Below are 71512 nucleotides of genomic sequence, written 5' to 3'. Positions count from 1 at the left end.
CGGTCTCTGTAGATTGGAGATTTGAAGCCTCTAGTGATGCCATAAAAATGGCCACTTCATCACAGATTAGCCTCAGAAAGGTGTAGAGACTTACCCCTCTTGGCACGAGGCACCGGTGAAAGCTCTAGTTTAGTTTTGGTTAATTGATGAAACCATAAGTTCTAACCTAGTTTATCAAAGTGATTATGAGATAGGTAGCACTACTCCAAGTGATGAAGCAACGGCGAAGATCATGACGATGGTAATGGCATGGTGATGATCAAATGTTTGAACTTGGAAAAGAAGAAAGAGAAAAACAAAAGGCTTAAGGCAAAGGTATAAATAGTAGGAGCCATTTTGTTTCGGTGATCAAGACACTTAGCGAGTGTGATCACATTTAGGTTAGATAGCTGTACTATTAAGAGGGGTGAAACTCATATTGAAATGCGGTTATCAAAGTGTCACTAGATGCTCTAACTCATTGCATATGCATTTAGGATCTAGTGGAGTGCTAACACCCTTGAAAATGTTTGTGAAAATATGCTAACACATGTGCACAAGGTGATACACTTGGTGGTTGGCACATTTGAGCAAGGGTTAGAAACTTCACCGGCGGAGTGTCCGCCCGTAGAGTACGGACAGTCTGACGGTGACACCGGCGCCCTATACAGAAAAGACAGGGGTTCACAGAGTGACCGGACGCTGGTGGTGCAGTGACCGAACACTAGGTTCAGAGTCCGATCAGTGACAGCAGTAAGCACATGGTCTCGGTCTTGTGACTAGACGTTGGCTTGTAATCTGACCGGACGTTCATGGTCTGAGTCCGGTCAGTGCTGACGTACGCTGACGTGAGGCACACAGAGGAAACATTGAGTGACCGAATGCCAGGTGAGTCCAGTCGAGCATGACCGGACGCGTCCGGTCGTAAAATTTCGTGTTTGGAACCTTACTGGAAACGACCGGACGCTGGGGTCATGTGTCCGGTCACTTTCTAACTGATGCGTCCGGTCATCACTTGACCGTTGAAATCGAGCGATCGGCGTTTGAAGCCGATGACACGTGGCGCACATCGCATGACCGGACGCTGAGGTCCAGCGTCCGGTCAATATGACTGGAGCATCCGGTCGGCCCGTGTTCAGTGCAGTGAGGAGCCCAACGGCTCTATTTCGTGGGGGCTTCTATTTAAGCCCCATGGTAGGCTCAAGCTCACTCTCTTGGGCATTTGCATTGACATAGCAACCTAGTGAGCTTAGCCAAAGCCCTCCCACTCATCTCCATTATTGATTCATCATCTTTGTGAGATTGGGAGAGAATCCAAGTGCATTGATTGAGTGTTTGCATCTAGAGGCACTTGGTGTTCATGTTTTGCTGTGGGATTCGCTTGTTGCTCTTGGTGGTTGCCCCCACCTAGATGGCTTGGAGCAGCAGAGGAGGATTGGCACGAGTTGGTGATTGTTCGTGGCCATCTCCAATGATTGTGAGGGGATTTGTACCTTCCCCGGCGAAGCGCCGAAAGGTAACTCTAGTGGATTGCTTGTGTCATTGAGTTACCTCACTTGTGGGTAGGTTCTTGCGGTGTCCAATTGTGTGGACGAGGTTCGGGCAACACCTCTTAGCCGCCAAACCACCAAGTGTTGGTCGACACAACGGGGACGTAGCGTGTTGGCAAGCACGTGAACCTCGGGAGAAAATTGGTTGCCTCTTGCCATTTGGTATTCTTTCGGTGATTGATTTAATATTCACCTTGTGATTGGTTCACTCCTCTACACGGTGGTATAATCACCCTACTCACTCATTTATATTCTTGCAAACTAGTTGTGGCAAGCTCTTTAGTATAATTAGAATTGAGAGCTTGCTTTGTTAGTTTAAGTTCATCTAGTAGAGCTCTTTAGAGTAGCAAGTTTGAGAGCTCTTAGTGAGTAGTAACATTGCAAGTTGTGTGCCTAGTTATCATTGCAACTAGAATTGTTGGATAGGTGGCTTGCAACCCTTATAGAGCTAGAGCAAGTTTGTATTTCGCTATTTGTCATACTAATCAAATTGCTCTAGTTGATTTGTAGATTTTTAAATAGGCTATTTACCCCTCTCTAGCCATATTAGGACCTTTCAACTGGCTTGCCAGTAGTCAAGGAGGTTGAAGGAGTCTAAAGAAGAGGCGTTGGCTGTTCCATAGTCAGCACTAGAGAGGATGGATCCGGCAAATTGAGATCAGAGGAGCCTACATCCAGGTCATCTTCAAAATCAGTGGAGATAATATCAGAAATTGCATTCAAAGCATTTTCTGAGACAGGACAGGTAATATCAGTAATGATCATCGAAGGCTTAGCATGAGTAAGAGTAAAGGAAAAGGAATTACCAGAGGCAGCAAAGCTATTGGCAACAACAGCCCAACCAGCAGACTATAAAAACTCCTTGGCCCAATCAAAGCTCGACTGTTTCATCATCAGAAGGGTGAAAAAATTCATCCATTGGGTGGAAATAGCAACTGTTGGAAAAGTCTGATCCATAGAGTTGAAAAACTTGGCCCGCATCCTAATGGTGTCTGGGCTTGGGCCTGAATGTGCTTTGGCCAAATGCATGCTTGGATCAACAGGGGGAATAAAGGCCTCCACAAAGCCCAATTGCACATTGTCCATTTGAATTAGTGGATCAACGGGCAGAGGCTCATTTGGCGCCAAAGCATCAAACTCCACCAAATCCTCCAATTGCACCTCTTCAACCATCAGGGGTTGCAGATTCTGCATATTTGGAAAATCTGCCATTTGAACCTCTGCAAGGTCATCCATTAGAGGGGGCATCACTCGCTCTTCTTCAGACTAATCAGTGAGGTCATCCATGGCCAAAACATGACCAACATCCTGCTGAGGTGGCAATTCAACCTAAAAGCCCAAAGCTTGGATGATCTCTTCCACAGGTTCAGCAACAACAACCTGTACAGGGGTAGGATTGTCATTGCTGGCATTCAGGGGGATTAGAACAGGGATATTCTCCTTAGGGGGCTGCTCAGCAGGTTGTGGCCAAACACCCCATCCCATTGCTGCAAGATGATTCAGATTTGGCATGGGAGGAACATTGGCCTCAGGTGATGGTGGTGGACCTTGTCCCATATGACCAAAACCATGGAAATGAAAAAGCAAAAGGGTCAAAGTCATCATCATCTGGGGGGAACTGTTCATCTTCAGGTGCTCCTCCTAGCATCCTTGCCTGCAAGATCTCACACTGCACACTCCAACTTGGAGACTCAAAGTTAAGCCCTTCAATGAACACAAAAAACCAAGGTATGTCCTCGAGGCTTGACACCCTGACCTTGACAACAGCCTTGGACTGGTAGAAAAGATCTTCTTCCCAAATGAACAGTCGACCAAAAGAAGAAACAACTTTATCAAGAAGGGGTTGCGTCCAAAGACTAAGGTTGAGCCCCAACAGCATAATCCAGACCTCATGGGACATGATTGTAATACGATTATTCCAAGCCTGATTATGAGCCACAAAGGAGATAGAACCATTTCCATATTGAATAGGCCCCATACCAATGAGCAAGTGCCATTCAAAGATGTAATTGAAGCGCACATATGCCTGACCAAAGGGGCAGGGCTGCATGGAGTTGAAGTCAATACCTCTGTCACGCAAGAAATCCACAATGATGTTGTGGATGGCCATGAAGTTGATTGGACCTTGGGGCATCGGCTGCAGGTAGGCGATGGCCAGGTAGTTGTTCCTCTATAGGACATGGCCAATGACAACACAACGCATAACAGGTCTACCATGAACAACCCTCCTCTGAGCTCCCAAGGGCATGAAAGGCTCCGGGTCCACCAAGCGAAACGCCATGGATTGCTGGGAAGGGGAAGAGAGCACTGTAGCAATCGAGGTTTTCTCTTCCTAAAGAATGTGAAAGATAGACTTAGCCGGAGTAATGTCGAGCACTGAGGAAGCGAACTCACCGAAGGAGGTGAAACAGCGAGGAAGATGAGAATCCGAAGGCGCGTAGACAATCAATGAAGAGGGCTGATTGCCCTTGTCGTCGTCATTGTCGTCAAGAAACTATGGTGCCAAAATGCTCCAAGTGCAGCTCCAGGGAATAGTGATAGGTGGCGGTGGAGTAATGCCAGTGAAATGCTTAAACAATTCACCAAAGAAAGTAAATCGCGGTGGCTGAAAAACAGTCCCAGCAGCCAGAGGCAGAGAAGCGGAAGGGTCGGGATTGGCAATAGAGGAAACATGGGAAGGGCACGTCAATCTAGGAGTAGAATTGCAGTTGCTAGAAACATGTCCATGACAATAGCAGGCCTGGCATCTAGGCCGATTGCGACAATGGGCCAAAGCGTGGCCATATGCTAAGTAGCGTGTGCAAAATTGAATAAGCCTAGATGGCAACGAAGCTGGTCCAGGAGGCACAGGACATTTGCCCAAAATGCCAGGCAGGGCACTATTAAAAGAAAAGTGACGTTGGGCCTCCGAAGATCTCGCGCCAAACTGAATGCGAGTGAACACTGATTGACAACCCAAATTACCGCCCTGATTGGGGACCAAATTTGAAAGTTGTGTTCGAAGTACGCCCCAACCGTTTACTGGGATGCTGTTGGCACTGGTCAACGGCAGCGCAGCCTCCGGCGGGGCAGGTCGACGAGAGACAGTGGTCCATTGGGCAGCTTGCTCAGCTTGCTAGTGGCGAAATTCAGCGAGATGGTTCGGACCACCATTATGCCAAAAGGTTGAAGAAGAGCTTAAACTGAGAACATTCAAAAGCCCGAAGCTTGTAAATGTGAAAACCCACCGTTGACGAGCTCACCAAGAAATGAAACACACGATCACTCAGAGTGTATAAGCGAAAAGCACAAGCATAACCACCAATGACAGATTGAAGGATGATAGCTGCATTTTCCTCTGACAGACGAAATTTGCAACGACCAAAAGAGAGCACAAGATGGAACCCAGGGGAGGGAGAAGACGGGTCAAGACAAACCGGGGATCCAAACTTTTGACGGACTTCGGCTTCCACAACTCTACCCAACCGAAAGTTCAGGCCAGGAAGCTCAATGGAGGCGATGGTGATCAATCGTGACGGTGGCAGCCATCAACGGAGATCGTAGAGGAAGTCGCCGAGAACGCCATTCCGATCAGTGGGTATCTTCTAGCCGCAAAGCTGATTTAGTGTTATTTTCTCACAATGTGAATTCCTCATATTATGTTGATAATTCACTACTAGGATGGCGCTTTTAGCACCCCCATCACCAACAGTTCCTCGTTGGATGACTGTGCTTCCAAAAACTTCCTTACTAGCGCTTTCGACAACCATCTCATCGGCGCTACTTCGGTGGGCGACGACCCTTTTCAACTGTCATTTCTCCACCTTTTCCTCGTTGGCAACATCGACAATGACTTATGACTATAGTCATGGTTGTTCCTGCTGAAATGGTCTTTGTTGTTCTTGACGCGGCTCTGTTAATTATCCTCATTGTTGCTAGGCAAGGAAAGATCTAGCATGGGGGCCTAGGGGAGCTCAAGCCCCCCTACCCCCTCATGACCAATGGAACCCCCAAAAGCCCCCACACCCACATACACCACCATCACCACCACGATTTGTATGCGTAGATGAAGAATATCTTCATCAATCTTCTCCTCTCATCTCGAGTAATAATTACTAACAATATTCTATTTGTTGGCTTTAATTTTGAACAACTCTTCGTTAATGAATCAGACTGGTCCGTAGGCACAAAGCTGGCAACATTTCTTACATAAAGCAATTGTTCAATTGACAAGGTAGCATTGGTATAAACAGAATCTAAAATCAACTTCTGCTTACAAATATACCGGTGACAACAACAATTGGTAATGCGGGAGATTTGGCATCTAACATAACCTGATGACACTTTCATAGTTTCATGTTCCACGTTCAGAAATGAACATACAAGATGAAGCACACCAAATTCTATAGCAAGCTTGCTGATGAACTAAAATTAGGTTAAAAATAAGTTTTTACAAACTTGGGAAGAAAATCTTGTCAGCAATCTTGTTTGGCAAAAGTCGAGATATTCTAGAATTGTGACATAAAAAAACAGTGCATCTTGTGCACCAAAGGGTAACTACTCGCTTTAAAATATGTTAAGATACAATTGTTGCACAATCTTCCATGTAAAATATGCTAACATACAATTTTTGAAGTGAGGAGGCCCCCATTTCCATTACATAAACAGAGTTTGCCACATAGCAATAGAAAGGAGGGGAAAAGCTACTACACTTAGGACATGTTTGATACACATGCCTAGTTACTAGTTAGGACTAATAATTAGCTTAAACTAGCTATGGTTGGCTAGCTAGTTAGCTAACAACTAGTTGAAGACTTGCTAAAAATATAACCCACCTATTAGCTCTCATGTTCGGATACATTAGAGTTAATTTCGTAAGCTTACTAGCAATTAGCTATTTCTGGTATCAAAACTGACCCCTAGATTAGGACTAATCTACCTTATTCAAGCGACTAGCCTATCTACTGCAAGCGCACCAGGAGTATTGTCTCAAGAGCTACATCTCAGTTCAACTCATTACATGCCTTAGGGCATAGACAGCGATCCACTACGTCATTTACAGAGACAAAAACAAACAACAAACCAGAACCCACGGACACTCATTTCTAGGATTAGCACCATTAAGCCGGAAGCACCCTTGGTTTATGTTAAGATGCGGTTATAATTAGAGAAAGTTTTATAAAAAAAAGATATAAATTGATACCTGTGTCATTTTGTGTCCCTTTGCCATGCTGTGCCCTAGGCGTACGGTTTGCCCCCGCGATGGGCCTTTTGGGCTTCGCCGCATCAAATCTGGGCCCGCCCATACTTCACTGCAGGGCTAGGTTCAAAATTGGGCCCAGCCTTTAGTGTCTAGCCATGAAATTGCAGTGCATAGATCTCTGATTGTAGCCAGCATATCTGATTCCTGTTGTTGCATGTGATCATACCCCATGGAAGGATCTGAACAAGATCGATGAATTTCCTTACATCTGAATTCCGGCTCTTGTTTCACCTGAAGAATTCTGGTCCTTTTTTTATCTGACATTGTAATTTTCAGCAATGCAAACACCTCGCACGCTCTAGGAGTAAACATGACAAGCACTGCCACAGATGTAAACATGACAAGCACTGCCACAGATTTGCGCACGAACCAGGTTAAGCACAATGTTTGGCCATGATCCAAATGTACACAAACAAAGCAAATCTGTCGCCACACCATCACATGGCGTGTGGCAGTGTTTCTATTCAGAAACATTACACAGAACTGCACAGTCTTTGACTCAGCTCACATTCAGGCATTCAGCCACGCAATAACATTTTACCTGTAACCATTTTTGCTGTAAAATTTTTCAAGCTTTAGACTCAAATAACACACATTGGAATGACAAGCACAAAATCAAACAGAACATATTCAATGAAGATTCAAACTACAAATCTTCATTTAGTCTAAACTCGACACAATACTCAAAGCAACTGTTAGGGGTTGGAATTTGGTTACATAGCATGGTCTGCTTTCAGTACTAGTAACATTAAATTTTGACGACAAGTTTTAGGAACAGTATAAAGCCCACAACTTCAGCATCCAAATAGGCTATGAGCAGATTTAGAAAAGAGATGTTCCCTTGCCCTTCTTGTCTCCACCAATCTCAAAATGCTTGCATCTCTGTGACAAAGAAAGCAGAAAAGAGTGAGCAAACACAGACAGAAATACTTGGTTCAACAACATGTTCAGCCCAAGAGAAATGAGACAGTGCCTTGATCGGGTGCTGCGAGTAGTGCTTGCAGCTCTGGCACTGCAGCTTCAGCACAATCTTCTTGGTGGTCTTGGCCTGAAAATCACAACATTTGTCATAAACCAAGCTGCGTACGCAACAGGCATTTAGAATTCGCAATTATCTTCAAACATTCATGTTGGCATAAAAAGGAAAATGGTATAAAGCACCGACAGATCAATCAGGTCATTGACAAATATATGTTTGAAACTTGTATTACCTTCTTGTGGAAGACGGGCTTGGTCTGACCACCATATCCTGACTGCTTGCGGTCATAACGGCGCTTTCCCTGAGCAGACAGGCTATCCTTACCCTTCTTGTACTGAGTAACCTTGTGGAGAATGTGCTTCCTGCACTCCTTGTTCTTGCAGTAGGTCTTCTTGGTCTTAGGAACGTTCACCTATATAACACCAAACGAGTTGCACAGGTTGAAACAACATTTGATGGATATAGGAGGCAAAAGATAAGTAATCATTGCAGCAACTAATAAACCAATTTAAATTTAGGGTAGTTGTTCAAACGACTTTATAAACAAGTTCAATATATAAATGGGAAAAAGAAACTGAAAACTCAAATTGGCAATTCATGCGGTCCTCAGAAGATATGCTTATGGTTGTCATCACGAGAAATAATCAGGTCTCAAAGATTTCATGCCATCATAGGACCCAGTAATCCAACAAAAGCATTAAACAAAAGACAGCAGAAGATAATCAATGCATCTTCAGTGAAGAATCATGCTAAAGTCCAGGTGCAATGGTGACAAAGCAATGAAGCATGAAGAGAATCCTTCATCAGCACAAACAATCAGATAATCAATCCCCGTTATGCCTGAAGCAGAATAGAAAGGTCTATTTAAACTGCAACCTGATAATAGCAAGCTACCACTGAGCACGGATGGCAAATGCAGCAATCTGATTTTTTCTGAATGTTTCAGAAGGACAACAAAATGACTGAGATTAAAGATATCATACCATGCACTAATTTACTCCTGCAAGATTATGACATACACGGAGAATTCCAAGCGCTTTTTACAGATAGTACATATAGAACGTCTAAGCAGTCATTGCAGTATGCCATCAGTTGAACACACAAAGTTGCGCGACACAAGCCCAAGGGCGAGCTGCAGAGCGAGCCAAGCGCGCCCCAAATCTTGGCACAGGAACCAGCCCTGATTTTGGTAGCAAGCCGTGAATCACCGACCACTCAGCACAGGAACCGGCTTCTCAAAACACACACACACGCACATTCAGGAGAAGACAATTTTTCAAAAACAATTCAGGAGAAGACAAGCAGCGGAGACATGAGGAGAATTCGAGATGATGGCATTACGCTGCGCACGCATAGACCTTACGCCACGTGAAGGAATGGAACGAGACGTTAGTAGTAACTTTTTTGTTTTTTCCTCCGAAAACTCAACAAGAGAATTGCTGAGTAAATAAATATATTAGAGAGTAAATAAAGAATACAGGACTACCAGTAACTCCTTTTGAATGAATTTGCAGGAAAAAAACGGTGATTCTAGCGCCCGAACGTCCGGCGCGCGAGTGCGTCCGGACACTGGCTCCTTACGGAACCCAGCCCGCCCCCGCGCACGGAACGAAATAGAACGGACCCCATGTCCCCTGTTCCCCACCGCGCTCCTGTCCCCCCTTCTCCAACGCACCTCGTTCCTCCACCGTGCCCATGTCCCAAAAGAGCATGAAACACTTCAACTGCAACATTACAAAACATATGAAAAAACTATGCAGTGCAATATTAGGTTGTAAATACTGCAACATCGTAAAAATATGTAGTGGAACATTGAAAAACATTCACTGCAACATCGAAAAATATGTACTGCAACATTGAAAAACATGTACTGTAACATCGAAAAAACATGTACTGCAACATCGAAAATTATGTGCTGCAACATCGAAAATTATGTAATGCAACATCTCAAGCAGTAGTACTGCAACATCGCAAAAACATCTATTGCAACGATCCAAAAATCCCATTGCAACATTCGAAAATCATCTGTTGCAATATCCCAAAGCACCCATTGCAACATGGGAGAAACAGCAAAAAAACGTACAAAACAGCCCTGGCCCATCACCTTCGAGCTCGCTAGAGGTAGGAGGGAATAGAACCCTAGAGCGCGCCGGAACCCTAGTCACCGCCACGTCCCTCAAATCCAGAGGAGGAGGGCTCGGATTGAGAAGATGAGGAGGAGGAGCGCTCAGATCCAGAGGAGGAGGAGGAGGAGTGCTCAGATCAGAGAAGAACCGACCTACCTCGTCGGAGCCGCCGCCGCCGCCGTCCTCGTCTCCGGTGAGGGTCACATGGAGGTCGTGGAGGGGGGAGGGAGGGAGGGGCGACAGCGACCTGGCGCGCAGGCACTGCGTCCGTCCCGGGGGCGGCCTAGACAACAGCACGCGGCACGGCAACGAGTGGGTGACGAGGAGTGGGGGGAGAGCGGGCTTGGGGGGTCACGGACGGGATGGGATAAGGCGTGGGCGTTCAGTCGAGTCGTTCCCGTGTGCGGGTCCATCCGGACGGGACGGACGTCTGCACAATGTTATCGAAAAAAAACCTAGCTCCTTTTTAAAGTGTGACGGTGTGCACTTTGGCGGACATGCACCCATTTCGATTCGATTAGCCAACAAATTTTCTACTCTTTCCCAGGGTCTTGGTGGCCTGCTGCCCCTGTCTCGAGAGGCTACCTGTGAAACAATATTTGGCTTCGCCCGGGTTCGAACCAGAGACCTTGACTGACGTGACAACCAACTACACCACGAAACCCTGCCGTTCTGGGTTCTTCACACATTTTATTAGATATTACAGCTCAACCAAAGTAATTTCCTATACTTTGCAGGAGGCTAGAGAGTATGGTAGCACCCTCTGGATGACATTGGCCTAGTATTTAGGTTATGAATACACATACCAGCTAATGCAGCATGCTATTATAGGTTAGTGCAGTAGCAAGAAATGTTCATGGTCTAAACACATGGATCTATGGGAACCGATTCTGGCCATGTTCGCTTCTCTTGTAATCCGTATTTTTCAGCTTGTTTTTTCAGCAGAAACAGTGTTTTTCTCTCACACCAAATCAGCCGGAACAATGTTTTTGCTTGTTTTTTCAGTGAAGCGAACGAGGCCTCTGTGAAGATTTTGTTCTTTAACATCTCCTGTTAGCATTGCTAATTTTGTATCCACAATTCCCATACTCTCATCTCATCACCACATTGTTGTCGATCTCATTTGATTTTGTGTAGGATGACTACGAAAATCCCTTGCAAATTGCCACAATTATGTAACAGGTAGGCAGGTGGATTGCAGCTACTTATATGCAAGAAACAAGTGATGGTCATGTGAAGAAAAGGAAAAGGGAATGTAGTATGTATGCTGCTGCTCATGTGAAGAAAAGGAAAAGGGAATGCCCCAAAATTAACCTTCACCGACCAGTCCTCGGTGGCTGCTGGCCTGCTGCAGCTGCAAGCAACGAGAACAACAAGAAATGCAAACTCATTTACCTCGAGAAAGCATGTGGACACAATATTCTCTCAAATTTCTTCCTTGCAGTCTTAAGACCCGTACACCTATGAGGCCATGAGTACATCTCAATTTCTCAGTCTGCGAATTGCCACAAAGAGTAAATCTCATTCTTCTAGAATCCAAGTGTTTGGATCTAGTATTCTAGTTCTCTCTCTTTTTTTTCTTAACATAACAGTGTATTGCTGGCACACTCACATCAGCACAGGCATTCATCACACTTGGTATGGTGAATTGGTCCGTCTCCCTCCCAGTATAACGAAGCTCTCTGAATATGTCTAGTGCCTTATCAGAACGCTCTTCGTGCACACCACACCACACCACATATGCTGTGCCTGTAACCAATTAACCATAGATGTTCTTGCTTGGGAGTCCAAAGGAAGCATCTCAGGCTATCATTAACTAACAGTGATTTTGAGTACAGACACGAATCAGTGCATAGCTCGTCGTCTGACTATAACATGGACATGGCTATCATTAACCAAGCATGTTGATCCATTCCTCTGTTGTTTGCATACATCTTTTGAACTCAGCGCAAGCCTTGACTTGAGCAACGCCCTGACCGGTGCATTGGCCACGAACGCAGTCCGCGCTCACCAAGCCAGTGCGCGCGTGGCCCGGAACGCCCCGATCGAGCACCAAGCGCGCGCGCGCGGACCACTGGCTCGAGTGCCCGGCGACAAGCGTGTTCATGACGACGGCGCCCCGGCGCGGCGTTCCGTACGTTCAACACCGACAGGAGGTGGGCGTCCTTGCTTGCTTGGGGCACGGAGTGGCGGCCGGCGCGCCATTCTAGGGGACAATCAAGATGGATGTCATGAACGCCTTCAATGCTTTCTGGTCGCTGGCGTAGCTTCAATCACCTGAATGATGCTTACATGATACTACTAAAAAAAAGAACATCCGGCGGAGATCCGTGATTATCGCCCTATCAGTCTCATACACAGTTTCAGCAAGCTCATCACCAAGTGCTTGGCCAACAGGCTAGTAGGCGTTCTGGATGCTCTCGTCTTGCGCAACCAGAGCGTTTTCATCAAAGGACGTCGCATCCATGATAACTTCAGGAATGTGCAGATCGCTTGCAAAGCCATCCATGAAAAGAAGTCGCCGACCATCTTGCACGAGATTGATATAGCAAAGGCTTTCGACACGGTTTCATGGCCGTTCCTCCTAGAAGTCCTCCAACACATAGGTTTCGGCCAGCGATGGAGAGATTGGATCTCAATAATCTTGGCCACTGCAAGCACGAAGATTCTGCTCAACGGCCGTCCGGGGAGGCGAATCTGCCATGCTCGCGGCCTTCGCCAAGGAGACCCACTCTCGCCGATGTTATTTGTGCTCACCATGGAGGTCCTTAACCATTTCCTAAAATGGGTAGAGCAGCAGCAGCTTCTAACACCTCTGCATGACAGTGTCGGCAACAGGACGAGTCTGTACGCTGACGACCTAGTTCTGTTCGTGGTTCCTAATGTGAGGGACCTACAGGTCATCAAGGCAGTGCTCACCATTTTTGGTTTAGCGTCGGGCCTATTCTCCAACCTCGACAAGAGTGTAGTGTCCCCGCTCCACTGCTCGGAGAACGACATTGCCAGAGTTAGGGATATCCTCTCCTGCCGGATCGAGGACCTCCCGTGTCGCTATCTGGGGGCGCCGCTTTCAGTCCGGAGACTCAAGACATCGGACGAGCAGCCTCTCATCGATAAAGTCGCTGCAAGAATACCGAAATGGAAGGGCAATATGCTCAACGTTGTTGGACGAACGGCTCCGGTGAAAGCAACTATGTCTGCCATCCCGACGCATATGTCCATCGTCCTCTGCTTGTCGCCTTGGGCGATCGAGTCGATTGACAAGCTGCGTCGCGCCTTCATCTGGTGTGGCTCAGACAAAGTCTACGGAGGAAAGTGCAAGGTGGCATGGGAGACTGTGACCTCGGCGTCTCTGACCTGCGACGTGCCGGGATCGCACTACGAGTACGCTGGGAGTGGCAGGCACGAATGGAGCGTCGACCCGCCCTGGCTTCGAAGGAATGGGCAGTTATTGCCGTGTTCCAAGCGGCCACTGTATTCATGCTTGGGAATGGAGAGTCCACATTCTTTCTGGACAGACAGATGGCTTGACGGCCGTAGCATTGAGGATGCTGCTCCCGCTGTTTTCGCCGCGGTGAAAGCGAGAAAGCAGACGGCCACCGTTGCCGAGGCCCTACACAACAACGCATGGATCCGACACATCACCGGGCCGCTAACCATGCAGGTCCTGCTCCAGTTCGACCGCCTGTACGACCTATTGGAGGGGGTGCAGTTATCGGCGTAGCCGGACACCTTCGCCTGGAGGTTCACCGTCGATCAGTGCTACTCTGCAGCATCTGCATATGGTGCTATGTTTATCGGATCATCATCGCCTCTTGGAGCTAAGCACATATGGAAAACATCAGCGCCACCGAAGGTTAAATTCTTCTTTTGGCTGGTCATGCACGGCAGATGCTGGACAGCGGATAGACGGTTCCGCCATGGTCTGCAAGATTCAAATGCATGCATCTTCTGTGACCAGGGCGCCGAAACGATGAACCACATCCTTCTTGATGCCCCTTCAGTCGCGAGGTCTGGGAAGCCTAGTTCAGGAAGCTACACCTGCCTGTCGTTGTTCAAGATGAACCGGCTATCCCAAGGTGGCTGCGATGCAGGAAGGCGCTACCAAAACAGCTCCGCCGTGGGTATGACTCCCTCTTCTTCCTCATCGGTTGGTCCATTTGGAAAGAACGCAATGCGAGAACCTTCAATGGAGTGTCAACCTCGGCGGCGCGTCTTGAGGTCTCCATCCAGGAAGAAGCTGACGCTTGGTGCATGGCGGGCTACAATCACCTCGGTGCACCGATGGCGTCAATTTGAGCCCTGCAACAACGGTCGTGAAATTTGTATGACGTAATTACAACCTCGTGTACCTTCGTGCACACTTTCGGTCGGCCCTCGGTAACCCCGAATTACCGTCATGCCCGCCTCCTGTAACAAACTCTATTCTTCTTAATCAAATATGTGCCCAGACACGATCGGGAAGAATCGAAATAGATGACGATAGGAGGCGATCGAGTGCCCTTGATTGGGGTTCGGGCACGGTCGTCGGAATGGCGGCGCGGTTCGGTTGGTTTCAGTTCAGAGATGGAATAGGGATCGAAAACAACCCGATTACTTGTTTTTGTTGAAAAAAAAATCGCGGCAAAGGAACCAAAATCGACCCATCCATCCGTGCAAGATTCTGCTTCCGACGTGTGCTTTATATATAGCGGAAGCGCCGCTCCCTCCCACCTCTGCCTCCAACGCGTGCTTTCTTCACCTTCACGCACGCACGCACGCACGCCTCCTCCGATCAGTCGATCGTCGTTGATCCACCGACAATAAGGCTTCCATCGCCCTCCACCGACATGGCTTCCAACGACGATAGCCGCTCCACCGACAATAAGGCTTCCATCGCCCTCCTGCGCCGCGTCCGCGCCGGAGACCACGTCCACTTCGTCCATCACGTCGATGTCTGTGATGCCGTTCCCGAGGTTCTCGTCGCCGACCTGGAGCCGGTGCCGGGCACCGGCGCCGAAGATGACGGCTACAGCAGGATCTGGTACTTCTACCACGCCAAGAAATACAGGAACACCCGAGGCGACACCAGCGGCCACAGGCAGCGCGCGGTCACCGGCGGCGGCGGCACGGGCTGGCACTCGGAGATAAGGCGCAAGGACGTCCAGGGATCCGGTGTCGGCACGTTCTGCACCTTCTCATACGGCCGCAAGACGGAGCCCTCCGCTCGATCGATCGACAGGATGGGGTGGTGCATATGGTGGAATACGACTTCGTCGCCGCCGACAAGAAACAAGACGAAGCCGCCGCCGACAGCAGCAACTACGTGCTTTGCAAGGTGTACCGCTCGCCTCGCGCGAAAGGGAAGTCGGCGCCGGTATCGGCGTCCTCCTCTAGCAAGAAGTCCTCGTCCAAGCAGACGGCCAAGAAGAGGAAGGCCGGCGGCGGTGAGCACCGTGGAGAACAGGTGCAGCAGGATACTAGTACCGCCTGCTATCAGTCACAAGGCGTGGAGTCGGAGCACGGCGGCGACTTCAACTTCAACATCGAGGACATAAACTTCTACGTCGACGAGAGCATGCTGCGAGACGAGCCAGAGCAGGGACTACAGCAGCCAATCGCCGAGCCGGAGACTGCCGTGCAACGACAGTCTGAGCACGAAGAGTTCACCGTGGAGTGGTTATTGCGAGGTGAGCCGCAGCAGCCGATCGTCGAGCCGCCGCCGGGGCATGGCGACGAGTTCATCCAGATGCCGTGCGGTCTGTTGGTGCCCGTGGTGGCGGAAGCCACCGTCGACGATATGCTCGGGCTCGGCCCGGAGACAATGTACGGCCAGTGGAGCGGTGGCATGACAACAGCAACCAGCATACCATGGAGCAGCTACGCGCCGACGACGTTGTACACAGGATGCAGCAGCCTTCTTCAAGGATCTGATCCCCTCCAGCTTCCATATCTGACGTGTTGACAGAGCTAGCTAGCAGAACTGGCTGCTGCGTGTGTTCCGGATAAAGCTGCACGCGAATTTTTGTGCATCAAAGTGTAGCTTTCCCTACCTGTAGAGATTGATTTACCATGTATGCATCAGAAGATAGACGGTGACAAAGTTCATCTATCTTCTCTGCTTGTAAACTTTACAGATATCGAGTTCGTAATGTAATGCAATGTAACCGATGATCTGTTCTTGCAATTGCCTTCCTGAAGATTTTGCACTGACGCGTACCGGCGTACGTGTAATTGCCATTTCCATTGCCTGTACTAATAATAGACATAATTCAGCGCGTGAGTTCAATCTGAATGTGTTGCGTTCGACGCTAAACCTTGCGCTTGCCATGTTCAGACTTCAGAACGATCCCCACCTGGTTGCTTGTCTTCTTCTCTGAGAGTTCAGATATTTCAGTCATCGTGTATTCTACCATTAGCGTTGTGACGACTGAAGATCTTCCCTTCCCCTTCGTCCAGCTTCTGTTTATTAATGTGGTGAAGACCACCACATGCTCATCCTGCTCGTCCTGTCCCCGTGCCCTTTAATTTACATCTCCTATATGAAAGGAGACAGTAATTTTTTGGTGGCCACTGACCAAAAGGAGTACCATTGTGCGAAATTGCCGGAGAAAAAAAATAGCCTTATCCTCTTAATAATACTGTTAGAGATTCTTATACTCTTCATGTTTTCAAAAGAATTCTTATCCTCTTAATAATCTCTAGCAGTGTTCCTTAATATCGAGTTCGTAATGTAATGCGATGTAACCGATGATCTGTTCTTGCAATTGCCTTCCTGAAGACTTTGCACTCAAGCATGTAATGATCGTTTCGATTGCTTTGTAACAAGCTTATAATAATTCGTCAGCTTTAGTTCAATCAGCATGTGTTGTGTTCAATGGTAAACCTTGCGTTTGACATTCAGAACGATCGACCAGGCTGCTTGCATTGTCTTCTCTGAGAGTTCAGATTATTCAGTCAACGTGCATTCTGCAGTTAGTGCTGTGACAGCTGAACATCATTCCTTCCCCTTCGTCCAACTTGTGTAAGTCAATTTGTGAAAATCTTGTTGTGATTCACTAGCTTTCGTCGTGGTGATCGATCATGTAAATATTTGCTATCACTGCAAACGGGAACGACCTGTTCGACTGACTGATGGTAGGCAACCATGGAATCGTTACCTTGGTACTGAACTGCAAAGCGAACATGCATGGCACCGATGCATGTTCGATTCATGACTAGACGTCTAGACTAGCAGGACTAGCTGGCAGTGTTTTTTCTCTCTCGAAAACGTAAGAGAATTGCGTTTCATTTTCATTAAGAGAAGAGAGTTTAAGTTACAAAATAAATCTGGCCTTGCCGAGGTTACATTGGTGCTACCTCTTAAAACCGAACAACCAATAGGAGGCAGGAACTGGATCAGCTCAGCCTATTGATCTGCCGACTAGCGCTCCCAGTCCTCTTGCTCCCGCATCAATCCATCGATCTGCTTCTTGATGATTTGCAAGAGATTAGCAGGCAGTGTTACCCAAGCTCGCCATGGCATATATGACATATGCATCATATATAGCCTATGTTTCGTTCTGCAAGGCACATATGGACTCTGCATCCGGTGAGGGACATGAATCCATAAGCCGGCTGCTGAGGTCCGTCAGAAATGATAGGCAATATAAACGTTGAATAATAGATCAAATACAGGGGACATGAGATTTTAACTTGGAAAACCCTTCTAAGGAAGAAGGAAAAAACCACGGGCACCAGCCAACAAATCTTCACTATATCGGGTGAGGTTACAAACGTCGAGGATTTACAACTTTTCTTATCCCAAGACGACGGCTTACATGAAGTATATATAAATAGAAAACCATAATATGCGACGATAACTGAAGTTAGCCTTTATCTTGTACATAACTAAATTTGGATCACAACTCAACAAACTCCACCTTGAGACAAATTCCTTCTTATAGCATAAAACGAATCTTTACCCTGAAACAACAAAGAAAATACTTTTGGTGCCAAATAGCTTCTTGGGCTAAACAGTTATACCAACTAAGCTTGAGTAAAGCTCAAACTTAGCAACAAGAACTGGCTTTGTCAACATATCAGCAGGATTATCATGTGTGCTTACCTTGCATACCTTCAGCTTACCTTGCGCGACAACATCGCGAACATAATGGTATTTGACATCAATGTGTTTCGTTTGCTCATGGAACATCTGATCTTTAGTGAGACATATAGCACTTTGAAAAATAAATTAATGTAAGAATCATCTCCACAAAGCTTAGCAAACAAAACTTTTAACCAAACCGATTCTTTACATGCTTCAGCAACAGCCATGTATTCTGCTTCAATGGTAGACAGGGCAACAACGGGCTACAATGTTGCCCTCCAACTCACAACACAACCACCAATAGCGAACACATAACCTGTGAGAGATCTTCTCTTATCCAAATCGGCAGCAAAATCTGAATCCACGTAGCCAATGAGTCCCTTACCAGTCTTGTCAAACTTCAAACAATCATTTGTTGTGTCACGAATGTATCTGAAAATCCACTGAACAACCTTCCAATGTTCTTTATCAGGATTAGTCATGTATCTACTAACCAAACACATATCATATGATAAATCAGGACGAGAGCAAACTATGGTGTCGGATACCATAAAAAGGGGTACCCTAAGCAAGAACCGAAAAGATTGCTTAGACCTTGCAAATATCAATGTCAAAGGACGATCACGGGGTCTCGGCTGATTCTCCGATTCGCCCGAGGCCCGCGCCGCAAAGGCCTCGGACGAAAGGCCAACTCTCTGCCTTGCCGAGGCCCTCTCGCCGAGGCCCCGCCCCGCTAGGCCTCGGACGGGTTACCGATTCTCCGACTCGCTGGAGACCGGCTCGGCAACAACCTCGTCGCCTCCGACTCGACCGACTTCTTTGACAAAATGTCACGTGTCCAACCACTCCCGCAACGTCAGCCGCACGTTGACACAGTGCAGCAGAGCGGCCGACGGGACAGGAGACAGGACTGAGCAGGGGTTACCGGCCACTGTGCTCAGCACTGCGCCCATGACTGGCGCCCGTACTACGCTGTGCCACCTAATCCCTGCTCCAGGAACAACGTGGCGTGGGGAGTCAAGTCCGGGTCACTATAGCCTCGGAATCAGTGTATAGGACCAACTGCTCCCACCAAGCCTCGGCAATCCACTTTAGGGTCTCGGTAGCCTCGGGATTCACGCCCGCCGAGCCCCCCACGATAGCTCGGCCTCGGCACCAACCGAGCCTCGGCTTTTTTCACTATCAACGCACAGCGACCGGCACGACGTTGGCCATGCCCTGCGCCAAGCTGTCACTGGAGCTCCCACGTCGCACAGGATCGGGTGTGACCGGCGCGTTGCTCCAGTGCACCAAGGACAAGACCACCCCGTTGACCATGCCGCCACAGTAGCAAGCTACAGGACTCAGACACGCCACCTCCGCTTACAAGACGCTGCATAGCAAACGCATGTATCACCCCTGTCCCCCCTTCAACTATAAAAGGAGAGACCGGGGCCGTTTCTAGAGACAGGGAAATCAGACGAGCACTCGCATAGGCTCACGTAAACTCAGACACCCGCTCCCCCGCTGCCTAAAAGCAACGTCTCAAGCAGTCCGCACCGCTCCACGCAGAGACTTGGGACTATCTCCCTCTCTCGCCCAGCTTGCAAACCCCTACTACAAGCACTTCGATGCAAGGAATACAAGATCGATCTCTCAGACTGGACGTAGGGCCCCGATTGCCTGAACCAGTATAAACCTTGTGTCTCTTTGCATCACCATACGGGATTAGGGGCACGCAGTTCAAATTCACTAGCCGGTTGAGGACCCCCCGGTCCAAAACACCGACACATGGCATACATCAAAGAAACAACAACACTAGAACATGAAACTCTTGACATGTACTCAAAATCCTCATCCGTACTAGCACATTATAAAGCTGATAATTTAAATGAGGAGCAATAGGAGTACTAACAGACTTTGCATCATGCATGTTGAAACGATGAAGAACTTTCTTAATGTAACTTTGTTGACTAAGAAATAACAAATCAGAATTTCTGTCTCCTGTAATCTCCATACCTAGAATTTTCATAGCAGCACCAAGACCCTTTATCTCAAACTCACTACTCAACAATTTCTTCAACGTAGTGATTTCTTTCTTGCTCTTAGCAGAAATCAATATATCATCAACATATAACAGCAAGTATATAGGTGATCCATCAACAAATTTAATGTACACACAGCTATCAAATTCAGACCTCTTAAAACCATGTGACATCATAAAAGAATCAAACATTTTATATCATTGACAAGGAGACTGTTTCAAACCATATAAGGACCTCTTTAATTTACAAACATGATCCTCCTTACCAGGTACTATAAACCCTTCTGGCTGGTCCATATATATCTCCTCGATCTCTCCATGTAGAAACACAATCTTTACATCTAACTGCTTAAGCTCAAGATCTCGCAAAGCAACAATACCGAAAATGTACGAATTGAACTATGCTTTACAACTGGAGAAAACACATCATTATAATCAACACCAGGAATCTGACTGAAGTCTTTTGCTACTAACCTTGCATTAAATCTTGGAGGCTCACTAGAAGATAAACCCTCCTTTCTCTTGAAGATTCATTTGCAACGAACGCCCTTCTTTTGTTTAGGCAAGCGCATAACATCCCATGTGCCATTTTTTTGAGTGACTGCATCTCCTCTTGCATAGCGGAAATTCACTTCTCGCGGTCACCAGAAACAACAGCTTCAGTGTACGTAGCCGGCTCATGAATATTCTCCACCTGTTCAGCACAACTAAAGGCATAATGAACAATATCACATTCCTCAATTAAATGTGGACGAGGTCCACAATTCCTCTTTGTTCTGCGATCTGCAATAGACTGATTTTGAGGCTGCAAAACAGGAAGTGAGTGCCGAACAATATCATGAACATTGTTATCAACAATTTCAGTTTCCTGATCATCTACGTCCTCCACCTGCACGCTAACATGTTGCTGCTCCTCATCAGAACCAACTGGAGAAATATCTATAGACAAGCTGTCATTAAACATAACAGATTCATTGAAAACAACGCTCCTGCTCATAAAAGTCTTTTTAGTTTCAGAATTTCATAACTTATATCCTTTAACTTCAGAACCATAACCAAGAAACAGATATTTAATGGCTCTAGGTTCTAACTTTCTATTATCAACATGAGCATAAGCAGTGCAACCGAAAACTCTCAACTATGAATAATCAGCAGGCATACCAGACCATACCTCAATAAGAGTTTTCTTATTAAGTGGGATAGAAGGTGACCGGTTGATCAAGTAACAAGCGGTGTTAGCAGCCTCAGCCCAAAAACGTCTGTTCATATGAGCATTGGACAGCATGCAGCGAGCCCTCGAGATGATGGTTCGGTTCATGCGCTCAGCCACACCATTCTGCTGAGTAGTGTACGGGATGGTGTGGTGCCTGACAATGCCTTCTTCTCTGCAGTAATCATTAAAAGCATCCAAACAAAAATCAGCTCGCTCGGCCTCGCTTCGCTCCGGCAGAAGTTAGCCTTTATCTTGTATATAACTGAATTGGAATCACAACTCAACAAGGTCAAGCTCATCGGCATGGTCTGAAAGCTAATCATGTCGCAAATGAAAGTTTGCCCCCTGCCCAAAATGAGTGGAAGCCGCAAGGCCATGAGGCCATCAATGTCTCTAGACTTGCACGTTCTTCTCGCCCCCACGACTCGCGTGACCCCGACGACCTGCTCGGCACCCTGTCGAGGCTGAAATTTTTGTTTTTAAGCCCTTTTTTTAAGTTTTTCACAAATCTGCTTCTGGAGGTATCCTTTTAAAATCTAGACCCTCGTCTCAGCACCGTCGTAATTGGCGTCGAGCTTACATGTCTCGGCGCCTAGGTCTTGGGTTGATGTAGGCGTCGACGCAGACGTGACGGTGACTTGGCAGCCACCTTGGCGCAGTAGATCTTAGCGCCAAGCTTGATGCCGTAGATCTTAGCGTCGAACTTGACGCCAAGATCATTGGCGCCGTACCCTGTCTTACGTATGACCCTCCCTTTCTTTCTCTCTTCCTCTCTCTTTACCGCTCGCTCACGTCCTCTTCCTCTGTCTCCCAAGTCAGGGCGCCGCCACCGCCGCCGCACCGCCGCATGGAGCCCCGGCCGTCCCGCGCCCGCCGCGGCTCACGCCGCCTCCCGCCGTGTCGGCCGCCTCGTCCATCCCGTCCCGGCTCGTCGCGTCCGCCACGCGCATAGGCGCTCCCTCCGGCGACCCCGGCCGCGGCACGGCCCCTGCTCCCGGCGAGTCGCGACCTCGTCGTCGATCCCGTCCTCCGCGTCCCCGTCCTGCTCCGGTCCCGGCGTTCGCGTCCACGTCGCGTCCCTGGCCTACTCCACCCGACCACGACCCCGGCCCTTGCTCTAGCGTCCGCGAGCCTGCCCCTCCTCACCCGCAGTGGAGGGGCTGGTGTCCTGCTGCAAGGCCGCAACAACAGCCAGAGCTCTATTCGTCTCCAACATCGTGTGCTTTGTTCATTGCATTCACTTGGACAGGTAAATTTTTTGAATATACAATGTAGGTACTTAGTTAGCTTGAATTGTTGTGATACTTTGATTATTTGAAAGTTTCTAATAAATTTGATGAAGTAGGTAGTTGATTTAGTCAGTGAGATAGATATAGTTAGATAGCTAGTGACATATAGATATAGTTATTAGATAGCTAGTTGATATAGTTAGTTAGATAAATATAGTTAGATAGCTAGTGACATAGTTATTTAGGTAGGACTTAGCTATGTAGTTAATAGATTGTATTTATATACTTAGGGTGTAGTTGGTTAGTATGTATTAGAGAGCTACTATATAGCAGCTACTTTAGACTAAACAAACAGTATTTTAATTTTTGTTTGAACTATTAGATGGACAACCTAGTGAGCATATATCATAGAAGCACCGTGAAAAGAGATCGCTATGGATATATTGAGTTTGTTGACATACAAAGCATGCCTGTGTTATTCAATAAGAAGCCTTCATTTAGTGACTTGGTTGCAAGGGCTCGGAGGAGCTACATTGCCATGAAGCTGATGATGATGATGGCATCACAGTTGAGCGTGTACTTCACCTAGGTTCCTCTCCAAACATCCTAAGGAAGATGATTCTAATTGGGTGTGCGGATCAGTGGGAGAACTATGTGAGATCGGCTATGAAGAGCTAGTTTTAAAGTTTGGATGTGGTTGTGTGTTGGGTGGTATTTGATCGCATCCATCATGGGTTTTCTCCAGAAATGGGTCAGCAGGCACACTTTGACCCTCTCGTCCCGGAACCTGATATGGATGTGGAGGTTGCGCCTACGGTTCCCAATGCCCAATCTGTCTTCAATGAGATAGTTGGAGATGCTTGTCGGACTCATGATGTTGTGGCAGATCCTCCTCATGAGATCCCTTTGACACAAAATTATCCAAGTAAGTGTCTTATCCGCATTGTTATTGGGAGATTACCCCTTCCTTATATCCATTTTTCTTATTCTTTCCTCGTATTTCTACTTATGTTGCAGGAGACATTCCTGACAATGTGGATGTGCCCCCTGTTGCTGCGCAAGTGCACTGTGGAGATGAATTCCGTGGCTCCAATAGTGTTGAAATTATGAATAGTTCGGGGCTACGACTTCTACAGGATGAGGTGCCATCTAATCTGCTTCTATGGTGTCGAGTTCCACCTGCCAGATAGAGTTACACACTAATTTGGAGTGAGACAGCTTTGACAAATGACTCCGTTCTCGACTGGCGTTGACTTACATAAATAAGTGTTCTGCTATTTTAATTGTCCCATTATGGTCCATTTGCATTAGTTTCAATATAAGATGAAGTAATGATGACGTACGTGCATGTTAATATAGTCACATGTATATGGATTGAGATGAATGTGCGTGTATGGAATGTATATATTCGTGTCATATTTTTGTTTGGTTTGCATAAAAAAAACAAAGGAAACTCTGTAGAAATTTTCTGCACAAATTTGTTCATGAATAAACCATAAAACCAGCAAATCATGCAGACTACTGAGTGCAACGAGGCCACTTTCTCTTACTCAGGGCATCGGGATTCTCCTCCATCACTGCCTTCGCTCGGCGCGCACGCTCAAGCTTTTTCTCCCTCTCGTCCCTATACGCAACAACACGCCTTCTTTCCTTCTCTTCTTTGCGCTTCTTTTCTGCAGCCTCCTCTCTGCGTCTCTTCTCCATCATCTCTTTGTCCTCTACCTTCCACCGCAACAATTTCAGCATTCACTTTTTGTCTTTCGGCTTGATCTCAGTATCGATTCACTGCTCAAAATCGATTAGTTTCAGTTCAGACTTAGAGACGGAGTAACTGTTTATTGGAAATCACGGGAAAAGATTCGAAATCGATCGAACGGAATGCACGAAACGAATCGAAATAGATGACGTCGGAATGGCGGCGCGGTTCGGTTGTTTTCAGTTCAGAGATGGAATAGGGATCGAAAACAACCCGATTACATGTTTTTGTTGGAAAAAAAAATCGCGGCAAAGGAACCAAAATCGATCCATCCATCCGTGCAAGATTCTGCTTCCGACGTGTGCTTTATATATAGCAGAAGCGCCGCTCCCTCCCACCTCTGCCTCCAACGCGTGCTTTCTTCACCTTCAAGCACGCACGCACGCCTCCTCCGATCAGTCGATCGTCGTCGATCCACCAGCAGCTGCATCTCGGCGACATGGCTTCCAACGACGATAGCAGCTCCACCGACAATAAGGCTTCCATCGCCCTCCTGCGCCGCGTCTGCGCCGGAGACCACGTCCACTTCGTCCATCACGTCGATGTCTGTGATGCCGTTCCCGAGGTTCTCGTCGCCGACCTGGAGCCGGTGCCGGGCACCGGTGCTGAAGATGACGGCTACAGCAGGATCTGGTACTTCTACCACGCCAAGAAATACAAGAACACCCGAGGCGACACCAGCGGCCACAGGCAGCGCGCGGTCACCGGCGGCGGCGGCACGGGCTGGCACTCGGAGATAAGGCGCAAGGACGTCCAGGGATCCGGTGGCGGCACGTTCTGCACCTTCTCATACGGCCGCAAGACGGAGCCCTCCGCTCGATCGATCGACAGGATGGGGTGGTGCATGGTGGAATACGACTTCGTCGCCGCCGACAAGAAACAAGACGAAGCCGCCGCCGACAGCAGCAACTACGTGCTTTGCAAGGTCTACCGCTCGCCTCGCGGGAAAGGGAAGTCGGCGCCGGTATCGGCGTCCTCCTCTAGCAAGAAGTCCTCGTACAAGCAGACGGCCAAGAAGAGGAAGGCCGGCGGCGGTGAGCACCCCGAGGCGCCGCCGGCCAAGTTGATCCAGCAGCAAGAACAGGTGCAGCAGGATACTACCGCCTGCTATCAGCCACAAGGCGTGGAGTCGGAGCACGGCGGCGACTTCAACTTCAACATCGAGGACATAAACTTCTACGTCGACGAGAGCTTGCTGCGAGACGAGCCAGAGCAGGGACTGCAGCAGCCAATCGCCGAGCCGGAGACGGCCGTGCAACGACAGTCTGAGCACGAAGAGTTCACCGTGGAGTGGTTATTGCGAGGTGAGCCGCAGCAGCCGATCGTCGAGCCGCCGCCGGGGCATGGCGACGAGTTCATCCAGATGCCGTGCGGTCTGTTGGTGCCCGTGGTGGCGGAAGCCACCGTCGACGATATGCTCGGGCTCGGCCCGGAGACAATGTACGGCCAGTGGAGCGGTGGCATGACAACAGCAACAAGCATACCATGGAGCAGCTACGCGCCGACGACGTTGTACACAGGATGCAGCAGCCTTCTTCAAGGATCTGATCCCCTCCAGCTTCCATATCTGACGTGTTGACAGGGCTAGCTAGCAGAACTGGCTGCTGCGTGTGTTCCGGTTAAAGCTGCACGCGAATTTTTGTGCATCAAAGTGTAGCTTTCCCTAGCTGTAGAGATTGATTTACCATGTATGCATCAGAAGATAGACGGTGACAAAGTTCATCTAGCTTCTCTGCTTGTAAACTTTACAGATATCGAGTTCGTAATGTAATGCGATGTAACCGATGATCTGTTCTTGCAATTGCCTTGCTGAAGATTTTGCACTGACGCGTACCGGCGTACGTGTAATTGCCATTTCCATTGCCTGTACTAATAATAGACATAATTAACTAACAGTGATTTTGAGTACAGACACGAATCAGTGCATAGCTCGTCGTCTGACTATAACATGGACATGGCTATCATTAACCAAGCATGTTGATCCATTCCTCTGTTGTTTGCATACATCTTTTGAACTTGAGCAACGCCCTGACCGGTGCATTGGCCACGAACGCAGTCCGCGCTCACCAAGCCAGTGCGCGCGTGGCCCGGAACGCCCCGATCGAGCACCAAGCGCGCGCGCGGACCACTGGCTCGAGTGCCCGGCGACGAGCGTGTTCATGACGGCGGCGCCCCGGCACGGCGTTCCATACGTTCAACACCGACGGGAGGCGCGCGTCCTTGCTTGCTTGGGGCACAGAATGGCGGCCGGCGTGCCATTCTAGAACTAACGCGAGGCGGGCGCCCTATATTCTTGCGATTGGTTTCAGTTCAGACTTAGAGATGGAGTAACTGTTTGTTGGAAATCACGGGAAAAGATTCGAAATCGATCGAATGGAATGCACGAAATGAATGGAAATAGATTGTTCCCCGAGGAGGAGGTTCGGTCAGTCATTGCTAATCTACCGAATGACAGGCTCCGGGACCGGACGGTTTCACCGGCCTATTCTACGAGAAGGCCTGGGGGACAATCAAGATGGATGTCATGAACGCCTTCAAAGCTTTCTGGTCGCTGGACTGCCGTAGCTTCAATCACCTGATTGATGCTTACATGATACTACTAAAAAAAGAACATCCGGCGGAGATCCGTGACTATCGCCCTATCAACCTCATACACAGTTTCAGCAAGCTCATCACCAAGTGCTTGGCCAACAGGCTAGCAGGCATTCTGGATGCTCTCGTCCTGCGCAACCAGAGCGTTTTCATCAAAGGACATCGCATCCATGATAACTTCAGGAATGTGTAGATCGCTTGCAAAGCCATCCATGAAAAGAAGTCGCCGACCATCTTGCACAAGATTGATATAGCAACGGCTTTCGACACGGTTTCATGGCCGTTCCTCCTAGAAGTCCTCCAACACATGGGTTTCGGCCAGCGATGGAGAGATTGGATCTCAATAATCTTGGCCACTGCAAGCACAAAGATTCTGCTCAACGGCCGCTCGGGGAGGCGAATCTGCCATGCTCGCGGCCTTCGCCAAGGAGACCCACTCTTGCCGATGTTATTTGTGCTCACCATGGAGGTCCTTAACCATTTCCTAAAATGGGTAGAGCAGCATCAGCTTCTAACACCTCTGCATGACAGTGTCGGCAACAGGACGAGTCTGTACGCCGACGACCTAGTTCTGTTCGTGGTTCCTAATGTGAGGGATCTACAGGTCATCAAGGCAGTGCTCACCATTTTTGGTTTAGCGTCGGGCCTGTTCTCCAACCTCGACAAGAGTGTAGCGTCCCCGCTCCACTGCTCGGAGAACAACAATGCCAGAGTTTGGGATATCCTCTCCTGGCGGATCGAGGACCTCCCGTGTCACTATCTGGGGGCGCCGCTGTTGCGGACCGTGACGCCTAAGAGGGGGGGGGTTGAATTAGGCAACTTAAAAATTCTAACTCTAAACTATGCCCTCTTTTTCTACCCTTATCAAAACCTATACATAAGATAAACTATCTAAATGTGCAAGTATGGTTTTGCTAGTGTGTTGTTATCTCTACCGCAAAAAGGAGTAATACAAAGAATGTAAATGCGGAAGTTAAAGAGCAAGGTAGAGATATGCAAACTCCCATCGACGACTCCGGTATTTTTACCGAGGTATCGAGAAGCGCGCAAGCTTCCCCCTAGTCTTCGTTGGAGCCCCTCGCAAGGAATCCCTCGCAAGGCCAAGCTTCCAGTCGGGTAACTCCGTGGATAGCCTCGGACCTTCCCCACGCGCAAGTGGGTCTCCAACGTGCCTTCCGGTAAGCCTCTCCTGGATGCTCCCTGCCGTCTTCACTATCAAGCTTCCGACCAAAACGCCGTAGGCCTTGTTCCCTCCGGTACACGGTGGCGGCCATACCACAAACGCGGTTGGTGTGATCTTGCAAGATTACAAGCCCCTCCGATGTACAACAATGGTGCGCGCAAGCACCGAGTGATAAGAGGTATGCAAACCTCACTAAACACAAGGCCTAAACCTATAGCAAGCGCATAAGCGATGGTCTAATCAAACTAAGCACTTTGCAAAACACCTATGCTAATCACCTAATGAAACACTAAGCACTATGCAAGTGGAGATCACTAAGATGGTGTATCAACACCCTTGATATGTTTTCTCAGCTCCACACCTCTCATTTGACCGGTTGAGGGTTGTATTTATAAGCCCCACTGAGAAAGTAGCCGTTGGGGACGAAATCCCGCTTTTCTGCTACTGACCGGACGCCGAAGTCGTCCTGATCGGACGCGTCCGGTCGTCCCGACCGTTGGAGCCACGATCAACTGATCGGACGCTGCCAGCGTCCGGTCACCTACCACCGGACACGTCCAGTCGTAATTTCGCCGCTCTGGAACCTCTCTGTACTCGATCGGACGGTGCAGCTCTGCGTCTAGTCGATTTGCCGCCAGCGTCCGGTCGCTGCTGCTGACGCCTGTTGCCGAGCTTCTTGATCGGAGCGTCCGGTTGCTTTCCGCCAGCGTCCGGTCCGGCGTCCAGTCACCTCTGTGAGCTCTATTTTTCGTGATCTTGCGTCCGGCTTGGTTCCTATCTTCGTGCTTAGACTTTGCTTGATATCTTGGGTCTTTTCTTGTGCTTCTAAGATCTTGCTTATGGTGTTGATCATCGGATCATCACTTCGCCTTCGTCCAAGTCACGTCTTGCACCCTATTAAACTAAAAAATAACCACTTCCAAATTCATTGGTCCAATTTAGTTGTGTTGGTCATCAAACACCAAAATCAAAAGTAAATGGACCTATAGTCCATTTTCCTTACAATCTCCTCTTTTTTGGTGATTGATGACAACACGATCAAATCAAGCAAATAATAAAATTTTGAATTTAGAAAACTACCTACTTGCTAGGATACAATGCATAAGGGCAAGATTATATGATGCTAATGGGTACCACTTGTAAGACTAAAAGATACTACTTGAAAACTTATCTTGCCCTTACAAAAATCCCCATATGGTATTATGGATTTAAGCCTTGCTTCCTACAAAATCTCCCCATTACATAGGCTAACCCATAATCCACTATCCTCCCTTTCTCGGACCATTACCACTTGTAGACACCACTTATAGACCATTACCACTTGTAAATTATTATGATCTAGCTTTTGGTCCTATAAATAAATGCTTGCTTTTAGTCCTATAAATTCTCCCCCTTTGGAATCAAACACTAAAAAGGAAGACATTAGTAGCACAAGGAAGGGTCAAACTTTGTGATCCTTTGTGTAGAGTGAAAAAGGTCACAAAATTTGATTCTCACATTATATAGACTAAGCTCCCCCTAAATATATGCATACATATGGTAGAAGACAAAGCATATGCATAATTGGCAAATTATTGCTCAAGGGAATTTAATCTATATAATGCATGGAGAAAACATATAAATATCAAAATAAAATCAACATGATGATATCGTTTTAGAAATACCACATGTAGAAACCAATTTGATTTCTACCATTTGCAATAGTTGGTGGATATTTGAAGTATGATGCTTAACTCTGGAGACTCTATTTTTCTTGCAATGAGACTACTACACACATGATAAGTTTGAAAATGTGTTAGTCTCAAAACATCCAACTTGTAGAGTATCCTCTCCCTAAATTTGTGCACACAAGTGTGGGATACTTGTAGAAGTCATGCACATTGATTTTAGAATCAATAATACCACTTGAAAGATGACATCTCATGAATGTGAGAATCATTTTCGAAAATGATATTTAGGAGAAATTATCTACAATTTGAACTTTGGCACATATTAGATGAACAATCAAAAGATAAGCTATGTGCCGTGCTCCTAAACAATTTTAAACCATGTAGGTTTGCTCCAAGGGTTAAGAATGAAACCGAGCAAGCCTACCATAAGATATACCTAGTGTATGCATGACAAAAGATATAAGCATGCAAATGCAAACATAGGCATGAAAAATAAATAGATGCTTAAAGATACAAATTTTTAAGAAATACCACTTGTAGGAAATGCAAATTGATACTACTTAAAAGAAATTGAATCTAGTTACCTAACATGGGAAGGGGAATTTGGGTCCATGGTATTCACTAACCCACTTGGCAATTATTTTGTCCATCATGATGCACCCCATGAAATACACCCATACTTTGCCAAGTCTCCAAATTCCCCGAAGTCCATTTGACTTCTCACTTCTCTTTCGGGATTCAAACCTTCTTGGTGCTTTTCATGTTGCAGATGATTTCCTTTGGCACCCAAAAGCGTTTGACCCCATTGATGGCTTGCTTGTTCACCTTGATGGCCACCACTTTGTCATTTTTCTTCTTCTTTAACAAGTATGGTGTGGAGGCCTTCTTGTCCACCATGTTGGTGTAGGTGTTGGAGAGCTTGCTTGTTTGCTTCTTCTCTTTGTTCTTTGCTCCCCCCATTCTTCACCTTGCACTTATAGGACTTGTGACCTTCCTTGTGGCACACGTAGCAAACCACGGTTTGTCCTTCATTAAGATTCTTCACTCTCTTGATGGTGTTATCTTGATGAAGTTGGGCTTGCTTCACCTTGCCTTTTACTTGAGTCAAGTCCTTGGCGAGGCGAGCTACTTCTTGCTTGAGTTGCTCATTCTCCTTTGCAACCTTTTGTGTGCATGTATCTACAACAACTTTCTCAACACAAACTAGATTGCACAAAGATGAGTCTAAATATAAATCATTGTAAGAAGTTGAGGCATCCTTTTTAGACATGTTGAAGAGAGAACTTTTCTTTTTAGATGCCTTAGTGGAGGTTGTACTAACGACTTCAAGATTAGCAACTTTATTAGTTAGCTCATCACAATGTTTGCACATGGTTTCCATTTTCGCAAGCAAACTTTTATAAGCATCTTGTGAGCTATCTAACTTTTTTTTAATTTTTCATTTTTCTTTACAAGTTGCTCATCATTGATTGTGCATGCATTTGTTGTTGCACTAGCCTTAAGTTGCTCAATTTTAATAGATAATTCAACATTGAGATTAACAAAGTTATCATATTGTCCAAGCAAAGTTTTGTATGATTCTTGTGAACTATATAGCTTTTCTTTTAACTTTTCGAGCTTCTTTTATTGACTAGCGTAAACTTTAGCATAATTAAGATTTTGTTGCACAATTTTATCATAAAAAGGCATTTCATCATCACTATCACTCTTACTAGAGGATGAGCTTTCGTTACCTCGTGCCATAAGGCACATACGAGAAGAGCTTGATGATGAGTGCTGCGTCCTCGGCTTTTATGATGGTGTTCTTCTTCACTTGAAGAATCATCCCATGACTTTATTGATGTGAGGGCTTGGTTCTTGCATGCCTTCTTTGTCTTGGGTGTGGGCTTATTTGGACAAACTTCCACAAAGTGCCCCAACTCGCCGCATCCATAGCATCCTCTCTTTCTTTACTCATTTCTTTGATCGGTGAAAATAAGATCTTCGATTTGGATGGACACACCCTTAACATTGAGCCTTTGGATCATCTTCTCTACCTTGTTGATAAGGTTGATTGATTCTTCATCAAGGTTGGAGATGAAGGAGGAAGATTGATCATCATCTATTGATTCTTCTTCATCATCATCATCATCATTATCAATATGGTCATATGTATATGGATTGAGATGAATGTGCATGTATGGAATGCATATATTTGTGTCATATTTTTGTTTGGTTTGCATAAAAAAACAAAGAAAACTCTACATAAATTTTTTGCATAAATTTGTTCATGAATAAACCATAGAACTATCAAGTCATGCAGACTACTGAGTGCAACGATGCCACTTTTCCTTCCTCAGGGCATCGGGATTCTCCTCCATCAATGCCTTCGCTCGGCGCGCACGCTCAAGCTTCTTCTCCCTCTCCTCCTTATACGTAGTAACACGTCTCCTTTCCTCCTCTTCTTTGTGCTCCTTTTCTACAGCCTCTCCTTTGCGTCTCTTCTCCATCATCTCATTGTCCTCTATCTCTCACCGCAACAGCTTCCGCATCCACTCCTTGTCTTCCGGCTTGATCTCAGGGTCGATCCACTGCTCAAAATTGATTGGTTTCAGACTTAGGCCTTGTTTAGATTACCCCAAAATTTCAAGTTTTTTCACTCTCTCTCCATCACATCAATTTTTAGCCACTTGCATGGAGCATTAAATGTAGGTAAAAAAAAAAACTAATTGCACAGTTTAGTTGGAAATCACGAGATGAATCTTTTGAACTTAGTTGGTCCACGATTGGACAATATTTACCAAATAAGACGAAAATGCTACTATTCATCGGGTTGAAATTTTTCTCAATCTAAACAAGGCCTTAGAGACGGAGTAACTGTTTGTTGGAAATCACGGGAAAAGATTCGAAATCGATCGAAGGGAATGCACGAAATGAATCGAAATCGATGACGACAGGAGGCGATCGAGTGCCCTTGATTGGGGTTCGGGCACGGTCGTCGGAATGGCGGCACGGTTCGGTTGGTTTCAGTTCAGAGATGGAATAGGAATCGAAAACAACCCGATTACTTGTTTTTGTCGAAAAAAAAATCGCGGCAAAGGAACCAAAATCGATCCTTCCATCCGTGCAAGATTCTGCTTCCGACGTGTGCTTTATATATAGCGGAAGCGCCGCTCCCTCCCACCTCTGCCTCCAACGCGTGCTTTCTTCACCTTCACGCACGCACGCACGCCTCCTCCGATCAGTCGATCGTCGTCGATCCACCAGCAGCTGCATCTCGGCGACATGGCTTCCAACGACGATAGCCGCTCCACCGACAATAAGGCTTCCATCGCCCCTCCTGCGCCGCGTCCGCGCCGGAGACCACGTCCACTTCGTCCATCACGTCGATGTCTGTGATGCCGTTCCCGAGGTTCTCGTCGCCGACCTGGAGCCGGTGCCGGGCACCGGTGCCGAAGATGACGGCTACAGCAGGATCTGGTACTTCTACCACGCCAAGAAATACAAGAACGCCCGAGGCGACACCAGCGGCCACAGGCAGCGCGCGGTCACCGGCGGCGGCGGCACGGGCTGGCACTCGGAGATAAGGCGCAAGGACGTCCAGGGATCCGGTGGCGGCACGTTCTGCACCTTCTCATACGGCCGCAAGACGGATCCCTCCGCTCGATCGATCGACAGGATGGGGTGGTGCATGGTGGAATACGACTTCGTCGCCGCCGACAAGAAACAAGACGAAGCCGCCGCCGACAGCAGCAACTACGTGCTTTGCAAGATCTACCGCTCGCCTCGCGCGAAAGGGAAGTCGGCGCCGGTATCGGCGTCCTCCAGCAAGAACGCCTCGTCCAAGACTAACAAGAAGAGGAAGGCCGGCGGTGACCACCCCGAGGCGCGGCCAGCCAAGTCGATCCAGCAGCAAGAACCGCAGGTGCACCAGGAAACCGCCTACTGCTATCAGCCAGAAGACGTGCAGGAGGTTGGCGTGCAGCAGGCAGCAGGCCCAGGCGCGGAGTCGGAGCACTGGCACGGCGGTGACAACTTCAACATCGAAGACTTCAACGTCGACGAGTACACGGACATCCTGGAGATGTTGCAAGACGAGCCGAAGCCAGATCCGGAGCCGGAGCATGACGGCCGATTCATCGAGCTACCGTGTGGTCCGGTGTTGGCCGCCGAAGTCACCGCAGGAGATACGACGACGTACGGCCATTGCAGCAGCTACGCTCCGAGTTGGTTGTACACATCTGCAACAGGATGCAGCAGCGGGCTTCTTCAAGTTCAGGGACATGATCCCCTTCAGGTTCCAGCTTTCCAATCTCATGTGTTAACTGGGGCACAGGGCTTCGGCTACTACTACTAGTTGCTGTATGTGTGCTTGCTGACTAAAGCTGCACGCAAGTTTTTGTAACTGACAAGTTTGCCTAACGATCTTCTCTGCTCTTGTAATTGATGATGATCTGTTCTTGCAATTGTCTTCCTGAAGACTTGCACTGACGCATGTATCACGCATGTAATGATCGTTTCGATATTGCTTTGTAAAAAAAACTTATAATTCATCAGCTTTAGTTCAGTCAGCATGTGTTGCGTTCAACGGTAAACCTTGCGTTTCCATTGAGAACGACCGATGTGGTTGCTTGCATTGTCTTCTTCAGAGAGTTCAGATTATTCAGTCAACGTGTAATCCTATCATTAGCGCTGTGACGGCTGAAGATCATTCCTTCCCCCTTCGTCCAGCTTGTGTAAGTTAGTTGGGCTCTGCTCCTGTGAAAATCTTGCTGTGATTCACTAGCTTCATCGTGGAGATCATGCAATTATGCTATCCCTGGCAAACGGGAACGACCTGTTGAACTGACTGTGTTAAGCAACAGTGCAATAGTGAGCGTACAGTACTGCAAAAAGCGAACATGCACAGCATGTCAGCACCGATGTTCGCTTCGATTGTTCATTACTAGCAGGCAGTGTTACCCAATCTCATCGATCAGTCAATATCAATTCATCCATGTCGCTAATATGAGTATCTAACAAGTGAACTTCATTCATATAGAATATATAAGTCACTATGGGAGTGTCGATAGCTAAGTCGATATGTCCGAGTGGTTAAGGAGACAGACTCGAAATCTGTTGGGCTTTGCCTGCGCAGGTTCGAATCCTGCTGTCGACGATTTCTTTTTTTTTTATTTTTTGTCTCCAGCGCAGGTTCGATCAACTGGAAAAAGCAGATACAAAAAAATTCGATATCAGATTTTGATTTTGATCTTTGGTAGTGGTTATTTTCATGAGGAGAATCGTCTTTGATCAAATAGAAATAGCTGCTCTTATCATCTTACGTGCTCTCGTGCCTCTCAACCTGGTAGTGCCTTTCATTCAGAGATCATTTAGGTTCTTTCACGAGAAAGGGAGGAAAAACAACGGAGACCACAGCACTAAAAAACACATGAAACAGAATATGGAAGAAGCTTGATGCGGTAAATTTTCCTCTCTTTTTTTTGAATTGACATAACTAAATCAATACTGGGTGCTGTGAAACACATGTTGAGACATTATTAGCATTACCGCATTCGTTGAAATAGGTTTCAAGATAAACAGTTCCCGATCGAATCCCAGCACAAAAGCGGTATGTAGATCGAGTACACAAGCACAAATGCAGCTCAAGATTCACAGCACAACCAACCACTACATGAGGCACCAGACCAGGAAGTCAAATACCGGACCAAGTCACCTTCAACGAGATAGTAGCAACCTTAAGCCTCATCTGTCGCCTTGTACATCCATGTAGCTTAGGTTGAGACTTGATCTGTCGACTGCTGGCAGACACATATCGAGCATGTTCCACAACGTTACCAACCTTAACCTTCAAAAGCATCATAGTATAGATCGGGACGGCAACCATGAACCTTCTTAGAGGCCCCGACTGACTGAGCAATGATGCCATCGAAAAGCTGGATCTCTTCATAGACATCCATGACATCAACCAAGGAGCTTAGAGATAAACCTAAACCGCCACTCTGTACTTCTGACATAACAACAGCAACTTCTATCGTGGCCTCCACCGCGTGTGCAAGAACTGCTAACGTCACATCGACCGCTCCAGAACTGCCGATAATCCGCTCTTTAATCGGTTTCCATGGTTCATACATGCGGCCTGAGGCCTGAGCATGCTAGTGCTCCATCAATCAGCTGAAGATCATCGTCCTCCTGTGTTCCAATCTTAGTCCTCATGTCAAACTCCATCAGAACAATAGAACACATCTCGATACCTCTCTTAGGGCCAGTCATTTCAATCAGAGAACCCTGCCGCGCAATGACAGGGTCATCCCTGCTGTAGTTTACAATGTAGTTAAGCATGCCATCCCTCTCATCCCGTGCTGCTCTTGTATCCATATACTTGTATCGAGCCGATCGCTGATCGGGCTTTTGGACAGCAGCACCGAGAGAAATTGGAACATGTGTGTGGGCTTGGAGAACATCATTATTGGCTCCAATCGAGTCTCGGTACGGTCAGCAGGATCACCCTCAACGAAGTCCTCCTGCAGACGCTTGTTGTTGTATATGGCTGCAATTTCGTACGACCCTTGCGGTATGTATGTCGGGATCCATGCATGTATTCGGTGGAAATAAGACGATTCAGATCTGGATGTGCTGATGCTAACGGCGGCTTGAGTGGATCTCCATCTCCTCGTGCTGCAAGCGCTGTAGTAGGCCGCCACTGGCACAAGCGAGGCAGATCGGAGCCAACTCTGGCCCCGTTCGCTTGCTGAAGTTGGTTGAAAAAATAAATCAAAGCTGAGTTATTGTGAGAGAAAAATAATATTTTGGTTGAAAAAAAAAAGTCGAACAAGCCGGCTTTTAAGGTAAACTGAACGGGGCCTCTACCAATAGATCGTAGGAGGGCTTGCAACTGGCGAGATTGGAAGTGGCCAATCACGGCGGCGGCTATTTGAAGCAGCAGTGGCAAGCAGTAGAACAGGGCAACAGGCCCAATTGTTTCCGTGGCCGGCCCGAATTGGCAGATCGGCTTGGCACCCGACCCGACCCGACCCAAAAAAGGCGAGAAAATGAGAATTTTGCCCCTATGGGGGAGTGGGCTTCACTAGAATGCCCTTAAGTTTGTGGGTTTCGCCCTTATAAAACGTGTGTTTCACGCTATTTTGCCATTTCGTGTTTTTTTTCAATTTTGTAAATTTATGACCCCATCTTTTTTATCAGGCGTGACCGTTTTACCCCTATCTCCTTCTACCTTATCCTCTTGCTCTGCTCCTCACGGTCACGACAATTTCTCCTTTCTCTCCCGTTCTCTCTCTCCGTCTCGACCGACGCCGGCCGCCGCCGCCCGTCCGTTCGACGCCGGCCTCCTGGTGACGCGCGGCCTGTGCTTGCTCGGCGAAGTCCGCCCTCCTCGCTGTCGCCGCCTCGGGCTGCCACCGCGTCTTCGTTCTTGCGTCTGTCTCCCCCTCCCCAGGCACCTCGCCCTGGCGCAAACCCGCAACAAGGGAGCACAGTAGGCGGCCGCCCCGGCGCCGCACCAGCTTTGCGGCGCAGCGGCACGGATGCGCCCCGCCGGTGGCCGCCTCCCGGCAAGGCATGCCGCGGCCGCGCCAGCAAGCCCCGGCGCTGCGGACGAGCCCTGCCGGTGGCCGCGCCGCGCATCACCCGCCCAACCGTCCGCTCGCCGGTTTGGTACGTCCCCCCTCTCTCTCCTTACCTGTCCTTGCTGAGCCTCCCTCCCCCAGCGCCGACAGGCCTCTTGGTCCTCCAGGTAGCGGGGCTTCCTGCCCTGGCCGCATGTGGCCGCGGCAGCCTCCTCGACTCGCGCCGCGGCGCCTCGCTGCCCCGGACCCATCGCGGAGGCCACGGCGGCAGCCCCGTGCCCTCCATGCAGTGCTGCCTCAATCTATCGTGTGGCCCGAGAACCACGGCGCCGTCGCTCATGATGCCCCACTAAGTCTGTATGTACGAAGATTGGCAAACACGTTTTTGTCTTTATATGTCCAGTTTTTGGCTGTCACCAGGAGGCCGGTGTCGGACGGAAGGGCGGCGGCGGGCTCCTGCCCGAACACCGGTCGAGACGGAGAGAGAACGGGAGAGAAAGGAGAAATTGCCGTGACCGTGAGGAGCAGAGCAAGAGGATAAGGTAGAAAGAGACAGGGGTAAAACAGTCACGCGTGGTCAAAAAGATGGAGTCGGAAATTTACAAAGTTGAAAAAAACACAAAATGACAAAAAAACATGAAACACACCTTTCATAAGGGCATTCTGGCGAAGCCCACGGTCCTGAGAGCATTGTAGCGAAGCCCACCCGTAACAGCAAAATTCCCATTTTCTAAAAAAAAAAAAAAGAAAAAAAAAGAGGCAGGGCACTCGCATCCAGCATCCCCGTCCAGAGCGCGAGCGACCCACAGCCACGCCGCCCCGCTGTCTCCGCCCCTCTGCCTCTACGCCTCCCTCCCCCGAATCGCGTCGTCCCGTCTTCTCGTGTCGCGAAACCCTCGGCCATGGCGGAGGCGCCCGAGACCGCCGCCCCCACCCCGCCGCCGCCAGCGCCAGCTCCGGCGCCGGCGACTTCGTCCCCGCCTCCCAAGTCGGGGATCCCGCCGCGGTACGACCTGGACGCCAAGTGGGACGCGTGCCTCGACCTCTCCATCCGCCGCGTCGCCTACTCCTCCCTCGCCGGCGCCTTCGCGGGCCTCCTCCTCTTCCGTAAGGATACTCCCCCATTGCGCTCTGTCTCGTGAGATCTGGTTGCGCCTTGTTTGCTCGGTGTCCTGGCGCTGGATTGCTTGCTGGGTGCGCCTGCTGTTCTAGGGGTAGCGCGACGCGGATGCTCGTCTTCGCTCCATCTTGACCAGCCTGCCCCGATGCCGATGCGGACAAATTGATGCATTCACATTGCACATTGTGCCTGACATATGATTGCTTTTGGGTAGCGTAGATCTCCAATATCGTGCTGTCTGCCTGTCTCCATGATTAACATGGATCGTATTACATAGTTGGCTTGTAGAGTCTTTGCGTCAAGGGTGGTGATATGCTCTATGTGTGCAAGTGAACTTTTCTTAGGCTAATTTTATTGGGTGGTATGGAGGGAGCATTGGACCGATAGGCTGCACTCTGGGAAAATTTAGACTCAACTTGGTGAATGGGGGGATGTTGAAATGTTTGCCTCATCACCTCAATGTTGCTTTCTGGGAGGGTGCTACCTGTGGCTGCGCTGCTTGTTAGGTTCGTGATGCTTTTGGTTGCTAATAAAACTTGTGTGCTTTGGGTTCTTCATACCTGCTGAAGTGCTGACTGCCCTAGTATAACGAAGTTGGATATAGCAACCTTCTTGTAGAATGCAGTTTCCCTTTTAGTGCTGAATCACATGTTGTCTAGAGCTCTGCACTGCATATAAATTGTGGCATCCGATTGCACAGGACATGCATATGTATGATTGAGACTGTTAGTGTTCATTATATGTAATCTTTGTTGAAGTGATATAAAGGGAAATTAGACGAATGGTGAGGGTGAAAATTACTCCCTCCGTCCACAAAGAAATGCAATTATAGCACAGTACCAAGTTAAAGTATCTTAAGTTTGACTAAATATATATAAAAAAACATCAATATTAAGTATTGTTAGATTTTTCATGAGATTTATTTTCGTAGTATACTTATTTGGTGTCATAAATATTAATTTTTTACCAATATATTTGGTCAAACTTTAGGCACTTTAACCAAAGAATGCATCTAGAATTGCATTCTTTTTGGGACGGAGGTAGTATGTTGCTCATGCCTAATTGTAAGCAGTACAGGGACACACTGTGTTACGACTTTTGGTGATTTATTAGTTTGCTACTTACAGTGAATACTATAATTTTGTTTGCACAACATGTTTGCCGCTAAAATTGCCAATCAACTATACTACTATAGCATTAGCATATATATGTATTATATATTCTAGGCGATCGTTAAAAGCCATCTGAAAATCATTATCTGATTATCAATTAGTTTCCTGTCTTTTGTTTACGGTATAATGTACAGCCCTTTTACTTGCAATGCTTATTTTTTTTCCAGAAGTTGCCTTTTTTATTAAAAAAAAGTGCAGTTTGTTTCCTGTTTACTGTTTTTTTGTGAATTGCACTTCTTTCTTTTATATGCTATAATGCCTCTTATGTTTCAAGTCCTTATATTCTGAATTGAGATTGTTTCCTGTGTACTGTCTTTTATTTTTGGTTCGTAAGTACTTTAGCTGTTTATTTTTGTGGTTATGTCTGTCAAGCAGTAATATGCTATTCTAGTTCCACCAAACTTCCCAAATTATTATTAAACCTGCACATCTTAACTTTTTGAACCATTGATAGGCATACACAGAAAATACTAATTTCAAGCGGTGAAACTTTTACTTGCTTGATACAGTGACTATTTAATTTATATTTGTTTTCATGCGGACCTTTTATTTGTTTGTACAGGTAGCCCTACTACTCGCTGGGCATCAGTTGCCCATGGAGCTGGTGTGGGGATAGGGGCTGCATACACTGAATGCTCATACTTATTCAATGGTGCTCCTCCAAAGTGGTCACCCAAAGTCTCAACTATTCTTTCTGCTCACTCTGAAGTAATTGCTCTCTTATTCTCCCTTAATCCTGCTTGAACACTCTGCTGACTGGTTTAAACGTCATTATTGCATAACTATAGTCTTCTACTAAATTGCGAGAGATGGTTCCCTCTTTTTGCTTGACCATTGTGTCTTCTTTTTGCTTGACCATTGTGTCTTTGGTAGAGTTACTCGCTTTCTCTGATTATGAAAGACAAGTTATACTGATTTTGGCTATTCATTAGGCATATTATTTCACAGATAATATGGTTGTCTAAATTCTGAAATGATATAGCCTGCCTAGTTCCTAGTGCATTTATCTTCCAGTTTTGGGACTTAATCGGTGGCATAGCTAGCAATTTCAGAAGAACTCTCATGATCTTCTGACTTCAACTGGCTTAGCGTATTTTTTGGATGCTTTCTTATAAATACCCACTTGTGGTAATCTCAGAAGAGAAAATTGGTGTACAGAAAAAAAAAGGAATGATAACGAAAAACACAGAACCAGGGTATGGGAGTACTTCTGTAACTATGGATTCTTGTAGTAGTATATTCTGCTACTGCTTGTGTTTTATTTGTTTTGCTTATCTTATCTAGAAGGCTAGTAGCATGTTTAAAACTCATTGTCTATCAGAAATCCTTTAAATGACCATATCCCAGGTCAGCTACATTTTGAGCAATCAGGTATAGTTTTGTTTTATTTTATAGCACACATGAGCCGTGAACAGGATCGCGTATGCTTCAGCAAAACAACTATGAGACAAATTAGCTGTGATGAAGTGAAGTGATGATAATCCGTGTAGTTTTGTATTGCTGTCCTTGTGTGAACTACAGGACAAATTAGCTGTGATGAAGTGATGATTATGAATTTGGTGCTGGTGGTAGAATGTAATGCTAGTGGTGAACCTATGCTTGTATATATTCTTATTGACGTCTCTTTTTATTGCCCTTTTGGTAGGGAGAAGACAAGTAAACCCTTACAGATAAATCGGCCCATCTCGGTGGAGTTTTGGAGTGTGTGAAGTACTGGTTGTTTCCTGCTGGATATTGCACTACTTGTGGCCATAGTATGTCATTAAAGTTAGATGCGCCTCACTTGAGAGTTTTGTTGCAAACCTATTCCAATTGTGGTCTGAATGTCTGATGCCCCCCCTGGCAAAGAGCTTTTGCAAGCTGACGTTGAAACGGTGGCTTGGTGACCGGAAATAAAATTTTCATAATGTGAACTTGTTCTCAGAATGCTTTGCGCCTTACATGAGTATATACATTTACACATTGCACGGCCCGTTTCTGACTTTCTGGGGCTATTATTGCCTAAGCCTGTGAGTGTTGCACACTAGCACTTTTCAGTTCGTTCCCTGCATGTGCATACTTCTGAGTTGTCTCCGTCTCTCTGAGTAAGGGATGCATTAAGTCGCCACTCCATCCGTTCTAAAAAAAGAATGCAATTCTTATTTTTTTTTTCCAGTCCCTCTGTCTCCAAAAGAATGCAATAGAATGCAATGCTTGTTCTTTGAGAAGTCAGACAATTTAAAGTTAGTTAAATTTTTGGGACAATTGTCTTTTGGACATCAAAGTGATAGTCATTTGTTGGCGATCACCTACTTTGGAGCATTTTACCAGAAGACACTCTGGTTCGGTGAAATTAGGCCATATGACACCGCAGATCGGTTGTAGCCGGTTGAGGAGAGAGATTAGCTGTGAAATAACATTCTTGTCCCTGTCGCTTTCTTTTTCCCCTCTCGCTTTTCTCAAGGGCCCACAAGATGGAAGGAGACCCCATGAGGCAACAATGATATGAAATCCCCCATCGCCTCCACTTTTCGCTCTCTCTCTCTGACTCGCCCGCTCCTATTCACCGCTCCGCCATCGCCGACGATGTCTCCACTCCGGCGACCCCACCGACGCCGGGCCCCGCACCCCATTCCTCCGATCGCCGCCTCACGCCTTGCGCTCCCCCCCTGGCGAGGGTCCGTGCTCCTGCCCAGATCCGCCCCGCCTGCTCACGCCCTTGTCCGCGCGCACCGATCGGCAGGCGGCGTAGGCGCCGCCGCTGCTGCACGAGTGAGCAAGCGAGCGAGCAGCGGATCCGTCGATCCGCGCGCCCGCCATCCAGGACCTGCTGGCCCACGACTTCGGCCTCCGCCCGCAGGGGAAGGCCACGCCCATGTCGGCCGCGCGCTCCTCGAGGCCCTCCGAATCTGCCTGGACCAATACCAGATCCGCCGCGGGGTCCGCCTCCGCGGCGCCGCCCCGTCCGCGCCCTCCTACGACGAGCTCTTAGGGTCCGCCCCGCCGCAGCCGCCCAAGGCCATGCCGTCGTCGTCGCTCGACAACATCTTCGACTCGTTCAAGGACCCCGCCGCTTGCACCGCGCCGCCGCCGCCGAAGCCGAAGCACTCGTCCATGCCGGTGTTCGACAAGCCAGTCTACGACGACGACATCCTCAGCCTAGACGACGACGACACGCGCGTGGGGCTCGTGGCGGATAGCGCCGTGGACGCACTCTCCGTCGCGGTGTCCCGACGCTGATGGGGCTCCTCTGCCACGGGGGCCTGCGGGAGCGCCACGAAGCCGCCACAGTGCTCTTCGAGCTCTGCAAGCTGTCGGAGAACCGCTGTCGCGCGGTGCGCGAGGGCGCAGCGCTCGCGCTCGCGGACTTCGCTGCCGACGGCTCCGCGCGTGCCGTCGTGCGGAAGGCGGAGAGGGTGGCGGCGACAGGAAACAGAAAAAAGAGAAAGGGAGAGAGGAAGAAGAAAGCAGCAGGAGCAAGAATGTTATTTCACCGCTATTCTCTCTCCTCAACCGGTTGCAACCGGTCCGCGGTGTCCTGTGGCCTAATTTCACCGAACCAGAGTGTCTTCTAGCAAAATACTCTAAAAGTGAGTATCCGCCAGCAAAGGACCATCACTTTGGATGTCCAATAGACAATTGCCCCTAAATTTTTATATAAAAAAGACACTCATTTATGGTACCAAAATGAGTATGGTCAGATTATTCATGTAGTCCCTCCATTCTAAATTACAAGTTATTTTGGCATTTTTAGGTTCATACTAGCTTTTGCTTTTGACAGACATAACGTAAAAACTTATTTGGAGGCATATATTCATATTATTTTCCTAAAACTTGTTAAATTTAAGAAAAGTGACTTCAAATCTAGAATTGCCTTTTTTAACGGCTGGCATGTGCAGATATGCACCATTATCGAGGTGTCGGTGTTTTGAACAAACACCAACTAGTAAATTTATATTTGTTATGCGTTAGACCCGGATGGTGCGCTAAAGGACACAAGGTTTATACTGATTCGGGCCGAATGTCCCTACGTCCAGTCTGCTGTTGCTTGTGTTATTAGCACCAAAAAAGGTTCGTAGTAGGGGGTACAAACGATCGAGAGAGGGACAGGTCCCAAGTCTCTGATGGAATGGTCGAAAGGATGCCAAGAGCTCAGCTGCTGCTTGGCTGTGCGTTGTGTTTATGATTGATCCATCCTCTTAGTGGGGTGCCCTGCCCTCCCTTTTATAGACCAAGGGGAGCAGGGATTACAGATAGGAGAAAGATGAAAAAACCAGAGGGTAGAGAAGGTCCTTCGAAGGAGCCGGGTCTTTCTTTCCTCTTGTGCCTGCCCTGCTGACATGGCAGACCGTGTCAGGGATGACATGTTCACTGATCCTTATAGGGCCGTGCCCTGGCCTCATTCAGCAAGTGGACACGTCCCATCCTACACCGGCAGATGGTGCGGCGTGCTAGGGAGCCGAGCTGTGACCCTACGGGGAGTAGACGGGGAAGTGACCATACGGACGTCATTGTAGATGATGTGAGTTCTCTCTTGGATCGTAGTGGTTGTCGTATGCTTGTGTCAAGATCCGCGTACGAGGGCTGATGGCGACGCCCACAACACTGTAAGACAAAAGTCGGCGCCTATAACACTGTTCGGGCTCTGTCATGCCTAGAAAAAATTAAAGCGCCCGTCCCGTCGTATTCTGACGGTACCTTCCTGCAAGCGTGCAGGGCGTGTTCGTCGGTACTGCGGTTGACTCGAATGTCCTGTCTTACCCCATGCTCGTCATTATGAAGGAGCAGGGCTCAGCCATCGGGCGAGGCGGAGCCAGCCCTCAGACGTCGGGCGAGGCGGAGCCAGCCCTCAGCCATCGGGCGAGGCGGAGCCAGCCCTCAGACGTCGGGTGAGGCGGAGCCAGCCCTCAGCCATCGGGCGAGGCGAAGCCTGCCCTCAGCCATCGGGCGAGGCGGACCCAGCCCTCAGCCATCGGGCGAGGCGGACCCAGCCCTCAGCCGTCTGGCGAGGCGGAGCCTGCCCTCAGCCGTCGGGCAAGGAGGAGCCAGCCCTCAGTCGTCGGGCGAGGTGGAGCCAGCCCTCAGACATCGGGGGAGGTGGAGCCTGCCCTCAGACGTCGGGCGAGGCGGAGCCAATCTTCAGTCCTCCAGGCAAGAAGTGTAGCTGCGTTCTTGTCTATTCGGGAGCATCAACGTTTGATGGTTATTAGTTCCACCTCATCGGGTACCCCAGTATTAGGTCCCCGACAGTAGCCCCCGAGCCCCCGGGTGATTCGGATAGAATCGCCCGGGGGTGATTTGACTTGCCAGAGGGTGCGCGCGAGCGCACCCGACGGGTGTAGCCCCCGAGCCCTCGGGTGATTCTGATAGAATCGCCCGGGGGGTATTTCGATTCGCTAGAGGGTGCGCGCGAGCGCACCCGTCAGGTGTAGCCCCCGAGCCCCCAGGTGATTCGGATAGAATCGCCCGGGGGGGTAATTTTAGACCCTTCGCGAGTATGGCTGTGAGATTCGGTTTTTGACAACTGGGCAGTTTAAAGGGAACCCTAGTATCCCGTTCATGGGGATTCGTCCAGGGTCAGCCCGGTTGAGACTTGATTGCGGATCGAGACTCCTTTGAGGCTCGTGCGCCTGAGTTTTGGCTGTTCGCGGGCCCATCCCTAGTTGGGATGATCGTCGAAACTATTGGGCCAGCCCTCGAACTCCTGGGCCTAGGTGGGCTAGAGAAATGCTTTTTTGACCCATATCCCCTCTGCGGGAAAAGAGTCCTGGTCTGCTCGGGAAGGCAAAACGTCCGGCGCGACCTTGGTGGGAATGGATAAGGATCACAGACGCATATGCCACGATGTGACGGGGGGGTGTATTGTGGTAGGCACGGAGATCTAGGCAGACGGTTGCCCTTCTTGCATCCGTCGCCCCTATAAAACCAAGGGGTTCGCCCCCAGGGTTCCATACTTTGCCTCCTCGTCGTTGCATCTACAACCTCCACCGCCAATCACCTGAGCCTCCCGCGCCCGCATCGTAGCTGCCGCCGCCAAGCTCGCATCCAACCACCCCTCCCAATCATTCGATGGAACCATGGTGTAGATCTGATATCACCCTTCAGCGCCTAGAGGGCCTCGTTCGCCGTGGCCTCCTTTGTCCGCGGACCGCCACCGACGGGTGGCGGTTGCCCGGCAATGAGGACGCACCGTCGCCGCCCGAAGGGTATGTCATGTCCTTCGCTCACTTCCACGAGCGGGGATTCGCCATACCTACCCACAGGTTCCTTCGGGGGCTGTTGGATTACTACAAGGTGAAGTTGCAGCACCTTACTCCTAATGGGGTCCAACACATTGCGGCGTTTGTCGCCCTGTGTGAGGGGTTCCTAGGGATTAGTCCCCACTTCGACCTGTGGCGGTATCTCTTCGTCGTCAACCTTTTGAAGAAGCGGGTTGGGAAGCAAGAGCTGAGCGTGCCGGTGGGATGTGCGGGCAATCATCTCCGCAATAACCGGGTGAACGAATACCCATCGATACGTCTGTCGAGCTCCAACAAGGGGTGGCATTCGCATTGGTTTTATGTCAAGGACAATGTTGCCGCCCCCTTGCCAGCGCTCACCGGGCGCATCATCGAAGAGGTCCCGGAGTCGTGGAAGTGGGGTGTCCTAGACAAAGCCAAGAAGAAGATCAAGGACCATCTCGCCGCCCTCCAAATTCTGAAGGAGAGGGGCATGAAGGGATCGGGGATCATCGGTGCCTACCATACGTGGAGGGTGGCGCCGCTGATGAGCTACGCACTTCCCCTGTACCTGATGGCGCCCGGGGCGTCGCTCGAAGGGACGACACTTGTCGACGAAGCGCTCCCCCCTCCGAAGTGGCGCAGCACATCAAGGAGGTGATGGAGCCTTGGAAGGACAACGCCGGTGTTGTCCTTGATTTCATGTATCCGGTGCCGAGGCATCCCCCAATGCGGCCGGAACCGGGGTTCATCGACTTCATAAGATCTCTTTCCCCGTGCCTCATTTTTACTTGAATTTCTGACCCCTTGATGCTGACCTCGGGATAGCGGGACTAGCCGAAGAGACTCATCTTCATGGATAGCCCGGCTCCGCTGCCGAAGGACTGGCTCATGGCGACGGCGAATCACACCGTGGTCGAGTGGGATAGGAAGACGAAGGAGCTCAAGAGGAAGAAGATGCTACATAAGCAACAAGCATGGGAGCGAGGAGAGGAGACAGACAGTGACGACGACGACAAGGAGTATGATTAGGTAGTTGCCGACATTGAGTGGGGCGACCTAGGAGGCGAGGACGCGCTGATAGGTGCCCACTCATCAATGCAGGGACCCTTCCCGTTCCACGCCGGGGAAGATGCGGCCGTGAGGCCGACGGAGGCGGGCCAGACGGTTGGCCCGTCCTCAGGACCAGTGGGAGCGGACGCATCCACCGCCGCGCCCGCGGTGCCGGTGGAGGGGGGCGGCTCAACTGCCGCGCCCCATGAGCTGATTGGGGCAGGCGGATCTGCCGCCGCGCCCGAGGTGTTGATAGAGAGGGGTGGCTCCGCCGCAGCACCCTCAGAAGCAAGGGAGACGAGCCCCTCTGCCCAGGAGCAGGGGGCAGGCTCAAAACGGTCCCACCCAGATGAATTGGAGTAGGAATCTGGGGGTTCGTCCCCAAAACGTCCCTACCACCCAACAGCGCCAGCGTAAGTCACCGATTCCTCTGTTTTTTTGTTTTTTGTTTTTTTGTTTTTTAGTGTGACCTTATGCCTTTTAACTCTTGTAGAGTCTTGAGACGGGGCCATTATTTGGCGCTGGCTCCCAAGAAGAGCATTGACGATGTTGCGGGCAGGAGCGGTGCCGATGTTGCGGCCTCGTTGGCCGGTCAGGCGCCGCCTGCGGTGGCGCCCATGCCCTCGGCGGGTCAGGCAGACGCCGGGGCTGAAGAAGCGCCCTCAGGGGTCGCCGAGCAAACGGCGACAGAGGTGATTCCACCGCCTACGCCGAAGCGGACGGAGCTGCCGTTCGCGCTTGTGGCGCCCTCTGTGGTGGGCGCGGCACCACAAGCCGAGGCCTCGGCATCACAAGCGGAGGTGACCGCAACCGTGACAAGTCAGGCGTAGCTGGACGCAGCCACGGTGGTGTCCGAGGGAGCGGCGTGATCCGTGCCACCGGCGGCCCAGGCGATGGCGCCCGAGGCGGGCCGGACGAAGGGGACATGGCTAGAGGGTCCTCGGGCATCGTGGCGATGGTGGAGAGGACCAGCGGGGGGTCGCCCTCGGCCCTGACATCGGGGGGCAGCCGCTCGCCAGCGTGGGCTGAGTCGCTGCTCTAGTGGATGGATCCTCGAGACCCAACGTCGATTCTCTTCTTGCTCGATGATGCTACCGAGTGCATAGAGCGGGAGAGTCTCGACTGAGGGATCTCGGCTATGATGGATGTCCTGAACCAGGCCAGGGGCGTCTTGCGTGACATCATCGTTCCCACTGGCCGGGTATCCGCTTGATCTTCCCTCTCGCTTTCATCTTTCTTCATGTATTTTTGTGTTTTTGACACTGGTCTTCTTTTTAGTCCCTTATTGCCCGTAGCCGGGAGAAATCCCGGTTCCTCCGCGAGCAGAAGGTGGAATGGGACCGCCTCACCGAGGATGTTTATCTATTCCCACAAACCTTGCCGCTAACCTTAACGCCAGGAAGAGGTCTGACGCAACGACTGTTTCGAAAAAAGGAGGTATTTATACCTTTATCAGCCCCCGAGTGAGATCCGACCCCTTGCGGTCGCTGGGGCTAGATGTTACTGGAGACCAAAGTGAGGGTAGCGAACTTACTCTTATATTTGCACGTACCCCTTACTTAGGATTTTAACGATCGTTCCGTGACCGTGCGTTTTGTCTTATTGTTGGCCCGGCCTTCCCCGAGCCCCCGCGCATGGCGGGGATTCGGTCAAGGGTCGGCTCATTTTGTGACTGTCGCTCCGTTCGTGGTTTTCACAACTAGAGGGGTTGAGGCGACGTCGCCTGCCTCAATGGCTCGAGGGACGTGCTTGATGAGCTCGTTAATGGGGATGTTCGAACGAAATCCAGTCCCGTTGCTCGTGACAGGATCAGCAAAGCCCACGGGTGGCATACCGTTGTTCCGTAACCCGCCTTCCAACAGATTCCCCCTCAATGGGGATTCTATGGGCTCGGCTAGAGGCTGGATTGAACTAGAAGGTTGAGATGACCCTGTCCGCCTCTATGCGGGTTGGGCAAAGGCCGCTGAGGCTCATCTGTGTTTTCTCCGCTGGCTCTTGTTCGACGTGAGGCGGCCTCGGGCCCTTCGTGCGCCAGCCTTCGAACCTCGGTCTCTCGATCTCAGATCGGGCGGCTTAAGCCCCCGAGCCCCTTAGGGTCTGATAGGGTCGGCCATGTTTTACGCGTCACCCCGTCCTCAGTTTCCGCAACTGGAGGGGCTGAGATGACGATACTTGCCTCGACGGCTCAAGTGTCGTGCTCAATGAGATCGCGAACAGGCATGTTCCTGTGGAATCTGGGTCCGTCATTCGTTGACGGGGTCGGCAGAGCCCTCATGTGGCATTCCACTACTTCTTAACCCACCTCCCGGTAGATGTCTAAGCCGTTCGATAAGTTCAGGTGGCCCGTTGGCCTCTCCTCGATGGAGATTCTGTGGGTTTGGCTCGAGGTTAGAATCAAACGAGAAAGGTCGAGATGTCCCTGTCCGCTTCTGAGCGGGGTCGGGCAAGGCCGCTAGGGCTCATCTCGGTTTTTCTCCTCTGGCTCTGTTCGACGCGAGGCGGCCTTGAGCCCTTCGCGGGCCAGCCTTCGAACCTCAGTCAGTTGCCGCTCATATTGAATGAGGCGACTACGCTTCGTGATGCGACATGAGGTGTTGAGATGCATCGATTGCATATGCAACATTTTGGATGTATGGGATTAATGTACGATTTAATTGAAATGAAAGCGGGGGTCGGTAATGTTACCTTGGTGGCATGAGCGACGAGCAACACTTACTGGACATGTCCGTGTGGGGTTTGGGTCCGACGTTTGCGACGGGGCCGGCGTGACCTGCACGAGCATCGCAATTTTTCGTTTCTGTCTCTCGGTGGCGATCCGAGCCGTTCGATTGACTTAGGCGACCTAACTGCTTCTCATTGAAGGAGATTCTACAGGCAGACCCCTCTGAACCCTTCTCGAGAAGGCGGATGCTAAAGCTTGGGGTGCGGGGAGCTGTGAATTTGATTATGCTGGTAAACAAAAACACCATAGCCGTCTGGGCGTAGGGTCTAGCGGTTCATCCAGTTTTACTCAAAGTTTTACACCCGTACACCATGTCTCTAGTTTCAAACGTAAGGAGGGGTCGGGCAAGGAGGATGTCGAAACAGTTAGACACTCTCGGCAGCCCCCGAGCGATGTCCGTGCCCCTACCGTTGCTGGAGTCGGAGGCTCGGTAGTGAAATTAACACGCAAAGTAAGTAAACAAAGGTGCTTATCTTTCGGCGGCCGTTCGTTTAGCGTTCACCTGGGCTATTCGATCGAACTAGGAGGCCCGTTGGGCTCCCCTTGATGGGGGTTCCATCGTTGGGTCCTTCCAGGTCCTGCCTGGGGAAGCGGAGAGTCGCCTGCATGCGGGTGCGCCTTGTTTCTCGCGCCCAGCGCGCGGTAGTGGCGGGCCATGCCCGGGCCACGTCCCGTTAGACCAGGTGCCGTCTCATCGAGCAGGGTGTGTCCCATCGATCAAGGCGCGTCCCCTCGAATTCCCATCAGCATCGAATTCCCATCTACATTGAATAGGGGAAGGGAGAGAGTTTTTCGTCCCAACCTTTCCCCTTTCCTCAGCTGCTGCGCCTCTTCCTTAAATAGGGAGGGGGAGGAGAGTTGTCATCCCATTCCTTCACCTATTCCTGAGCCGCAACCTCTCCTCCTTTCTCCTTCTCGCCGAGCGCGTTCGCATGTCACGGCGGTTCCTAAGTGAGAGAGGGTAATGCGAGGGAGAGGAGAACTCACAGATCTGTTCGTGAATCCAGAGTGCGATGTTGAGCTGGAGGTGATCCAACATAGATGAGATGGTGCTAGCCGCCTTTGCCGAGAAGGGGCCACTACTGACGAAGGAGGAGGCGCACTGGAGGGTGCTAAGTGTCGTTGGCTTTGTCGTCGTCCGTGAGGCCTTCGTCGGAATGGAGCCGTACGGGGACTTCTTCCGGTGAATCTTCTCCGGGCGAGCCTTGTTGGTGGGGAAGCCACCCAGGACTACGTTGATAGGGGGTTGCGCCCTTGCAGCTGCTCCGATTGGCCAGTTCATGAAGCTTGATGAGATGTCAGAGACATCCATCAGCCACGGCGGCCTTTCTTCGGTGGGGAGCGCCCCCCATCCAGGTGCCATTGTCAGGGTTGCGGCTGATCATGATGGCGTAGTCTCTGGGTGCCTTGGCGAAGGCACCACAGTCACTGATGTGGTGCTCGACGTTGCAGACGACGGCGCCCTTGAGGATCCCACGGAGCGGTAGGACATCGCCGATGGAGAGCGTGGCGCGGCGACCGTAGTAGTGCTTATAGTAGAACTGGTAAGAAACTGTAATCGAATAAGTTGTGGGGGAGCCCTCGTGTGAACAGTCTTTTGTATTTATGAATACATCAGTCCTTTTCGTGATGAAATCACTTTGTAAGCGATGAATTTGTGCAAAAAATGAACAAGTTTTCAAATTTTGTTACGACAAACAGCTTTTCAACTCTTCTCCCTCTTTTTGTAAGAGGTTTGGTGCCTTCCAACCCTTCCCATAGTTAAGGTAGCAAAAAACTCAGAGTGCGGGCGAGCCAATTCTGATCATGCTGGTGAGCAAGGAGGCCCTAGCCGCTGGGGCGTGGGTTTCCCGCAGTCCTACCAGTTATACTCAGATTTTGTTCCCGAAATCCTAGCCCTTAGGACTTACCATGAGAAAAGAGGGAAAACACAGAGAATGTTTGCAAAGATAACACAGAGAGTGTTTGCAAGATAAACGTACTTATATCAGCCCCCGAGTGAGGTCTGACCCCTCTCACTTGTAGGGGTCGGATGTCACGAAAGGTTGGGGATTTTGATGAAAAAAACTGATAAGAGAAAGTATGCGTTTATTTAAGGGTAAAAATGGCATAGCTGCTTAGTGTTCTAGGCGTTGGTGAAGACCTCGCCGTTGATGGTTCTCAACTTGTAGGTGCCTGGCCGAAGTACTTCCACGACAACGTACGGTCCCTCCCAGGGCGGGGAGAGCTTGTGGCGGTTGTTGTTTCTCTGCACGAGGTGGAGAACCAGCTCCCCGACGTTGAAGGCTCGGTCCTACACTCGTCGGCTGTGGTACCGACACAGCGCCTGCTGGTACTTGGCTGAGCGGAGGAGGGTGATGTCGCGAGCTTCTTCTAGCTAGTCCATGTCATCTTCGTGGGATGCCTCGGCTCCCTGTTCATCGTATGCTCTGATCCTTGGCGCTCCATAGTCGAAGTTGGTTGGGAGGACGGCCTCTGAACCGTAGATCATGAAGACAGGTGTGTAGCTGGTGGCTCGGCTGGGAGTTTTCCTCAGACTACAGAGCACCGCGGGGAGCTTGGTGACCCAACATGTGTCGAACTTGTTCAACCGGTTGAAGATCCTGGGCTTGAGGCCCTGTAGGAGCTTGCCGTTTGCACGCTTGACCTGCCCCATTCGTTTGGGGGTGCACGACGGCGGCCTAATCGACCCGTATGTGTTGTTCATCGTAGAATCGAAGGAATTTCTTGTCGGTGAACTGTGTGTCGTTGTCCGTGATGATGGAGTTTGGTACTCCAAAGCAATGGATGATGTTTAGGAAGAACGGCACAGCTTGCTCAGACTTGATCACGGAGATCGATCGAGCTTCGATCCATTTTGTAAACTTGTCTATGGTGACAAGTAAGTGGGTGAAGCCCCTGGGCGCCTTCTTGAGAGGCCCAACTAGATCGAGCCCCCAGACCACAAAGGGCCATGTGATGGGGATCATCTGGAGTGCCTGGGACAGGAGGTGAGATTGTCGAGCATAGTACTGGCAACCTTCATAGGTGCGTATGATCTGCTCGGCGTCGGCTACTACAGTGGGCCAGTAGAAGCCCTGTCAGAATGCGTTCCCAACCAAGGTTCTCGGCGCGGTGTGGTGACCGCAGACCCCACCGTGGATATCGCTCAGCAAAAGCTTCCCCTGTTCGATAGGGATGCAGAGCTACAGGATCCTGGTGTGGCTTCGTTTGTAGAGTTCACCTTCTACAAGAACGAAGGATTTGGCGCGACGTGCGAGCCGTCGAGCTTCCGTCTTGTCTGTTGGTAGTGTGTCACGGAGGAGGTAGTCGAGGTAGAGCATTCTCCAGTCGATCAGAGGATCAGGCTCTGTCGCTGGATCCTCTTCAAGCTCCATGACCTCAGGGCCGGACGGAGCCGTCGGTTGGTTAGCCCCTGAGGCTAGATCAGATGGGCTATCGTTGGCCCATTCTGACCCTTCGTAGCGCACCGAGGGTTTGTGTTCGTCGCTGGCGAAGACACCCATTGGCACCGGCTCTCGACCGGACGCCGCTTTTACAAGCACGTCGGCTGCCTCATTGAGGCGCCTTAGGATGTGATTGAGTTCGAGGCTGTTGAATTTGTCCTCCAGCCGTCGGACTTCTTGGCAGTACGCAGTCATCTTGGTGTCGTGACAGTTCGACTCCTTCATGACTTGGTTGACGACCAACTGGGAGTCGCCCCAGATGTTGAGGCATCAGATGCCCAGCTCGATGGCGATGCGTAGACCGTTGATGAGTGCTTCATACTCAGCCACATTATTAGATGAGGGGAAATGGAGACGAACCATGTACCTCATGCGAACCCCGAGGGGTGATACGAAGACCAACCCCACGCTGGCGCCCTTCTTCATCAGCGATCCATCGAAGTACATCGTCCAGTACTCTTGATCGACGACCGCCGGTGGTGTCTGGACCTCGGTCCATTCCGCGATGAAGTCAGCCAACACCTGGGACTTGATCGCCGTTCGGGAGGCATACGTGATGCCTTGATCCATCAACTCGAGTGCCCACTTTGCGATTCTTCCTGTGGCGTCTTGGCTCTGGACGACCTCACTGAGGGGGGAACGATGTCACAACCGTCACGGTGTGTGATTCGAAGTAGTGGCGTAGCTTCCTCTTGGTGATGAGGACGGCGTACAGGAGCTTCTGGATTTGGGAGTAGTGGGTCTTGGAGTTAGATAGTACCTCGCTGATGAAGTACACAGGGCGCTGTATCTTGACGGCGTGCCCCTCTTCTTCCTACTCCACTACCAGGGCGGCGCTGACCACTTGCATGGTGGCCGCTATGTATAGCAGAAGGGATTCTCCATCGGTTGGAGCAACAGAGATCGGGGGCCTTATCAGAAGCAGTTTGACCATGTCAAGTGCCTCCTGGGCCTCGGACGTCCACTCGAAGTGGTCGGCTTTCTTTAAGAGTCGATAAAGGGGGAGACCTCGTTCGCCGAGGCGTGAGATGGATCGGCTGAGTGCGGCAAGGCATCCTATGATTTGTTGAACCCCCTTTATATTCTGAATCAGGCCCATCCTTGTGATGGCTGAAATTTTCTCCGGGTTGGCTTCGATGCCACGCTCGGAGGCGATGAAGCCGAGCAGCATGCCCCTCGGGACCCCGAAAACACATTTCTCGGGATTGAGTTTGATGCCATTCGCTCGGAGTTTTGCAAAGGTTATGAGGTGGTTGACCCGTTTGGACTTAACCACGATGTCGTCAACGTAGGCCTCAACGGTCCGCCCGATGAGGTTCCCGAAGCATTTGAGCATGCAGCGCTGGTATGTAGCCCCAACGTTCTTCAGACCGAATGGCATTAAGACGTAGAAGAACGATCCAAAGAGGGTGATGAAAGATATCGTGAGCTGGTCGGATTCTTTCATCATGATTTGATGGTAGCCGGAGTACACATCAAGGAAGCAGAGGATTTCGCACCCCGAGGTAGAGTCGACTATTTGGTCTATGCGTGGCAAAGAGAACAGATCCTTTGGGCACGCCTTGTTGAGACCCGTATAGTCAACACACATCCTCCATTTCCCACTCTTCTTTCGTACAAGAACGGGATTAGCTAACCACTCTGGGTGGTATACTTCCTTGATGAATCCGGCCGTCAAAAGTTTGGCTATCTCCTCGCCGATGGCCCTGCGTTTATCCTCGTCGAAGCGACGCAGGTGTTGCTTCACCGGCCTAGAGCCTGGATGGTTTTTCAAGGTATGCTCGGCGACCTCCCTCGGAATGCCTGGCATATCTGAGGGTTTCCACGCAAAGATGTCTTAGTTGCCGTGGAGGAAGTCGACGAGTGCGCTTTCCTATTTGGAGGAAAGCGCGGTACCAATGCATACCAGTTTTAACCCTCAGAGCTGCTAGGATCTATGAGGACCTCCTTGGAGCCCTCTGCCGATTCGAACGACCCGGTCAACTTCTTCGCGTCTCGCGCTTCTTCGGTGACCTCCTCCTTGAGGGCGGCGAGTTCCCCGGAGGTGACGATTGCTGTGGCGTGGCCGCAGCACTCGACCTCGCACTTGTAGGCACGCTGGAAGGAGGTGCCGATGGTGATGACCCCATGGGGGCCCGACATCTTTAGCTTGAGGTATTTATAGTTGGGGATGGCCATGAACTTCGCCTAGCATGGACGTCCTAGGATGGCGTGGAAGGTTCTGGGGAACCCAACCACCTCGAAGGTGAGGGTCTCGGTCCTGTAATTGAACCGATCTCCGAAGGTAACGAGCAGATCGATCTGTCCGAGTGGCATGGCCTGCTTCCTAGGCACGTTGCCAGTGGAAAGGCGCTCGGGTTGGGCGGAGGCGTGTCCGGTCGACGCCCATCTCATCGAGCGTCTTTGCGTACATGATGTTGAGGCCACTGCCCCCATCCATTAGTACTTTGGTGAGTCGCTTTGGGCCGACGATTGGGTCGACCACAAGCGAATATCTCCCCGGATGCAGGACGGTATCTGGATGGTCGGTCCGATCAAAGGTTATGGCGGACTCCGACCACCGGAGGAAGGGAGGTGTGGCCGGTTGGGCCGTGTAGACTTCGCGGCGTGTGACCTTCTAACGGCGTTTGGAGTCGTAGGCCTGCTGATCCTCCAAAGATCATAAGGTACCCGTCCGGCGTTGGAAAGCCGTTGTCCTTCTCCTCGGCGTCGTCCGCAGTGGGGGCAGGGTCCTTCCCCTACCCCCCTTTGTTGGAGCCTCCAGACAAGAACCGCCGTATGAGGCTACAGTCCTTGAGCAGATACTTAACAGGAAAGGCGTGGTTAGGGCACGACCCCTCGAGTAATTTTTCGAAAGTGGTTCGGAGTGCCCTCCGCGGGCTTCCGACCACCCTTGCGGTCAGCAGCGGCCACGAGCGAGTCCTCGCGTCGTTGCTTCTTATTCTTCCTTTTGGCGGAACGATTGGAGGTGCCTTCGCCGGCACCCTCGTCCCGCCTTGCCTTGCCCTCGAGGCGATTGAAGATAGCTCCGTCCGCCTCTTCTCCTGAGGCGTGGCTAGTGGCGATGTCCAGGAGTTTCTTGGTGGTTCGCGGGCCCTTGCGTCCCAGCTTATGAACCAAGGACTCGCAGGTTGTCCCAGACAGGAAGGCTCCTATCACGTCGACGTCGGCGACGTTAGGGAGCTCGTTGCACTGTCGGGAGAAGCGCCGTATGTACCCACGGAGGGTCTCATCGGCCTTCTGACAGCAGTTCTTGAGGTCCATGGGTTCCCAGGGCGCTTGTATGTGTCCTAGAAGTTTTCTACAAAGATCTCCTTCAGATCTGCCCAACTCTGAATTGCATTGGACGGCAGGTGTTCCAACGACGCTCGTGCCGAATCGGCCAAGAACAGTGGAAGGTCGCGGATAATGAAGTCGTCATTATCCGCACCACCGGCTTGACAGGCAAGCCGATAGTCTTCGAGCCAAAGTCCGGGGTTTGTCTTCCCAGAGTACTTAAGGATATTGTTAAGTGATCGGTACCTTGGCGGGAAAGCAGCGTTGATGATATGCCGGCCGAAGGCCTGAGGGCCTGGTAAGCCGGGGGTCGGGCTTCGATCCTCGCCGCTGTCGTAGCGTCCGCCGCGGCGAGGATGATAGCCATCGAGTAAGGCGGAGCCAGCTCTTAGCCGTCGGGTGAGGCGGAGCCAGCCCTCAGACGTCGGACGAGGCGGAGCCAGTCTTTAGTCCTCCGAGCAAGAAGTGTAGCTACGTTCTTATCTGTTCAGGAGCATCAACGTTTGATGATTATTAATTCCACCTCATCGGATACCTCGGACTGGGTCCCGACACGAGGGCACTCTTTTCATCGGTAGCCAATGCAAATCCAGCGTTATGTCAGGCACATCGATTAGCGATAACAAATGGTCAAATGCAGGCATCAGTCTTGGCCGGTGGATCGGGCTGTAACATCGCATCACATTCACATGGGAACCGCCCGTTCCTGGAGTCACTGACGGGCACGCACGGTTCAAAACTCCAGAGGACCCCCGGGGTCACATCGGCTTCGCGGGAAAAGAAAACAACTGCTCCGTCCGCCGTGCACCGGCGAATGAACAAAGAAACATCAGTGACCCGCCGGCGCACAAACACCTTGTCCGCCCACGTCACGCCTCCTCTCCTCTCCTCGGGTAACCGCCCACACGCGAGCGCCTCTCTTCCTCCCCGTTCCGTTCGTCGTCGCTCCTCCCCCCCCCACCCACCCCCCCCCCCCCCCCCCCGCATCTCGCGCGCGCGAGCGCCTTCGCTCTGCCACCCTGTGCTCCCCGCTCCGCCCCGACCCGCACGCCTCTCCTCGTCGGCCGGCCGGCCAGCGCCGCCATGGCGCGCTAGCCAAGCCACATTCTGACATCGATTCGCCCGCCACGCCTCTGACCAGCGCATTGATTTCTTGTTCTCCGCTCCCGGCGCCGCGGCCACCACTTGGTGGTCCGGTCTCTTGCCATGGGCAAGGGCTCGGCGCCGGCAGAGCCCGAGCCCGCCGTGCTCCTGAACGGCGACCTGGACATCCGCATCGTGGAGGCCAAGTGCCTGCCCAACATGGACATCATGTCGGAAGCGGGTGCGCCGCTGCTTCGCCTCCTGCTCCTGCGGCAGGCCCGCCACGAAGAAGCGGATCATCACCAGCGACCCCTACGTCTCCGTCTGCGTCGCGGGCGCCACGGTGGCGCAGACCCGGGTGATCCCCAACATCGAGAACCCGCGCTGGGAGGAGCACTTCCGCGTGGAGGTCGCGCACGCCGCCGCCCGCGTCGAGTTCCACGTCAAGGACAACGACGTCTTTGGCGCGCAGCTCATCGGCGTCGCCGCCGCTCGCCCGTCCGCGCGCTCGCCGCCGGCTGGTTCCCAGTCGAGGCCGGGCAGTGCGGCGCCGGAGCCGGCAGCCACTCCCAGAGGCGGCCCGCCCCCGAGCTGCACCTCTCCATACGGTACGAGCCCATCGACGGCAACCCGTTGTACAGTGCCAGCGCCGGCGCCGGACATCGGTACTCCGGCGTGCCCAATGCCTACTTCCCTCTCCGGCGAGGCGGCGCCGTCACGCTCTACCAGGACGCCCACGTCGCCGGCGGCAATCTACCTGCGATCGAGATCGACGGCGGCCGGGTCTACGAGCACGGCAGGTGTTGGGAGGACATCTGCCACGCCATCGCTGAAGCGCACCACCTGGTTTACGTGGTCGGCTGGTCCATCTACCACCCCGTCAGGCTCGTGAGGGAGACGACCAGGCCGTTGGCCGGAGGCACGCCGCCGACGCTCGGTGAGCTCCTCAAGGGGAAGGTCCATGAGGGAGTCCGCGTCGTGATGCTGATTTGGGACGACAAGACGTCGCATGACAAATTCCTTTTGAAAACGGTATGGTTTAAGTTTCTTTCTTTAGGAAGTTGTTCATTAATTTGCCGCGAACGAAAGAAAAAAACACCCTTTGCTTGGTTCAAGAATAGTCTGATAGAGATGTTTTAGGTTGAATGCAGGATGGAGTCATGCATACACATGATGAGGAAACTAGAAAGTTTTTCAGGCATTCCGGTGTACACTGTGTACTGGTTCCTCGTTATGCCAGCAATAAACTTAGCATTTTCAAGCAGCAGGTGAGGGCTCCTTTTAGTTTTCCTTCCCATTGTACTGCTACAATTAGCTGAACTGCATTTTTTTATTTACAGCATGTACGTCAGCTGTCAACAGTCAGCACGCATCGTCAGTCGTCGCGGCGGGCGACCCCATCCTCCGGGACGAGCTCTACGGGCTGTACGTGCTCTTCGTGTGGTCGAGCTGGATCGGGTTCGGCAGCTCCATGGTGCTCACCATGGGCCTGCTCACCGGCGTCGCCACGGGGTCGCGCTTCGTGCGCTGGCTCTTGGTCGTGTGCTGGTGCGGAAATGTGTTTGACCTATGTGTTGATACGGTGATCCTCGTAAGGTAGTTAAATCTGATAAAGAGAACGTATATAGGCAGAGGTACTAGATGTGTGTTAATTTTGCATTTGAGTCTACACTTCGTTAGCGCTGTGTAATAATTATTTTGTGTCATATGAAGTCTTGCATGATTTATTTGTTTATGTAACAATTGCATTTATTGCAGACCGCTCCACCGCTCTATGATTTTGAGTAGTGAATCGACACTAAGATTAAGCCGGAAGACAATGAGTGGATATAGAAACTGTTGCCGTGGGAGGCAGAGGACAAGGAGATGATGGAGAAGAGACGTAGAGAGGAGGCTGCAGAAAAGGAACACAAGGAAGAGGAGGAAAGGAGGCGTATTGCTGCGTACAGGGAGGAGAGGGAGAAGAAGCTTGAGCATGCGTGCCGAGCGAAGGCAATGATGAAGGAGAATCCCGATGCCCTGAGAAAGAGAGAGAAAGAGAAAGTGGCATCGTTGCACTCAGTAGTCTGCATGACTTGTTAGTTCTATGGTTTATTCGTGAAAAAATTTGTGTAGAAAATTTCCGCAGAGTTTCCTTTGTTTTTTTAATGCAAACCAAACAAAAATATGACACATAATATATACATTCCATACACGCACATTCATCAAAATCCATATACATGTGATCATATTAAAAGTGCACGTACGCCATCGTTACTTCATCTTATATAGGAACTAATGCAAATGGACTATAACGGGACAATTGAAATAACAAAACACTTACTTGTGTAAGTCAATGCCAGTCGAGAACTGAGCCATTAACTAAAGCTGTCTCACTCCAAGTTGGCGGACAACTCTATCTGACAGGTAGAACTTGACAGCATAGAAACAGATTAGAGGGCACCTTATCCTGTACAAGTCGTAGCCCCAAATTATTTATAATTTCAGCACTATTGAAGCACGGAATCCATCTCCACAGTAGTGGGCACTGGCCGTTACGTGCCACCGCTCCATGGTATGCTTGTTGCTGTCGTCATGCCACCGCTCCACTGGCCTTACATTGTCTCCGGCCCGATCCCGAGCATATCGTCGACGGTGGCTTCCGCCACCACGGGCACCAACAGACCGCACGGCATCTGGATGAACTCGCCGCCATGCCCCGGCGGCGGCTCGACGATCGGCTGCTGCGTCTCACCTCGCAATAACCACTCCACGGTGAACTCTTCGTGCTCAGACTGTCGTTGCACGGCAGTCTCCGGCTCGGCGATTGGCTGCTGCAGTCCCTGCTCTGGCTCGTCTCGCAGCATGCTCTCGTCGACGTAGAAGTTTATATCCTCGATGTTGAAGTTGAAGTCGCCGCCGTGCTCCGACTCCACGCCTTGTGGCTGATAGCAGGCGGTAGTATCCTGCTGCACCTGTTCTTGCTGCTGGATCGACTTGGCCGGCGGCGCCTCGGGGTGCTCACCGCCGCTGGCCTTCCTCTTCTTGGCCGTCTGCTTGGACGAGGACTTCTTGCTAGAGGAGGACGCCGACGCAGACTTCCCTTTCGCGCGAGGCGAGCGGTAGACCTTGCAAAGCACGTAGTTGCTGCTGTCGGCGGCGGCTTCCTCTTCTTTCTTGTCGGCGGCGACGAAATCGTATTCCACCATGCACCACCCCATCCTGTAGAACGATCGAGCGGAGGGCTCCGTCTTGCGGCCGTATGAGAAGGAGCAGAACGTGCCGCCACCGGATCCCTGGACGTCCTTGCGCCCTATCTCCGAGTGCCAGCCCGTGCCGCCGCCGCCTGTGACCGCGCGCTGCCTGTGGCCGCTGGTGTCGCCTCGGGTGTTCTTGTATTTCTTGGCGTGGTAGAAGTACCAGATCCTGCTGTAGCCGTCATCTTCGGCACCGGTGCCCGGCACCGGCTCCAGGTCGGCGACGAGAACCGCGGGAACGGCATCACAGACATCGACGTGATGGACGAAGTGGACGTGGTCTCCGGCGCGGACGCGGCGCAGGAGGGCGATGGAAGCCTTATTGTCGGTGGAGCGGCTATCGTCGTTGGACGCCATGTCGCCGAGATGCAGCTGGTGGTGGATCGACGACGATCGACTGATCGGCGGAGGCGTGCGTGAAGGTGAAGAAAGTACGCGTTGGAGGCAGAGGTGGGAGGGAGCGGCGCTGCCGCTATATATAAAGCACACGTCGGAACCAGAATCTTAATGGATCGATGTTGGTTGCCTCGCGCATCAACAGGTACCATGGGCCCACAGAAAAAGGGGAAAAAAAAGACACACACGAGACCAGCCTACCAAATGGAAGCCCAGCCTTTCGTGGTTCAAAAACGCCAAATCTTGTCTGAATCATCGTTTGGTCAAGACTTTTCGGAATCCTCGTTCTTCCGCCGTATCGTAGTTTCTTCCACCTCGATCGATTTTTTTTTTCAACAAAAACAAGTAATCGGGTTGTTTTCGATCCCTATTCCATCTCTGAACCGAACCGAACCGCGCCGCCATTCCGACGACCGTGCCCGAACCCCAATCCTGTCAAGCAAGTTTTTCCAGAACAGCAGGCGCGCTTTTACCAGCGAAAGCGAGCCAGCTTTTCGATGGCATCATTGCTCAGTCGGGGCCTCTAAGAAGGTTTCGTGGCTGCCGTCCCTATCTATGATGCTTTTGAAGGTTAAGGTTGGTAACGTTGTGTAACAGACACGATATATATCTGCCAGCAGTCGACATCAGATCAAGTTTCAACCTAAGCTACATGGATGTACAAGGCGACAGATGAGGCTTAAGCTTGCTACTATCTCGTTGAAGGTGAGTAGGTGACTTGGTCCGGTATTTGACTTCCTGGTCTGGTGCCTCATGTAGTGGTTGGTTGTGCTGTGAATCTTGAGCTGCATTTGTGCTTGTGTACTCGATCTACATACCGCTTTTGTGCTGGGATTCGATCGGGAACTGTTTAGCCTGAAACCTATTTCAACGAATGCGATAATGCTAATGTTGTCTCAACATGTGTTTCACAACACCAAGTATAGATTTAGTTACGTCAATTCAAAAAAAAAAAGGAAAATTTACCGCATCAAGCTTCTTCCATATTCTGTTTCATGTGGTTTTTAGTGCTGTGGTCTCCGTTGTTTTTCCTCCCTTTCTCGTGAAAGAACCTAAATGATCTCTGAATGAAAGGCACTACCAGGTTGAGAGGCACGAGAGCACGTAAGATGATAAGAGCAGCTATTTCTATTTGATCAAAGACGATTCTCCTCATGAAAATAACCACTACCAAAGAACAAAATCAAAATCTGATATCGAAATTTTTTGTATCTGCTTTTTCCAGTTGATCGAACCTGCGCTGGAGACCAAAAAAAATTAAAATAAAGAAATCGTCGACAGCAGGATTCCAACCTAGATTTTTTTTACATTTTTTAAACTAATTTTAAATCTAACACTGTTTTTTTCTTCAAAACTAACACTTTTGGCCGCGCTTATTGCCATGACGCGGTGTGTATGGTGGCGCGGCGGGAGGCTGACGTGGCGACGACCGGGGCTGCTGACCGGTGACGTGGTAGGGTCTGCCGCGCCACCGACCACGGCGCGGCAGTGACGCGCCATAACCCACGGTGCGGCAGGACCTAGACGCAGACAGAAGTTCGGCTGCTGTTGGTGAGGATCGACAGCGACGCGGCCATGGACCTCGGCTTCGCGTCGCAGCTGAACGGCACCTGCAGCTCCGACCCCAACGCCTTCGCTTTCCTCGAACCCTCGCCGGTGGGCTCCGAGCAGGTGCTCTAGGCTAGTTTGACATGAGGTCGCGTAGCACGGTCGACTACTGCGCGTCCAACCGGGGTGCCTTCTTCGACGATTTCGTGGCGAAGATGACCAAGCTTAGGAGAATCGGGGTCAAGACTCCGGCCACCGGTGGTGAGATATGCCAGGATTGCCGGTTCCTGAATTAGTTGCTAGTTAATCTCGCCGACAGTCAGCCTGTTCGGTTGGCTGGTTCGTTTCGTTGCTGGTTCGTGAAGAAGTACTGTTGGCTGGTTTGTGTGAGAAAAAAATACTGTTCCGGCTGAAAATTTACGATCGTTTACGACAAGCCACAGCCAAACGAATAGGCTGTGTGCTGTCGCGACGTATTGAAACGAATATAAAGCAAATAAATGAAGTCCGTGCGCAAGTTGACAAGCTGCCACATAACATTTTTATTAGTTCGACATAAGTTCGACATAACATAACCAACTAAGACTGTAAGTTTTGGACGACAATATTCGTTCGACCTAACAAACTAAGACCCAGGAGTGTATGGATCCCTCGGACGTATCTGTCTCTTCGGATTTGTTGGCAACACATTAGGAGTGTAGCCAACGTCGGTGTGGTCGCGCTGCCGGTGCGTACGGCTCGTACCCTACAAGTATATGATATGCACGATTACTTATAATCTTTATGATCGTTAGTTCATGAAGCATACATATTTAAAGAAACTATATTTGTTACTACATGTGAGGCTTCTTGGTTACCAAACGGGGCACCACCTAGCTGACACATGCCGATCTCGTCCTGCGGCTAATCGTCCTACTGGTGGTGCTGTCTGCGGAAGCCCGAGGGGTCGTCGTCGTCGTCATTGTCGTCCTCGTCGTCCTCGGTTGCAGGATCCTTTCCGACGCTATGATGTGGTGGTGTACGCACTGCGGAAGTGGCACCTGTCACCGGCTGAGAAAAGCCAGCTGGTGTCCTCAAAGAGCCAGAAGACGTGCCACCCGACCGCGCCGGGATTGACGGTTCCACCTAAGGAGTGTCCATGCAGCTCAGCTTCTGAGCTAGCTTCCTGCAGCTCCGCTTCACCTTCTGCATAAATAGACGTTAAAGTTAGTGTATTTTCCAAACGCATATATACTAAAGATACATTTTCGGAATGGACAAGTTTATGTTTACCTCCACAAAAGCCTCGAGAACGCCAGGCCCTGCCCTCTAGACCCATGAAGCCGAAACGCTGCTTCGTTAGACATCCTTGACAATTGTGTCGCATGTGTACAGAAACGCGGTTGGACAGTTTTAGTACACATACTTAATACCAAATTGATAACAAATTATATCATTTGAGTATCTTACCACATATCTTTGAAGCAGGGCTCTCTGTAGTTATGTGTCCTCCCTAGTGGACACGTCATACACATCTTCGATAACATCTTCCTCCGAGTCCTCGTCAATCGCCTTCTCAGTGTACGGGGGCTTGATATGTGTTCTCGTAGACCTGTGAAGCCACCGCAGGTACTCATCGAAGGTGTGCTGGTCGTGTGGGGGACCCGCATAGACCGGCTGCCATTCCCTGTTCTGCCACAAGTGGATATACGCGTTGTGTGTCACGTGCCAATCATTGGTCTTGTACATCTTTCTGCGGTCATACCTGTAACAAAACGATGTTAGTTGTACCACACACACCTCTGGATTGGAGCTTTGTTATTAATCGATAACGCACCTGTGCAATTCTTGGTTGGTGGAGTAAAGCGGTGGTGGGTAGCCTGTCATTCTTCCAAACTGTCTGCAGACCCTGATGGGCAAGTGAATCTCGACCACGTGGAAGAAAATAAGAGGGACATTGCAGTGATACTCGTCTGACTCATCCCTAGTGACAGGACTTAGATAGTACTCGAGCTCCGGAGCATCCCATGGACACCAATGCACCTGAACACTTCGTAATTGAGTTATGTTGTGATATAGTGTACATCGAACAAGACACATGTATGATAGTAAAGAGAGCGTAACCTGGTGCTGTGTCAGGACGTTTGTGATATAGTGTACATCGAACAAGACACATGTATGATAGTAAAGGGAGCGTAACCTGGTGCTGTGTCAGGACGTCGAGACCGTCCGTGTACTCCCTGTACTTGCGCCTTGCATTCCCTCTAACTAACTCTGCTTCCGTCCAGATATATAGAGCTGTAGGGAGTGTATCATGCCCGTTCCATTGCTGCTTTGAACACGATAATGAATTAGCCATTAATAATTTCATCATATGTAACTGCCTCGAAGAATATAGTGAACCGAAATACTTACCGGTAAACCAGTATTAAGGGGCCTCCCAACGGGCCATCGTCCCACTGGTGCGCCCTGATGTGCGTGTGGTGCCTCAAAGGAGGCAAGGCCACCTGTGCGTCGGTGTCACTCAAGATGTGTGCTCTGTGCTGGTCGTCGTATTCCACCTCAAGAAGGGAGTACAACAGGTGCTGCGTGGGATGGGTCATCCTGTTACAAATTGATAAACAAATGGTTAGAGTATTCAAATTAACAATATTTAAATTAACATTATGTAACATTGCAAAATTTAAACTACTTGTTATGTAATACGAACACAATATAAAAGCACATGTATATATTCAAAGTAACATTAATAGACATATTAAACAACTTCAGTGGAAAAAGAAGCAAGACCCGCCTCCCGTCGGTGTTGAACGTACGGAACGCCTCGCCGGGGCGCCGTCGTCATGAACACGCTCGTCGCCGGGCACTCAAGCCCAGTGGCGGAGCGTGAGTAAAAATTAAGGAGGTGCCAAATTACCATTACAGATTTATTAGTGAGAAAGTAGCAGACTTGTAATATAATTTAAAATGATAGAACCATTACGAATTTAGTCTCAACTAAAATTTGATGCTAATATTAAACTAGTGCCATATTTGAGTATATCAGGTCCACGACAAAAAAACGAGAGAGAGGATTAGAAAATTCATGAATCACACCAATTAAACATATCATGCAATCATGCCATTTCTGAGTAAGCTAGTATAGCATTTGAACATTGAGTAGTGTATGTGCAGTCGCTGCCATTCATGCAGTCCCTGCCGCAGATGAGGTGCAGACTTCACGTAAAGAAATGCTGGTGCTCTAGTGCTCCTTCAGTCTTGTCTCATGCAGTCTTGCTAGTGCAGAGATGCAACATCTTTTCACTCAATCTTGCTTACCGGTACTGCAAAGTTATCTCGGACAAGGAGGGGCCGGAGCCCAGTTTGGCCTCCACTGGCTCCGCCCGTGCTCGAGCCAGTGGTCCGCGCGCGCGCGCTTGGTGCTCGATCGGCGCGTTCCGGGCCACGCGCGGACTGCGTTCGTGGCCAATGCACCGGTCAGGGCGTTGCTCAAGTCAAGGCTTGCGCTGAGTTCAAAAGATGTAGGCAAACAACAGAGGAATGGATCAACATGCTTGGTTGATGATAGCCATGTCCATGTTATAGTCAGACGACGAGCTATGCACTGATTCGTGTCTGTACTCAAAATCACTGTTAGTTATTGATAGCCTGAGATGCTTCCTTTGGACTCCCAAGCAAGAGATTCTTGCATGAACACCTATGGTTAATTGGTTACAGGCACAACATCCTGTTACATAATTGTGGCAATTTACAAGGGATTTCGTAGTCATCCTACAAAAAATCAGATGAGATCGACAACAATGCGGTGATGAGATGAGAGTATGGGTATTGTAAATACAAAATTAGCAATGCCAACTGGAGATGATTGATAGAACAAAAATCTTCATAGATTCGGTTGCCATATTTTAGACCATGAATATTTCTTGCTAACGCACTAACCTATAATACCGCATAGCTGGTATGTATCATAACCCAAAGACTAAGCCAATGTCATCCAGAGGGTACTCCCGTCCTCTCTAGTCTCTTGTAACCCGTCTAATAACCCGGGGAAAGCCAAAAACTTTTGTCATTTTTTTTTTTGCATCGTCACATTTTTGTTTGCTTCCCCTATAAGTAATGTGATTCAGCTATAAACATTTTTTATAACTTTTTTGTTTGTATAACTCAGCTATAATAAGCCTATACGCATCTGGAGTCTCGCAAGTTTTTTTTTTTTTTGAACTTTGGCAATTTCATTACTCAACTGATAAGTCATCAGAAACGATTACAAGGATAATTTCAGGGACAAAACTTGTGATGAGTTCCTCCCCTTCAATGCATTCATAACCCAAAGCAGCCAAAGCATGTGCTGCCCTATTGCCAATTCTACTCTGAAAATTACAAACGAAATCAATAAAGTTCACACGAGCTAAAAACTTGAGCTCTTCAACCAGTGCACCTTCAGGCATTGCATCGAAGATGTCCGACCTCATTGACTGCTGGACCATCTGAGCATTCGTCTCCAGGATGAGTTTGCCAACACCCAAATTTGCCGCCGCCTGGACACCCTGCAAGCAGGATATCAACTCGGCTTGGAAAGCACTAAGAACATGATTCAGCCTTCCTCTTCCTGTCAGCACAACGCTACCATCGTGATCTCGGATCAGAAAGACCCAGCTCCCAGACATATTTTCAGCCTTGAATGAAGCATCACAATTCAATTTCAGCACTCACATCATGGGGTTTGGTCCATTTGATAGTCTGAAGTGCTTTCTGGGCACTCGCCGCCCCCTGGATTTGAATCATCTCGTAGCAGTAGGCTCTGAGTCTCGCAAGTTTCGGCATTGTCAGATGCCACTACTCTCATAGTCAGGCCTTTTGATCTCACGTAACTACAAAATTCACGAGGCTCTCAGGCCAGCAGGTCACCAAGACCCTGGGAAAGAGAGTAGGAAATTTTTTAGCTGATCGATTCGAAATGGGAGCATGTCCGCAGAAGTGCACACCGTCACACTTTGAAAAGGAGTAATTTTTTTTGTTTCTGCTAATTTGTTCAAAAAGAGTTTTTTAAAAAAAAATTATAGCAAACTTTATTGATTCACATAGATGGTTCATCGTTTATAAGGAGTTATTGCTAGTTCTGTCTGCCCCCTTTTTCCGATATTCTTTATTTACTCTTACTCAGCAATTCTCTTGTTGAGTTTTCAGGGAAGAAAGGTTACTACTAACGTGTCAATTCCATTCCTTCACATGGTGTAAGGTCTGTGTGTGCGCATAATCGCCATCATCTCGAATTCTCGATGGACATCATGTCTCCAATGCTTGTCTTCTCCTGAATTTTTGGAAAAACAATTGTCTCCTCCCCTTAATTATCACAGTCGTTCGATTTTCCTCTCTAATCTATAAAACCAGTTTTAATCCCCTTCAACTTTTGAAAACTGTATACTTTTGCAACCTTGCGATTTTAATAGTGGTCTTGCTGATGTGGTGCCCCGTTACACGGGGTAAATCGGACTAAGTTGAAGTTCAAAGAGGTAACTGTGACTAGATTTTTTTTAAGAAAAAACCTAGTTTAACATAAAACCTAGTTTCTATGAATTATTTTTAGATAATTTAAAATATCTAAAATAATTAAAATAAAAAATAAAATATATTTTTATATGACAAGATAATGCAATTAAAAAGTCTAAAACCTAGTTTAATCTTGAAAATTCATAGAAAATTATTTTAGCTCGGAAAATTATGAAACTTGATTTTGATTTTTTTAAAACACTTGAAACTGTTTGAATCTTGATGTACACATTTTGTTGCTTATTATTTTCTAGTAGAATCTCTCGTATCTATTATACTTTGTTGATATTGATCATCTAAACTACATAAAAGTGCTAGTGAAGCATTGTTAGGACCGTAGTGGGCACTGGCTCCCTGCCCTAGATCATTTTTCAAAGTATATGTGTTAGTCTGCGTGGCTGCATGCACCCTGCCACACATATGGATACATGAATGGACCCTTTTCTTTAATATATTTAATTAAGTTTTATAAACTATTAAATTTAATTAAGTTATAGTGCAATGATTTATAGAGCGTAACATGGTATGAAAATCTAGATGGTAGCACACGGGTCATGATATTTATACAGATAGAATCAAGTGACATGAACAAGATATTTCAACTTAGGCACCATAACTTAGAGCATGATTTTTTTTAAAAAAAATCCAAAACTAGTTTCATAAATTTCCAACCTAAAACATTTTTTATGAATTTTCTAGTTGTTAAACCAGTTTTAGGATCCTTAATTATATTATCTTTATGTAAAATATATTCAGATACTTTAAATTTTAAAAATTTCAGATATTTTTATAAAGATATTTCTAGTCTGATATACCTCCTTGAACTTTTTCAACTTAGTCCGATTACCTTCTGTGATGTGGCGCAACATCATCAAAACTGCTCTGGTTGTAAAAGTGAACGGTTTTTAAAAGTTGAGAGAGGTTAAAAAACCGGTTTTGTAGGTCAGGAAAAAATCGGATGACCGCGATAGTTAAGGAAGGTAAATCGAACTTTTTCTCTCCTAAATGAATGTGCGTGTGTGTTTTATAGAGATGTACTCCCCCCGTCCCAATTTATAAGTCATTATAACTTTTTTTGAGAATTTAAGCATCTCAAGTTTGACCAAATTTATATAATAAAATAATAGTATTTATGACACCAAATAAGTATAATTATATTCTTATTTTTATAGTACATCTATTTGATGTCATAAATATTTATAATTTGGAATGATTTATAATTTGAAATGGAGAGAGTACTGTTATAAATAAATTTCTTTTTTAGCAAAAGTAAATAAATTCCATAGCAGGCCCAATTTATAACCTCATTCGGCCCAGTTCTGCTGTGAAGTACGGGCCGAGCCCAGTTCTAATGCGCCGAGGCCCATCAAGTATATATGATTAGGAAAGAGTAAAATATACCGCATGTCCATTAACTTTAGATGAGGTGTTATTCAGATCTATTAACTTTAAAACTGTATTTTTTGGTCTTTAAACTTTTTAAGTGGTTCACCAGACATCCATACCCTTTCGTTTATGTTTGTATTTTGCATAAACATCCTTCTATTTATTTTTCTTTCACACTTTTACCCTTCCCTGTCTTCTGAGCGCGCGGTGTTGGCGGGAGAGCGCAGCGAGCATGCACAAGGGCCTGCAGACTGCAGTGCGCTACCGTCTGTGGACTACAGATGTGGGTAGAGATGCGAGCACCACGAGCCAGCGAACGCCTGCGATGCCATCTGCAGCTACCATCTGCAGGGCTCCATGAAGATGGCGATGCGGTGGGGCCTAGACTCCAACGAACGACTCGTCTTGACGTCTTGGGCAGTTGGGCTGACGGCGCGCCGCCATCTCCGTTCAGCACGCGCTCGTAGCACGACGTGGACGACGAGGCCGCAACCACACCAGTACTTTCTCAGACGCCGACGAGAGGCGCTGCCTCGTGGCGGCGCGCTCTGCGACTACGCTGGCTAACATGGAGGTGAAGGACGCATCGTCAAACCGGCCGCTGAGTATCAGCATGCGGCTCGACGTCGTCAACCTAGCTCGCCGGCGTACCCCTGCACGACGACGTACATCACGGCGAGCACGACCTTGGCCTCCCTCTCTCACTTGTGGTGTTTATCACAAACACTGACACACTCACGTTCTCTACGGTGGATACACGCGCACACATACAGAAGCCTGCACACACATGACACATACAGAGCAGTACAAGCTAACAAGCTTTGTTGACACAGCCACACAACAGCTCTCGTCCTTTCCATTCGTTTATAGACTATAGTAAGTACATGCAACAAGCGATAAGAACCGGGCCATCCACTCAGCGGAGACTATCGCCATGAATAAGGTAAATAGCAAATGCACTAATGACAAGATTAAACTCTAACAGAGTGCGTACGCCTGCCCGACGCGAAAGGCAGGAACGCGGGGCGTCGGCCTGCCGCGAACCGCTCCGGCTTGCCCTTGCTCTCGCCGCAGGCGGATGGGATCGGAGCTCCAGCGGGAAGTGCTTCTCGGCTTGCTGCTTCGGGATTACCGGCCAGTTCAGCTTGCCCACGTCGCTGGGGGTGACCATCTTGTCGAAGAGGTGTCCCCGCGGGCGGCCATCACGGGGAGGGCGACGCGTGGGAAGAATGGTTGTTGGCCAGCGTCCAGGTGGCGGCCAAGGTGCGCTTGTTCTGCGCGAGCTCATCAAAGTAGCTTCCCGTCGGGCTGCGGCAGTTTCCTGCCCACGCCCTTGTACCTAGACGATGGCAGCTTCCCGCCCACGCCCACCGCGGCGGAGCCACAGTCTGCCTCGGCGCTCTGCTCGCCATTACCCGTGCGCTCAGAAGATGAAGAGGGATAACCATGTGAAAGAAAAAGAAACAAAAGGAGATTTTTGTAAAATACAAACATAAAAGAAGAGGTATGGACATATGATGAACCACTTTAAAATTTAGGGACCTCAAAATATAGTTTGAGAGTTGATGAACCTAGATGACACATGATCAAAAGTTAATGGACCTACGATTCATTTTGCTCGATAGGAAACTAGCACACCTATGCGCAGTTGTTTTACTCAAAAAATAAAAGAAAAGAAACTATGCGCAGTTGTGCCGCATGCATGGGATCCATCTGTGTCTTGTCTTCCGCTTTGCGCGCCTGGGCTCGACGGAGTTCGTGCATCAGACCCGCAGTTCGTGCATCAATCTGTCTTCCTCCCTGGGCTCGTCAATGACGCAGTTTATATATGCTGCATGAGATGATGATGATCAAGAGAGAATGCCGCTCAGGCCTCAGGAAATTAGACGTCCATCATGTGATGTGATACTGGTGTAGCACAGCACTGGCACATGTTCACTCCAACGAACTAGTAAAACACTGCTACAGATCAAGCATAAGTCGTTCGTTCCAGACTCCAGAGATGAAGATCTGCTGTAAATAATAAAAACACTTCAGTTCTGTTGTCTAAAGATGAGTTTTTATTAGACCAGTTGACTGAACAAAGAAAGTTATTTCTCAAGGGCTGCGTTTGAGGGGCCAATAAAACCTAAACTTCATCTAAAATTCGTTATGCAAGTTGATCTTGTGGCAA

The 71512-nt window shown here is 49.5% G+C and overlaps 2 protein-coding genes, 2 non-coding genes and 1 pseudogene across 5 annotated transcripts; 2 read left to right on the top strand and 3 right to left on the bottom strand.

Annotated features, from left to right (window-relative positions):
• Positions 1 to 7503: 7503 nt before the first annotated feature.
• Positions 7504 to 8774, bottom strand: LOC136518887 (large ribosomal subunit protein eL42). 2 transcript variants are annotated; one of them, XM_066512582.1, is made up of 4 exons: positions 8734 to 8774; positions 7983 to 8162; positions 7745 to 7819; positions 7504 to 7653 (listed from the first exon to the last, which is right to left on the bottom strand). In XM_066512582.1, exons 1-4 carry the CDS (start codon positions 8734 to 8736, stop codon positions 7594 to 7596), a joined length of 318 nt encoding a protein of 105 aa, XP_066368679.1. In that variant the 5' UTR covers positions 8737 to 8774; the 3' UTR covers positions 7504 to 7593. The 2 variants fall into 2 exon arrangements, with proteins under 2 accessions (XP_066368679.1, XP_066368678.1); XM_066512581.1 differs by having other exon boundaries at positions 7520 to 7819.
• Positions 8353 to 8426, bottom strand: LOC136519240 (small nucleolar RNA R66). Its single transcript, XR_010774797.1, has one exon. It is a non-coding gene; the product is annotated as a small nucleolar RNA R66 (small nucleolar RNA).
• Positions 8775 to 34665: 25891 nt separating the features above from the next.
• Positions 34666 to 34747, top strand: TRNAS-CGA (transfer RNA serine (anticodon CGA)). The gene has a single exon. It is a non-coding gene; the product is annotated as a tRNA-Ser (tRNA).
• A 537-nt stretch (positions 34748 to 35284) lies between these two features.
• Positions 35285 to 37515, bottom strand: LOC136515135 (uncharacterized; annotated as a pseudogene).
• A 424-nt stretch (positions 37516 to 37939) lies between these two features.
• LOC136518092 (MICOS complex subunit MIC10-like) lies at positions 37940 to 41393 on the top strand. Its single transcript, XM_066511751.1, has 3 exons — positions 37940 to 38282; positions 40030 to 40175; positions 41113 to 41393. Exons 1-3 carry the CDS (start codon positions 38078 to 38080, stop codon positions 41125 to 41127), a joined length of 366 nt encoding a protein of 121 aa, XP_066367848.1. The 5' UTR covers positions 37940 to 38077; the 3' UTR covers positions 41128 to 41393.
• The last annotated feature ends 30119 nt before the right edge of the window (positions 41394 to 71512 follow it).

This window comes from Miscanthus floridulus, chromosome 17 (assembly GCF_019320115.1).
Source record: "Miscanthus floridulus cultivar M001 chromosome 17, ASM1932011v1, whole genome shotgun sequence".
Taxonomy (NCBI): domain Eukaryota; kingdom Viridiplantae; phylum Streptophyta; class Magnoliopsida; order Poales; family Poaceae; genus Miscanthus; species Miscanthus floridulus.
The sequence above is the reverse complement of the archived record's forward strand: the minus strand, read 5'-3'. Positions and strand labels throughout refer to the sequence as shown.

Coding starts and splice junctions, on each gene's coding strand:
- LOC136518887 (XM_066512581.1), bottom strand. Junction 7,820..7,982: donor AGCCCGTCTTCCACAAGAAG/GTAATACAAGTT, acceptor TGTGATTTTCAG/GCCAAGACCACCAAGAAGAT.
- LOC136518092 (XM_066511751.1), top strand. CDS start 38,078: ATGGCGGAGGCGCCCGAGACCGCCGCCCCCACCCCGCCGCCGCCAGCG. Junction 38,283..40,029: donor CGCGGGCCTCCTCCTCTTCC/GTAAGGATACTC, acceptor TTGTTTGTACAG/GTAGCCCTACTACTCGCTGG.